Source organism: Garra rufa, chromosome 13, assembly GCF_049309525.1.
Source record: "Garra rufa chromosome 13, GarRuf1.0, whole genome shotgun sequence".
Classification (NCBI taxonomy): domain Eukaryota; kingdom Metazoa; phylum Chordata; class Actinopteri; order Cypriniformes; family Cyprinidae; genus Garra; species Garra rufa.
Window position 1 is genome coordinate 2,496,863 of NC_133373.1, and position 72,089 is coordinate 2,568,951.

At 33.2% G+C, this 72,089-nt stretch overlaps 1 protein-coding gene across 1 annotated transcript; it reads right to left on the bottom strand.

Annotated features, from left to right (window-relative positions):
* Window positions 1–395: 395 nt before the first annotated feature.
* Window positions 396–37,231, bottom strand: moxd1 (monooxygenase, DBH-like 1). The gene is made up of 12 exons (XM_073816723.1): window positions 36,805–37,231; window positions 34,166–34,312; window positions 32,362–32,529; window positions 31,834–31,917; window positions 23,740–23,919; window positions 23,559–23,661; window positions 22,512–22,678; window positions 20,287–20,478; window positions 11,636–11,695; window positions 9,248–9,390; window positions 2,200–2,368; window positions 396–1,384 (listed from the first exon to the last, which is right to left on the bottom strand). Exons 1-12 carry the CDS (start codon window positions 37,072–37,074, stop codon window positions 1,223–1,225), a joined length of 1,845 nt encoding a protein of 614 aa, XP_073672824.1. The 5' UTR covers window positions 37,075–37,231; the 3' UTR covers window positions 396–1,222.
* Between the last annotated feature and the right edge of the window lie 34,858 nt (window positions 37,232–72,089).

Here is a 72,089-nt window from a genome sequence, read left to right on the forward strand (position 1 = left end):
AACGCAGGGCACTATATGGAGATCATTCCTGAAATGTTTTCCTCAAGAAACATAATTTCTTATCGACTGAAGAAAGAAAGACATAAACATCTTGACAAGGATGACAAGGAAGGTGAGTAAATTATCTGTAAATATTTGTTCTGGAAGTAAACTTCTCTTTTATCTGGCATTGGCATTAATAAATAGAATATTGATTACATTATTAATGTAAAAAAATATATGTATTTTTTCTTTTTCTGTAAATGTTTATTAACCAAAAAAAAAAAACGGAGGACTTTGAATTCTCATTTCAGAACAGCACTGCACACCATTAATATATATATATATATGTATTATAAAATGCCACGAATATGTCTTTTCATTAAAAACGTCTGCTACAAATACAAATCTCAAAATATTTATAAGAAATAAACATTTATTGCTTTAGACATAGACAGCATATAAAATGGAATGCTTTTGAATATAATTCCAGCAATCCTTTATGAAACACACATTTAGCTTATAATGAGAGGAACACAGTTCGCAGAGCTCTAGACTGAATGCATTTGCATGTGTTAGAGAGTCATTGTTAAAGGCAGCTTTCACTTTTTAACTTTTAATAAAACTTCCAGTGCGACTGAAACATTTATGTATTGAAAAATGTACACCACTTCTGTGGAAGTCTGTGTGACAGTGCTCACAAAGAAGTTTCAGCTGTTTTTGTCCTTACAATGAAAGCCAATGGGGCCCAACACAACCCCACTGCCTTTAATTGAATGTACAAAAATAAGCACCAATACAATTTGTCAAAATATCTTCATTTGTGTTTCACATGAGAGTGAGTAAATGATGAAAAATGTTACATTTTGGGTGGACTATCCTTTTAACCCACAAGACATCAGTTGTGGTTTGCTGGAGTGTGACAGCCTCTTGTGGCGAGATTATTAAGATTTACAACTACTGTGAGGCATTTCTTACAGTATAGAGGCTGTCAAGACCACAGTATCCTCTAACCAAGGATATTCTATGTGAAGCTTGCCTATATTCTTCATGAAAACAGCAGGTTGTGGTCAGTGATAGTGATAAACTTGATTTATAAGTAAGAGTGAGTCACACAGTGCAATTACTCTATAGTTTCAGCATGATGTAAATCTTCAACATCACTGTTTCTGGGAAACACTAGGCCCGATGGGAACCTGCTGTATGTATGTTTATGAGTAGGTGGCTGAGATGACAGCAGACATTAGAGGTGTGTGCAGGTCTGTAGTATGAGCGAGAGACATGCAGTGAGGAGCAGAGCGAGGGAGCGTTCACATTGAATCTCTGACACATTCCTACAGGCCACGACAGCAGCAGACGTCTGCTCTGACTTCAGCTCCGGAGGAGAGATGATCATCCCTTGAATCTAACAGAGACAGAAAGAAGTACTTGAATCAACCTTATGATGTTGATATGCTGCATTACAGTTTAAAAGTTTGGGGTCAGTAAGAATCTCTCATGCTCACCAAGGATGCATTTATTTGATCAAAAATACAGTTAAATCTCTAATGTTGTGATTTTTTTTACAACTTTAATTAAGTGTTTTCTATTTTAATATATTTTACAATTTTCTTTATTCCTGTGATGGCAAAGGAGCCATTATTTCAGTCTTGAGCGTCACATGATACTTCATAAATCAGTCTAATATGCTGAGTTGTAGCTCAAGAAACATTTCTGTGTATTACCATATGAAACATTAATTAATTTAACAATATTAGATGTAACATACAACCCTAATGTACAAAACTGATAAGAAAAAAACTAAGAAGAAAATTATTTCAACAAAAAAAAAAAAACCATCACATTTGAAATGTTATTCACTGTAAATTTGATGTTCTTTTTCACTTCTGAAAATGGTATACTACCGTAACATTACATGCAATGTCCAATACAGTCCAATACCGTTAACCATTACTGTAGCATTTTAACAGTCTTTTACCATTAAACTCACTGTCATTTTTACTTTTTATAATCCGAAGAACCTTCTTTCACCTCAAAGAACATTTTGTGAAACAGAAAGTTTCTTCAGATGGAACCATTCAGACAAAAAAGCTTCTTCTATGGCATCGTGAAGCACCTTTATTTTTAAGAGTGTAAGTGTCAGAATATGTGCAAGCGACTTTAGAATAAATGAAAATAAAAGAATACGGTACAGACCCGTGTGTAATCAAAAGCACTCACCGACCACTCTTCCTGGCCGATCTTGGAGCAGCGGACGTTCATGGGGAGTTTGCGTACAATGTCGTTGAATGCTTTCCCTCGCTTCCTCGTCCACTTGTATTTGTCCATGGCCTCCGTGAAGGAGAGGTTGCTGTATTTCTTAGGACTCTTAATCACAAAGGGCCAGGTTCTTCAAAAAGCAAAAGAGATTACATTTACTCAATGTCCCATTTAAAGTGATATTAGATCTGCTGTTATTTGTTCACTCCTTTAATCTTTCCAGTAGTTAAGTAGTTAAGTTACAAAGAGCAGGAACTGGAGCTTTCAAGCTTTCAAAAGGATGCGAAACACCTTAAAAGTATCACAAAAGGTGTTTATATGGTCCTTTTGAATTCAGAGACATTTTTGTCCATATTATTCTTTTGAATTCAAATGATAGAAATGACCTTTTTACCTAAAAGACATCCCTATCTCTTTTATTGGTTTGTTCATGAAAGAAGCAATGTCTGATCATCTGTTTAAAAATAATGATTCAGATTTTTAATGCACAACAACCTAAATGTTCATACTACTAATAATATGCTTTTGTGTACTAAAGGCTTCAGGTTTAATGCACTGACTGTAATTGCATGGAAAACAGCAAGCAGCACAAATTGTGTTTCATAGAAGAAAGTCATAGTCATTTTAAGTCAGCATTATTATTATTATTTTTTTTGTAAAGAATAGGGTACAACGGGGCTAAAGGCACCCTCTTAGGAAAAAAAGTGATTTCACTGTGCCCAAAGTGTTTTGTTGCAGAAAAATATATATGTTTGTATTGAACATTTATGGAGCAACAGATTTTGTGTGAAAAAAACATACATGTTGTTTATTTTGTTCAAAATTTGTATAAATGTATGAGGTGGCAAGAGGGGCCTTTTATTGGCTTTCATTTTAAAGGCACACAGTATGGATACAAATACTTTAGCTAAAATAATGTTGTTGTTTTATACTGTCTAAGTTGATACTTGTTCAAAGTTTGTACTATTTTCTGCTTATTTTGATATTTTTAAAAAAATATGTTAAGATTCTGTAAGCATTGAAGGAGATCCCATAGTAATTTAATAGATTTACAGTAGTAACAACAAATTATATTTTATTATATGATATGATTAATAGCATGTTTTTAAATATGATGGTTTCATTCTAAACATGGTGATTATCTTTAAGATGGACACCCAACATAATATACCATCTGATATTTACCATCTGAATCTAACAATGTCATGTCAACAAAAGGAAAAGTCAGCTTTCTATTAATTAGCAGGGCTGCTTTTATTCCCAAATACCATACTTTTACACATTCTTTCGTTATTTAAGGGGAGACACTGCAGGCAAAAACACTGTTTGTTTGATGTTTTATAGTGTTTTTTTTTTTCAGACTAATAGACAGAAAACATCCAAAAGACACTGTTAAGTGTTTCTTTTATAGCACTTTATCTATTTGTGTCAATAGATTTCAAATACAATACATACGTTTTCTCAAAATTAGTTTTTTTCTCCCACACTGAGCCATAAATCTCCATTTCAGTAGCACTTACACACACCAAACTTTACATTTCATTCCTGTCTATATATATCCTGAGGGATTTGTTCATATATAATTTGCTTGATTTTATACAACATTTTATTCCCCTCAAAATGGTAAAAAATAGATTGTTTTCTGTCTTTTCTCAGTTTGTTCATAATGAGATACCCAACATTTAAACAGGAATTTTGAAACTGACTTTGCACTTTTGCACATTTCATTAAATAATGCCTCATTTGCATATTTAAACCTAACATTTTAGAAAGCTTCTAATACAAAAAAAATGTTTGAAATTATCAATTTAATCAATCAACTTGGTAAGTAAGGTGATAACTATTAGTATTTTTTTACCCTATTCACCTGCAGTGTCTCGCCTTAAAAACGGTTGCTTTAATTCTCTTTAACAAAATTGCAAATCATTAAGAAGACCTTTGTCTCCAGATATATTCAAGAATTTGAGCAATGTTCATTTTTAACATTTTTAAAAATATCAAATATTAGGTCAAGCAAGCACAGAATCGAATGCGCTTCTGCCCACGATCGCATCAAGCATCAGCCAAATTTGCACGTGTATCTTGAAAAGCAGATGTTTTACAAAGTGCTACGCCACAGTTTTCTGCCATCCAGTGGTTTAGTGGAAAATAATATCAAAGTCGCCTTTTACCGACTTTATCTGTGAAATGAACTTGAAAATGTATAGATAATTTGGTACCATTTACCATATTCCCCATTACATATTTAATGGTTTGAGTGTCATTAATTTACTCACTGATCAAAGATACTCCTGAGGGAACCATAAACCGTATCTTCTCAATGAGCTTTATATGTGTGTATATGAGTGTGTGTGGTGATTGAAAGACAGAGGGCGCTTGGGGCAGAGCTTTGAAACTAAATCCGTTTGAAGTTGCCAGGTCTATCCTCTTATAATCCCCCTTATTCCAGCATCTGAGCACAATACTGCTCTGAGCTTCAGGGGGTCGAATAAACACACTCCACCAGCAGGGCCCTTCAGATGTTCCTCATTTATAGACGTACACACACACCCACGTCCATCCAAAACACACATTCGGCCGCTCACACACGAAATCACAAACAAACATGTGCCGACATAACAAACCACACATCTCTCTTTCTCTATACAAAGCAGTGAAAGGAATCTATACAAAACATCAGCGGCTCAGCAGACGCCCACAGAACCTGAAAGTCGCAGCTGTTTTGAGATATGAACTTCCCTTAAAACTCGTACAGTTTGTCTTTAGATTTATTCTGTGGCTGCGATAACATCTCAAAGAGCTAAAACTAGCCAAGAGGTACTTATCTTTGAAGATTGGAGAGCCATTATGTTTGAATGGGTTGCTACACTGCAAAAAATGCTTTCTTATTTAGATTTGTTATCTTGTTTCCAGCCAAAATATCTAAAAAGTCTTAAATCAAGAAGTAAAAATTATTTTCTTGTTTAAAAAAAAAAAAAAAAAACTAGTCAAAATGAAGTGTGTTTTTGCTTAGAATCTGCCAATGGGGTAAGAAAAAAAAATCTTATTTCAAAGAGAAAACAAGATTATTTTTCTTACCCCATTGCTTGTTTTAAGCAAAAACACACTTAATTTTGACTTGTTTTTACTAAAAACAAGACAATAATTATTACTCATCTAGAAAATCCTTCTTGATTTAAGAATTTTTAGATATTTTGGCTGGAAACAAGACAAAAAAATCTAAGTAAGAAAAGCATTTTTTTTGCAGTGCAAAGAGCTAAAAATTAGCCAAGAGGTACTTATCTTTCTAGATTGGAGAGCCATTATGTTCGAATGTGTTGCTACACTGCAAAAAATGGTAAAAACAGCCAAAATATCTAAAAAGTCTTAAATCTAGAAGGATTTTCTAGACAAGTAAAAATTATTTTCTTGTTTAAAAAAAAACAAGTCAAAATTAAGTGCGTTTTTGCTTAGAGCAAACAAAATGATATGATATGATATGATATGATATAACTTTTATTGTCAGACGAATCTGAAATTTTTCTTGCGTAACAGTATGTTGACACTCTTTACAAACAGACAAAAAAATAATCCGCCAATGGTTTAAAAAAAAAAAAATCTTATTTCAAACAGAAAACAAGATTATTTTTCATACCCCATTGGCAGATTATTTAGCTTGTTTCAAGCAAAAACGCACTTCATTTTCACTTGTTTTTACTAAAAACAAGACAATAATTATTACTCGTCTAGAAAATCCTTCTTGATTTAAGAATTTTCAGATATTTTGGCTAGAAACAAGACAAAAAATCTAAGTAAGAAAAGCATTTTTTGCAGTGCAAAGAGCTAAAACTAGCCAAGAGGTACTTACAGTATCTTTCTAGATTGGAGGGCCGTTATGTTCGAATGTGTTGCTACACTGCAAAAAATGCTAGAAACAGCCAAAATATCTAAAAAGTCTTAAATCTAGAAGGATTTTCTAGACAAGTAAAAAAATTTTTTTTTGTTTTTAGAAAAAACAAGTCAAAACTAAATGAGTTTTTGCTTCGAGCAAGCAAAATAATCTGCCAATGGGGTAAGCAAAAAAAAAAAAAAAATCTTATTTCAAACAGAAAACATGATTATATTTCTTACCCCATTGGCAGAATATTTTGCTTGTTTTAAGCAAGAACGCACTCCATTTTAACTCGTTTTTACTAAAAACAAGACAATAATTATTACTTGTCTAGAAAATCCTGAAAATTTTCAGATATTTTGGCTAGAAACAAGACAAAAAAATCTAAGTAAGAAAAGCATTTTTTGCAGTGCAAAGAGCTAAAAATTAGCCAAGAGGTACTTACAGTATTTTTTTTTAGATTGGAGGGCCATTATGTTCGAATGTGTTGCTACACTGTAAAAAATGCTAAAAACAGCCAAAATATCTAAAAAGTCTTAAATCTAGAAGGATTTTCTAGACAAGTAAAAAAAATTTTTTTTTTTGTTTTTAGAAAAAACAAGTCAAAACTAAATGAGTTTTTGCTTAGAGCAAGCAAAATAATCTGCCAATGGTGTAAGCAAAAAAAATCTTATTTCAAACAGACAACAAGATTACTTTTCTTACCCCATTGGCAGAATATTTTGCTTGTTTCAAGATAAACTGAAAACACACTTAATTTTGACTTGTTTTTTTTCTGAAAACAAGACTGTTTTTACTCGTCTAGAAAATCCTTCTTGATTTAAGAATTTTTAGATATTTTGGTTGGAAACAAGACAAAAATCTAAGTAAGAAAAGCATTTTTCCAGTGTAACATAATGGGTTATGCAACAGTGGTGTTATAATGCCTACAGATGTCATGTTTCCAATGAAGGATGGAGTTTAAAACTAAAATTCTAGAAATGTTAAAAGAAAGAAGTCTTTATGAATTATTTATTTATTTATGTGTAACTGAGGGATGAACAAGATTTGATACCATCTGTCTGGCGGCCTTGTGGCTTGTGGTTTCAGAGTGTCTTTCTTTTTTTAGCTCTCTTAGAATGAGACAAACACATTTTACAATGACCGTTCCAGATGTTGAAAAGGGTCGGACAAACAATTTGTACTTTCTGATGGAAGCAAGATGGCACATCATTTTGTCAAGCTCTTGTGCTGACATGACAAGCAGAACATTTGGAGAAGTGAAAACATTTATCCTCATTTGATCATGTAATCATCCGGTGAGCCATCAATCAATCGCTGTTAAACTATTATGGGTCTATGATAGTGAACTAACCCTTAGAAAATTAACCTTGGTTTTATTAGAGTAAAAGTGATTATCGATTACTATGTGTGTAACCACAGTTTTACTACAAATACAATGGTTAGTGTAGCAAAACCATGATGATTTGGGGTTTTATTTGTAGTAAAACCAGGGATAATTTTTGTAAGGGAAGCTGTCATTCACAGTATTGTCTCAAGTTGCTTTCATTTAAATTATTTTTTTTTTTTGTGCTTGAACTTTCTTTCCATTATTTTACTTCTCCCATTGTTTCCATTTTCTTTTGTTTTGGAACCTACTATATGTCCCACAGTTCTCTTTATTTATACTGTATATATGTAGCTTTCTGCATATTACTGTATCTCCTTTTGACAGTTCAAATTTCATTTTAAAGGAGCTGGAAGTTAGGAGCTGGAACCCCTTTTCTGCCACTGAATAAAAAATAAATAGAGGTAATTGCGACTTTTTATCTCACAATTCTTACTTTTTTCTCGCAAGTGCAAGATTACATGTCACAATTTACATTTTTTTTCTCAGAATTGCATAACATAAAAACTTTAAAAAGTTATAAAGTCAGAATTGCGAGATATAAACTCAGAATAGTAAGTTATAAAGTCACAATTGCGAGATATAAAGTCAGAATTGTGGGATATGAACTCACAGTTGCGAGATATAGAGTTTATACAGGATATAAACTCATAATTTTGAGAAATAAAGAAGGAATTGCAGGACATAATCTCACAATTGCGAGAAATAAAGTCAGAATTGCAAGATATAAAGTCAAAATTATTGTTATAAAGTCAGACTCACAATTGCAAAAAATAATGTTGCAATTCTGACTTTTTTTCTCACAATTGCAAATTTGTATCTTGTTATAAAGTCCAGTTTTGAGGAGAAAAAAAAATTGGTATGTTCACAGAATTGCGAGTTTATATCTCACAATTCTTCGGACTAAATAACTTGCAAATGCTAGTTTATATCATACAATTCTGATATATATTTTACAATTCTGAAAAAAAAAGTCAGAATTGCAAGTTTGTATCACGCAATTCTGAGAAAAAATGTTCAATTGTGAGATAAAAAGTTGCAATAAACTTTTTTTTTTTAGAAAGTGATGTAAGCCATTCTGGAACTTAAACCAGACTAAAGCCTAACCTAAGACAGGTTAAAAAAGACAGTCAGTTATGCTGCTTGATATTATTCATTATGATGTATTTGTGCTCATTTAAACTAAAATGGTGGATAGTTGTTTTTGAAAGTAACATGCCACGAATACACATAAAATGGAAGAAAGGGGTGGAGTGAGCAGTAGCTCATTATCATTTAACATGCGCCAAAATGGGTTGCTGTGAACCGTGGTGTTTTTAACAAGGTAAAAAAGAGGAATTTTAACCAATGTATTTTGCAGACATTCAGTGAAGACCCTAAAGAATCATACCAACTTATGAAAAAACAGGCATCGGATGTCCCTTTTAACCCTCTTACACAAGTGCTCGTAAATATGGCAGTCTATTGTTGTTGTTATGCAGTCTAATCTGTTTCTTTTCTTTTTTTTTTTTTTGAGTTAGAAACAATGGCCAAGGGAAATTTCCACCTTGCGAAACAACTAATTAGTGCAAAAAAATCAAAGCACATGTGAGAACTGAGCATGCATACTGACAGGCAGAAAATGCCTCAAAGTCCTTTAATTTACTAAACCAAAAAAAAAAAAAAATCTATTTTTTTCATCATTATGAGGATAATATGTGTATTTGCCACTAACAAAGAAACCCTTCACTGAAGTGCTTTCTCAGACTTACGTAACAGGCTCCTGGATCTCTTTGACCCCAATGAATTTAAGCTGGCCGGTGATTTCTGGTAAACTTTCACACCTGGCTAGGTTAACCCTGGGGTAGTACAGCAGATATGACAAACACATCTCATCCCGTGTACTAAGACCTCCCTGTAGGAAAAAAAAAAAAAAAAAATTTTGCATTACTTGGTTCAAGACCTTTGGAATACTACACGGACATAATGCATCTGAAGCAGTGTTATAGTCAGAGGCCTGTGACAGATTATGCCCAGTACTGAGCACAGCTGAACTGACATGCACAGAGCAGCAAATATATCTCTCTAATATGAATCCAAAACACCAGTGATTTGGCCCTGATGTTTATGGATTGTGGACTGTCTACAGAGAAAAAGCAGCTCAGCCTATCAGGAGTGCAGCTCACTGGCTGCATGTGTTCAGGAAAACGTCAGCAGCTGGATTCATCTCCACAGACCTGCAGCTGTTTGCAGACACATTGTTTAGCCAAGAGCATGCAGTCTTTCACAGACCGGCTTGGAAAAAAAGAGATTCAAAGACATGTTTCTAATAGAGCTGTTCAGTTTATAGTCATAAAACCTGGAAAAGAATTTCCATTGTCGTGCAGTGTGCTTCTTCTGAATATAAAATTATTTTAGTTTTTTTGTAAGAGCTTTTATAAAGTTGCTAGCTAGTTGAAACAGTAAGTGTGTCAAACATTTACACCCAAATTACACCCAAAAATGACATTTCTGTTATTAATTACTCACCCTCATGTCGTTCCAAATCTATAAGACTTATAGGACAAATTAAGAACATTTTGATGAAATCTGAGAGCTTTCTGACCCTGCATAGACAGCAATGCAACTGACATGTTCAAGGCCCAGAAAGGTAGTAAGGACAACATTAAAATAAGCATGGTACTCTTGTGAAAGAGCGGCGAAGACTGACATGAAAGAGAAGAAATTGTTGAATAAAGTGGTTACTTTGTTTTTATGTGCATGAAAAGTACTCTCGTAGTTTTGTAAAATTACGGTTGACCCACTGATGTCACATGGACTATTTTAATGATGTTCTTACTTACTTTCTAGGCTGTAAACATGTTAGTTGCATTGCCGTCTATGCAGGGTCTGAGAGCTCTCGAATTTCATCAGAAATCTCTTAATTTGTGTTCCAAAGGTGAACAAAGGTTTTACAGGTTTAGAACTAGGGTTGCCAGGTTTTCACAAGAAAACCTGTGTAATTGCTACTCAAAATTATCCCAAAACTAGCCCAATTATGTTTGGTAAAATTCTGGTAGAATTTGCATTCCAGGGGATACATATTTGGGTTTTTTGGGGTCGCTTCAATTGTGTTAAATTATCCCAATTCTGTGGAAAAACCACTGGCTTGGCAACACTGTGCAGAAAGACATGAAGGTAATTAATGAAAGAATTTTCATTTTTAAGTGAACAATCCCTTTAAGGTAGTTGTAAAAATGTTGTTAGCAACTTACATTGTACAGGTATTGCAGGTTAACCATCCACATTTTAGCTAATGCGTCATTTAAAGGGATAGTCTACACAAAAATGAAAATTCTGTCTTGAATTGTTGTACCAAAGCTGTATGCCCTCCTTCTGTGATGTTAGGATATTTGACCCTGGCCCACAAAACCAGTCATAAGGTTCAGTTTTTTTTTTTAAATATTAAGATTTATACATAATGTGAAATCTGAATAAATAAGTTTTCCATTGAAGTATGGTTTGTTAGTATAGGAAGATATTTGGCTGAGATACAACTATTTGAAAATCTGGAATCTGAGGGTGCAAAAAACAAACAAAAAATGTATTAAGTTGCAAATTAAGTTCTTAGAAATGCACATTACTAATCAAAAATTAAGTTTAGATATATTTACGGTAGGAAATTTGGAAAAAATCTTCATGGAAGATGATCTTTACTTAATATCCCTATGATTTTTGGCATAAAAAAGGAAAATCTATAATTTTGACCAATGCAATGTATTTTTGGCTATTGCTACAAATAAACCCATGCTACTTAAGACATATGTTTAATAGAATAAAGGTTTGAAATGACATAAAGGGTGAGCAAATCAAGTCTGAAATTTTATTTTTTGCGTGAGCAAATTTGGTGAACAAAATGAGAAATGCTATTTTAAAACCACTTTATAAATTCTGAGAGGAAGCCATGTTAAATTAGACCCCTAAAAGGGCCTACAAATTAGACATCATGACTGCTTAGCTCTATTATGTTTGACTAAGCTTGCTGTTAACCTGGATTTCCGTCATGAACATATCTCTATAATTGGTGTAATTCACAAGAAAACCTAGGCAAACAATATGACACAAATCTATATAATTGTTCTTAGTGAAAGCAAAGACGGCTTTCCAAGCCTTAATCTTACCCAGGTCATGTTCATTCTGCCTTTAGTGTTGTATCTACATTCAGTGATTAGAGAATCCCCCTGGTGACCAAAAAAAAAAAAAAAAAAACATTTTGGTAAACGTACAGATATTAAAAGTGAATTACAAAAACATTTGGTTGGGTGCCAGCCAAAAATAATAGACCATTTGAGTATAAACTGTTAAAATGTCGCTGATTGTTATCACACAACAGAACAGGATAACAAGTCACAACTCACACATGAGTCACCTCTCGCCTGTGGGCTCTTTAAAACAGACATCAGTCCTGCAGATGCACAGTGTGTGCTCTTTACATGTTGAATTTATTACACCACTCTTAGGTAATACAAAGTGCTTGGATATGGCTGAGACACTGGAGCAGATAATGATAATTGCTCTATTCTTTACTGCTAAAACACTACCAATCCCTCAGCTATAAACTCAGAGCCCTGAAAACAGCCTAAAGTCTTTAGTCAGAGCAAACGGCATGTTTAATTGGACCCAAACGAGACTGTGAAGGATAAAAGCACAGTCTGTTCACTATAATGTTGCATTCGTGCCTAAGCGTAATAATATAATTTTTTGGGGGAGTTGCCTGGAAATGTGTGGGAATTTATTTTATTGTTTAACCACAACTGACAACTGACACCCAGGTACATACCACTACAAAACTAATTCAGCAAGCATGCCTTAAATTTATCAAACATGACAGTAAAGATATTTATAATGATATAAAAGATTTTTCAAATAAAATAAACTGAATAAAAAAGTCAAAATTGTGAGTTAAAAAGTTGCAATTGCGAGCAAATCGTCAGAATTGTGTGTTAAAAAGTTGCAATTGCAAGTTATAAAGTCAGCATTGCATGATATAAACTCGCAACTGTGAGAAAAAAGTCAAAATTGTGAGTTAAAAAGTTGCAATTAAGAGTTAAAAAGTCAGCATTGCATGATATAAACTCGCAACTGTGAGAAAAAAGTCAAAATTGTGAGTTAAAAAGTTGCAATTAAGAGTTAAAAAGTCAGTATTGCATGATATAAACTCGCAACTGTGAGAAAAAAAGTCAAAATTGTGAGTTAAAAAGTTGCAATTAAGAGTTAAAAAGTCAGCATTGCATGATATAAACTCGCAACTGTGAGAAAAAAAGTCAAAATTGTGAGTTAAAAAGTTGCAATTAAGAGTTAAAAAGTCAGTATTGCATGATATAAACTCGCAACTGTGAGAAAAAAAGTCAAAATTGTGAGTTAAAAAGTTGCAATTAAGAGTTAAAAAGTCAGCATTGCATGATATAAACTCGCAACTGTGAGAAAAAAGTCAAAATTGTGAGTTAAAAAGTTGCAATTAAGAGTTAAAAAGTCAGTATTGCATGATATAAACTCGCAACTGTGAGAAAAAAGTCAAAATTGTGAGTTAAAATGTTGCAATTAAGAGTTAAAAAGTCAGTATTGCATGATATAAACTCGCAACTGTGAGAAAAAAAGTCAAAATTGTGAGTTAAAAAGTTGCAATTAAGAGTTAAAAAGTCAGTATTGCATGATATAAACTCGCAACTGTGAGAAAAAAGTCAAAATTGTGAGTTAAAAAGTTGCAATTAAGAGTTAAAAAGTCAGTATTGCATGATATAAACTCGCAACTGTGAGAAAAAAAGTCAAAATTGTGAGTTAAAAAGTTGCAATTAAGAGTTAAAAAGTCAGCATTGCATGATATAAACTCGCAACTGTGAGAAAAAAGTCAAAATTGTGAGTTAAAAAGTTGCAATTAAGAGTTAAAAAGTCAGTATTGCATGATATAAACTCGCAACTGTGAGAAAAAAGTCAAAATTGTGAGTTAAAAAGTTGCAATTAAGAGTTAAAAAGTCAGTATTGCATGATATAAACTCGCAATTGTGAGAAAAAAGTCAAAATTGTGAGTTAAAAAGTTGCAATTAAGAGTTAAAAAGTCAGCATTGCATGATATAAACTCGCAACTGTGAGAAAAAAGTCAAAATTGTGAGTTAAAAAGTTGCAATTAAGAGTTAAAAAGTCAGCATTGCATGATATAAACTCGCAACTGTGAGAAAAAAGTCAAAATTGTGAGTTAAAAAGTTGCAATTAAGAGTTAAAAAGTCAGCATTGCATGATATAAACTCGCAACTGTGAGAAAAAAGTCAAAATTGTGAGTTAAAAAGTTGCAATTAAGAGTTAAAAAGTCAGCATTGCATGATATAAACTCGCAATTGTGAGAAAAAAAGTCAAAATTGTGAGTTAAAAAGTTGCAATAAAGAGTTAAAAAATTCAGCATTGCATGATATAAACTCGCAATTGTGAGAAAAAAGTCAAAATTGTGAGTTAAAAAGTTGCAATTAAGAGTTAAAAAGTCAGTATTGCATGATATAAACTCGCAACTGTGAGAAAAAAGTCAAAATTGTGAGTTAAAAAGTTGCAATTAAGAGTTAAAAAGTCAGTATTGCATGATATAAACTCGCAACTGTGAGAAAAAAAGTCAAAATTGTGAGTTAAAAAGTTGCAATTAAGAGTTAAAAAGCCAGCATTGCATGATATAAACTCGCAACTGTGAGAAAAAAGTCAAAATTGTGAGTTAAAAAGTTGCAATTAAGAGTTAAAAAGTCAGTATTGCATGATATAAACTCGCAACTGTGAGAAAAAAGTCTAAATTGTGAGTTAAAAAGTTGCAATAAAGAGTTAAAAAATTCAGCATTGCATGATATAAACTCGCAATTGTGAGAAAAAAGTCAAAATTGTGAGTTAAAAAGTTGCAATTAAGAGTTAAAAAGTCAGTATTGCATGATATAAACTCGCAACTGTGAGAAAAAAGTCAAAATTGTGAGTTAAAAAGTTGCAATTAAGAGTTAAAAAGTCAGTATTGCATGATATAAAGAGAGAAAAAAGCAACTGTGCAATTAAGAGTTAAAAAGTCAGTATTGCATGATATAAACTCGCAACTGTGAGAAAAAAGTCAAAATTGTGAGTTAAAAAGTTGCAATTAAGAGTTAAAAAGTCAGTATTGCATGATATAAACTCGCAATTGTGAGAAAAAAGTCAAAATTGTGAGTTAAAAAGTTGCAATTAAGAGTTAAAAAGTCAGCATTGCATGATATAAACTCGCAACTGTGAGAAAAAAGTCAAAATTGTGAGTTAAAAAGTTGCAATTAAGAGTTAAAAAGTCAGCATTGCATGATATAAACTCGCAACTGTGAGAAAAAAGTCAAAATTGTGAGTTAAAAAGTTGCAATTAAGAGTTAAAAAGTCAGCATTGCATGATATAAACTCGCAACTGTGAGAAAAAAGTCAAAATTGTGAGTTAAAAAGTTGCAATTAAGAGTTAAAAAGTCAGCATTGCATGATATAAACTCGCAATTGTGAGAAAAAAAGTCAAAATTGTGAGTTAAAAAGTTGCAATAAAGAGTTAAAAAATTCAGCATTGCATGATATAAACTCGCAATTGTGAGAAAAAAGTCAAAATTGTGAGTTAAAAAGTTGCAATTAAGAGTTAAAAAGTCAGTATTGCATGATATAAACTCGCAACTGTGAGAAAAAAGTCAAAATTGTGAGTTAAAAAGTTGCAATTAAGAGTTAAAAAGTCAGTATTGCATGATATAAACTCGCAACTGTGAGAAAAAAAGTCAAAATTGTGAGTTAAAAAGTTGCAATTAAGAGTTAAAAAGCCAGCATTGCATGATATAAACTCGCAACTGTGAGAAAAAAGTCAAAATTGTGAGTTAAAAAGTTGCAATTAAGAGTTAAAAAGTCAGTATTGCATGATATAAACTCGCAACTGTGAGAAAAAAGTCAAAATTGTGAGTTAAAAAGTTGCAATTAAGAGTTAAAAAGTCAGTATTGCATGATATAAACTCGCAACTGTGAGAAAAAAAGTCAAAATTGTGAGTTAAAAAGTTGCAATTAAGAGTTAAAAAGTCAGCATTGCATGATATAAACTCGCAACTGTGAGAAAAAAGTCAAAATTGTGAGTTAAAAAGTTGCAATTAAGAGTTAAAAAGTCAGTATTGCATGATATAAACTCGCAACTGTGAGAAAAAAGTCAAAATTGTGAGTTAAAAAGTTGCAATTAAGAGTTAAAAAGTCAGCATTGCATGATATAAACTCGCAACTGTGAGAAAAAAAGTCAAAATTGTGAGTTAAAAAGTTGCAATTAAGAGTTAAAAAGTCAGCATTGCATGATATAAACTCGCAACTGTGAGAAAAAAAGTCAAAATTGTGAGTTAAAAAGTTGCAATTAAGAGTTAAAAAGTCAGTATTGCATGATATAAACTCGCAACTGTGAGAAAAAAAGTCAAAATTGTGAGTTAAAAAGTTGCAATTAAGAGTTAAAAAGTCAGCATTGCATGATATAAACTCGCAACTGTGAGAAAAAAGTCAAAATTGTGAGTTAAAAAGTTGCAATTAAGAGTTAAAAAGTCAGTATTGCATGATATAAACTCGCAACTGTGAGAAAAAAGTCAAAATTGTGAGTTAAAATGTTGCAATTAAGAGTTAAAAAGTCAGTATTGCATGATATAAACTCGCAACTGTGAGAAAAAAAGTCAAAATTGTGAGTTAAAAAGTTGCAATTAAGAGTTAAAAAGTCAGTATTGCATGATATAAACTCGCAACTGTGAGAAAAAAGTCAAAATTGTGAGTTAAAAAGTTGCAATTAAGAGTTAAAAAGTCAGTATTGCATGATATAAACTCGCAACTGTGAGAAAAAAAGTCAAAATTGTGAGTTAAAAAGTTGCAATTAAGAGTTAAAAAGTCAGCATTGCATGATATAAACTCGCAACTGTGAGAAAAAAGTCAAAATTGTGAGTTAAAAAGTTGCAATTAAGAGTTAAAAAGTCAGTATTGCATGATATAAACTCGCAACTGTGAGAAAAAAGTCAAAATTGTGAGTTAAAAAGTTGCAATTAAGAGTTAAAAAGTCAGTATTGCATGATATAAACTCGCAATTGTGAGAAAAAAGTCAAAATTGTGAGTTAAAAAGTTGCAATTAAGAGTTAAAAAGTCAGCATTGCATGATATAAACTCGCAACTGTGAGAAAAAAGTCAAAATTGTGAGTTAAAAAGTTGCAATTAAGAGTTAAAAAGTCAGCATTGCATGATATAAACTCGCAACTGTGAGAAAAAAGTCAAAATTGTGAGTTAAAAAGTTGCAATTAAGAGTTAAAAAGTCAGCATTGCATGATATAAACTCGCAACTGTGAGAAAAAAGTCAAAATTGTGAGTTAAAAAGTTGCAATTAAGAGTTAAAAAGTCAGCATTGCATGATATAAACTCGCAATTGTGAGAAAAAAAGTCAAAATTGTGAGTTAAAAAGTTGCAATAAAGAGTTAAAAAATTCAGCATTGCATGATATAAACTCGCAATTGTGAGAAAAAAGTCAAAATTGTGAGTTAAAAAGTTGCAATTAAGAGTTAAAAAGTCAGTATTGCATGATATAAACTCGCAACTGTGAGAAAAAAGTCAAAATTGTGAGTTAAAAAGTTGCAATTAAGAGTTAAAAAGTCAGTATTGCATGATATAAACTCGCAACTGTGAGAAAAAAAGTCAAAATTGTGAGTTAAAAAGTTGCAATTAAGAGTTAAAAAGCCAGCATTGCATGATATAAACTCGCAACTGTGAGAAAAAAGTCAAAATTGTGAGTTAAAAAGTTGCAATTAAGAGTTAAAAAGTCAGTATTGCATGATATAAACTCGCAACTGTGAGAAAAAAGTCTAAATTGTGAGTTAAAAAGTTGCAATAAAGAGTTAAAAAATTCAGCATTGCATGATATAAACTCGCAATTGTGAGAAAAAAGTCAAAATTGTGAGTTAAAAAGTTGCAATTAAGAGTTAAAAAGTCAGTATTGCATGATATAAACTCGCAACTGTGAGAAAAAAGTCAAAATTGTGAGTTAAAAAGTTGCAATTAAGAGTTAAAAAGTCAGTATTGCATGATATAAAGAGAGAAAAAAGCAACTGTGCAATTAAGAGTTAAAAAGTCAGTATTGCATGATATAAACTCGCAACTGTGAGAAAAAAGTCAAAATTGTGAGTTAAAAAGTTGCAATTAAGAGTTAAAAAGTCAGTATTGCATGATATAAACTCGCAATTGTGAGAAAAAAGTCAAAATTGTGAGTTAAAAAGTTGCAATTAAGAGTTAAAAAGTCAGCATTGCATGATATAAACTCGCAACTGTGAGAAAAAAGTCAAAATTGTGAGTTAAAAAGTTGCAATTAAGAGTTAAAAAGTCAGCATTGCATGATATAAACTCGCAACTGTGAGAAAAAAGTCAAAATTGTGAGTTAAAAAGTTGCAATTAAGAGTTAAAAAGTCAGCATTGCATGATATAAACTCGCAACTGTGAGAAAAAAGTCAAAATTGTGAGTTAAAAAGTTGCAATTAAGAGTTAAAAAGTCAGCATTGCATGATATAAACTCGCAATTGTGAGAAAAAAAGTCAAAATTGTGAGTTAAAAAGTTGCAATAAAGAGTTAAAAAATTCAGCATTGCATGATATAAACTCGCAATTGTGAGAAAAAAGTCAAAATTGTGAGTTAAAAAGTTGCAATTAAGAGTTAAAAAGTCAGTATTGCATGATATAAACTCGCAACTGTGAGAAAAAAGTCAAAATTGTGAGTTAAAAAGTTGCAATTAAGAGTTAAAAAGTCAGTATTGCATGATATAAACTCGCAACTGTGAGAAAAAAAGTCAAAATTGTGAGTTAAAAAGTTGCAATTAAGAGTTAAAAAGCCAGCATTGCATGATATAAACTCGCAACTGTGAGAAAAAAGTCAAAATTGTGAGTTAAAAAGTTGCAATTAAGAGTTAAAAAGTCAGTATTGCATGATATAAACTCGCAACTGTGAGAAAAAAGTCAAAATTGTGAGTTAAAAAGTTGCAATTAAGAGTTAAAAAGTCAGTATTGCATGATATAAACTCGCAACTGTGAGAAAAAAGTCAAAATTGTGAGTTAAAAAGTTGCAATTAAGAGTTAAAAAGTCAGTATTGCATGATATAAACTCGCAACTGTGAGAAAAAAGTCAAAATTGTGAGTTAAAAAGTTGCAATTAAGAGTTAAAAAGTCAGTATTGCATGATATAAACTCGCAATTGTGAGAAAAAAAGTCAAAATTGTGAGTTAAAAAGTTGCAATTAAGAGTTAAAAAGTCAGCATTGCATGATATAAACTCGCAACTGTGAGAAAAAAGTCAAAATTGTGAGTTAAAAAGTTGCAATTAAGAGTTAAAAAGTCAGTATTGCATGATATAAACTCGCAACTGTGAGAAAAAAAGTCAAAATTGTGAGTTAAAAAGTTGCAATTAAGAGTTAAAAAGTCAGCATTGCATGATATAAACTCGCAACTGTGAGAAAAAAAGTCAAAATTGTAAGATAAAAAGTTGCAATTGATAGTTATAAAGTCAGTTTTGTGTGATAAAAACTTGCAATTGCGAGCAAATCGTCAGAATTGTGAGTTAAAAAGTTGCAATTAAGAGTTAAAAAGTCAGTATTGCATGATATAAACTCGCAACTGTGAGAAAAAAGTCAAAATTGTGAGTTAAAAAGTTGCAATTAAGAGTTAAAAAGTCAGTATTGCATGATATAAACTCGCAACTGTGAGAAAAAAGTCAAAATTGTGAGTTAAAAAGTTGCAATTAAGAGTTAAAAAGTCAGTATTGCATGATATAAACTCGCAACTGTGAGAAAAAAGTCAAAATTGTGAGTTAAAAAGTTGCAATTAAGAGTTAAAAAGTCAGTATTGCATGATATAAACTCGCAACTGTGAGAAAAAAGTCAAAATTGTGAGTTAAAAAGTTGCAATTAAGAGTTAAAAAGTCAGTATTGCATGATATAAACTCGCAATTGTGAGAAAAAAGTCAAAATTGTGAGTTAAAAAGTTGCAATTAAGAGTTAAAAAGTCAGCATTGCATGATATAAACTCGCAACTGTGAGAAAAAAGTCAAAATTGTGAGTTAAAAAGTTGCAATTAAGAGTTAAAAAGTCAGTATTGCATGATATAAACTCGCAACTGTGAGAAAAAAAGTCAAAATTGTGAGTTAAAAAGTTGCAATTAAGAGTTAAAAAGTCAGCATTGCATGATATAAACTCGCAACTGTGAGAAAAAAAGTCAAAATTGTAAGATAAAAAGTTGCAATTGATAGTTATAAAGTCAGTTTTGTGTGATAAAAACTTGCAATTGCGAGCAAATCGTCAGAATTGTGAGTTAAAAAGTTGCAATTAATTGTTATAAAGGCAGTATTGCATGATATAAACTCGCAACTGTGAGAAAAAAGTCAAAATTGCATGTTATAGATAAAAGCACAGTCTGTTCACTATACTGTTGCCTTTGTGCCTAAACTTAAAAATTTACATTTTCTGGAGTTGCCTGGAAATGTGTGGGAATTAATTTTATTGTTGAACCACAACCAATAACTGACACTCATGCAGGTACACACCACTACAACATACTGAACACAATGTACTTCTGTCCCTCAGACAGCCACACCTTTTGGCCCTTTCCTTCATTTTTCTAGTTTTCCAGGCCTGGGATTCATCATTTTGAATTTTTTTCCATAATTACTAAAGTAAACTGTGAGGTTCACTGTATTTGATGATTAATGCAACATCAATTTCACTCTCAGATGGAGCAATGAAGATTATGAAACTGACATGGACTCCGGCTTACAGGCAGGATGATTCTCTCGTGGCTGAGCGGCTGGAACTCCTGGAAGTTGAAATCAAACTGATCGTCAGAGGCTAGTGGCTGGAGCTCGACTTGTTGGCGGAAATGTCTGGCTTTGATAGCCCGTCCTGCCAGGTGAGCATGGAGCAGAACTGCAAACACATGAATTCCACTGGGCATCTCGCTGTCTAATGACTTACAGGAAAAGAGACACATGTTATACTCCTTTTTTTTGCTCTGGGTCATGAGAAACCTGCACTAGCATTCAGTTGAGAAGGCCTCAGACAGTTTTATCTTTTTTAAGAAAATTTAATTTAAATTAATTAAAGTTTTTTTTGAAGAAATTATTACTTTCATTCAGCAAGTACATTGCAAAAAATGCTTTTATAGCTTAGATTTGTTGTCTTGTTTCCAGCCAAAATATCTAAAAATTCTTAAATCAAGATGGATTTTCTAGATGAGTAAAAATTATTGTCTTGTTTTCTGTTTGAAATAAGATTTTTTTTCTTACCCCATTGGCAGATTATTTAGCTTGTTTCAAGCAAAAATGCACTTAATTTTGACTTTTTTTTCTGAAAACAAGACAATAATTTTTACTCATCTAGAAAATCCATCTTGATTTAAGAATTTTTAGATATTTTGTCTGGAAACAAGACAACAAATCTAAGTAAGAAAAGCATTTTTTGCAGTGTATGCACTAAACATATCAAACATGACAGTAAAGATATATATAATGATACAAAAGATTTCCATTTCAAATAAAAATCCTAAAAATAATGTATCATGGTTTCCTCTGTAACATTAAAAAGCACAACTGTTTTCAGCATGGAGAATATTAAGGAAAGTATGAAAGGCTGTTTTCGCAACTTAATAAAAAAATAAAAAAGATAATTCTGACTTTTTTTCTCAGAGTTGCGTCATATAAACTTGCAATTCCTGATTTTTTTTTTCCAGAATTTCAGAATCAATAAAAACTTGCTACTCTGACCTTTTTTCTCTGAATTATAAAGTTATAAAGTGCGAGAAAAAAAATCTGAATTGCAAGTTATAAATCAGAATTGCGACTTTTATCTTGCAATTCAAAGAAATAAAGTCGCAATTGTTTGATATAAACTCGCAATTCTGTGAACATAGTCTTTTTTTCTCAGAACTGGACTTTATAACTCGCAATTGTGAGTTTTATCTCATATTTATATCTCACAATTGTGAGATGTAAATTACGAGATATAAAGTCAAAACTGCAGGATATAATCTCACAATTGCAAGAGGTACAGTCAGAATTGCGAGATATAAACGTGCAATTCTGACTTTTTTCTCGGAATTGAAATAAAAGTCACAATAACCTTTTTTATTTTTAATTCAGTGACGGAAACATGCTTCCATAGAAATGTCATTTAAGCATCAAATCAGCATATTAGAATGATTTCTGAAAGACCATGTGAAACTGAAAACTGGAGTAAAGTCTGATGCGATTTCAGCTTTGCCATCAAAGGAATAAATGATATTTATAAAATATTGTTCATGTCTTTCTTAGGTCAAAAGGAAATTAAGGTCTTTGAGGAAAACCTCAGGTTTCACAGATTTTTCCAGGATTTTTCTCCTATATAGTAGACTTTAATGGTGCCCAATGGGTTGAAGTACCAACCCAGTGTTTACCCAAAGTGAACGTGCAAAGAAAATCAAATGACTTTTACAAAAAAGGCAAAACAACGATTTTGGATGATTTAGAAGCTGGAGGAGAAAATGAGATAGTGTTTTTCACTTTACCCTACCTTTTTGAAGAAAAGTACACAGACAAACCTTTCCAACGTAATTCGCAGAGACAAGTGACAAGCAATTGTGGTTAAAAAATATGTACACTTTATATTTTTAGAAAATGACAGATGGTTTCATTAGATAAGACCTTATTCCTCGCCTGGGATCGTAGAGCCATTTGAAGCTGCATTAAAACTGCAATTTAGACCTTAAACCCGTTAGCCACCATTGAAGTCCACTATATGGAGAAAAATCCTGGAATGTTTTCCTCAAAAATCTTAATTTCTTTTCAGCTGAAGAAGAAACACATGAACATCTTGGATGACATAGTAAATGATCGTATCCTTTAATGCATCCTGAGTATAGAGTTCTTTCTAATGTTTCAGTGGTAGTGTCGATCTCAAATATGATCTTATAAAGATAACATAATGTTAATAAATAATAAAGATAATGTTGTTTTTTGGCGGTCCCACCTCTTGGAGGCACTCCTGTGTGCAGTGTCCTTCTGTAATATAATCCTGGATGCCTGGAGGCAGCATGTGGTAGAGACTGACCCACACTCCTGTCTCGATGACCCCAGCATCATAGCGCCTCAGGCTGGGGCTATAGTACAAACGCAGGCCTGAACTGTCCACTATCCCTGTGGTGAGACCAAAACACTGAGCAGCTCTGAACTTCACGACTCAAGCTCATTATTCATTAGCTGAAAATCACTGACTATACTGATAATTTTAGGTTTTTAACTGTTAAAGTGTATCATACACAGTGTTGGGGGTAACACATTACAAGTAATGCAAGTTACGTAATAATATTACTTTTTCCAAGTAACTAGTAAAGTAACGCATTACTTTTTAATTGACAAGTTACTTTTTCAAATAAGTAATTCCAGTTACTTTTTTTCCCCATTTATTGATTAAAAGCTCTCCTGTCCCCATGTTGAGAGAAATTGTGAGTAAGATGTTACTTTAGTTCTAGAATAAATGTGAACATGCATTAATTCATCTCACTCACTAAAAAAACAGATACAGTATTCTTCAAAATGAATAAAACATTGAAATTCAACGCAAACCTGCAATAATTAAATATGTTAAATAATACAAATATCCTATATGCATTTAATCCCATTTTATGAACCGATGTCTTTGCTGCTGACCTTCGATGATCCAGTGCATCCATATTAATAAGCAAAAATTACTCAAGATAATCTAACATTTGTTTTCCTTTTTTTATTGCTGAAGAGTTGACATTTTTTCTTCTGCGGTCTACTGTACAGACGTCAATTTACTTTTCTCTAAGCCTGAGGCTTTTGGTGTGAAAAGGCTTTTAGATTTGCCAAAAATATAACTTTTTATATTAAAAACAAACAAGCAAGCCCTGCCCAGATTTAAAAAGTAACGCAAAAGTAACTAAGTAACCTAATTAGTTACTTTTTTAGGCAGTAACTGAATATTGTAATGCATTACTTTTATAAGTAACTTTCCCCAACACTGATCATATATAACCAATATAACATATGGTACCTTTTTGTAAAGATGGGTTATCAAAGTGAATCTCCATTTGTACATAGACTGGGTCTATTGAGGTTCCTATAGACATTCCAACATGAGGAGGGTAGGTGAAGCCCTAAAGGGGATAAAAATAATTTATATTCAATATCTGAAACTTTTAATTATTAGAATGAATATGAGCTTGAAATAGCACCTCTCCCCCAATAGCCCAGGCAAACAGGACGGTTTCACAGGTGAAGAAGGAGTCTGGCATATTTGGATGGTAGCATTCATGTCCTCTGTTGATCTCACTCTTGTTCAGATTGCTGTCGCACTGGTAGAGCAGAATGTGATGAACCAGATTCTCATGACCCTTCTGAATCCTTGGCTCTATCTGGAAACAGAAACAGACAGAGAGGGATATGAATAGCAGAAATGTGTGCTCTTAGAATTGAATAGAGTATGCCTTTTGCATTACAAATCTAATCAATTTGAACTGAACTAGGATGCAGAATCATTTGAATCTCAATTTAAGGAATTGAAATGGTATTCATTTCCAACTGGTAAAATAGGTAATTAGTAAAACTGCTAAAATCTCACTTAGCAGTACAGCAGTACATTTATAGAGTTGATTACATAGACTGAGTCAAAAACAATTATTATAGACGGACCATTTAAAAGTTTGGAGTTAATAAGATTTTTAAATGTTTTTGAAAGAAGTCTCTCATGCCTATTGAAGTCTGTTTCTGCCTGAATAAAAAAAATTTTTAAAGTAATTGCGAGTTTTTATCTTACAATTCTGACTTTTGTCTCGTAATTGTGAGTTTACACTCTTAAAAATAAAGGTTCTTTATTGGCATCAATGGTTCTATTAAGAACCTTGAACATTTATAGAACCTTTCAAATGCAGAAAAGGTTTTTGTAGTCAAAATCTTTAGATTTTTAAAATGTACTTTAAAATGGTTCTTTTAGGAACTGTTCACTGAAAGGTTCTTTGGGGAACCAAAAATAGTTCTTCTATGGCATCACTGTTATAAAGTTATAAAGCCAGAATAGCAGGATGTAAACTCGCAGTTGCAAGAAATAAAGTCAGAATTGCGAGTTTTTATCTTTTTTCTTGCAAATGCAATTTTGTATCTTTCAATTCTGACATTATTTCTAGAAATTATGAGATTACATATGGCAATACTGACTTTAAGTTCTCACAACTTAAATTTGTGAGTTATGGAGTCAAATTGATAGAGTCCAACTGATGTTATCAGAAATTAGAGTTTATGTCTCCCATTTCTATATTTCCCAATTCTGACTTTATAACGTACAATTGCCAGTTTATATAGCGCAATTCTGACTTAATTTCTCTGAACTGTGAGTTTGCAATCCTGACTTTATAACTTTATAAGTTAATATCTTACAATTCAGAGGAAAAAAGTCATAATTGCGAGATGTAAACTGACAATTTCGAGAAAAAAGTCAGAATTGTGAGATTAAAAGTCGCAATTACCTTTTTATTTTTTTATTTAGTGCCAGAAATGGGCTTCTATACTCATGCTCACCCATGCTGCACTTATTTGATCAAAAATACAGTAGAAAGCACTTTTTGACTATATTTCTTGAATTTATGAGATTATATCTGGCAATTCTGACTTTAAGTTCTCACAACTTAAAATTGTGAGTTATGAGTCCAATTGATAAAGTCCAACTGATGTTATCAGAAATTCGAGTTTATATCTCCCAATTATAACTTTATAACTTACAACTGCCAATTTATATAGTTTACATCTCGCAATTCTGACTTAATAAGGTAATATCTTACAATTCTGAGGAAAAAAAGTCCGAATTGTGAAATGTAAACACACAATTTCAAGAAAAAGTCAGAATTGTGAGATAAAAAGTCACAATTACCTTTTAATTTTTTTATTTTAATTAAGTGACAGAAACAGGCGTCCATACTCATGCTCACTCATGCTGATTAAAAATACAGTATACTGTTCTGAATTAGAACTTTTTGTAGTCTGTTTTAGTTCCTGTAATGGTAAAACTGAATTTAGTTCAGATTTTATTTTGCAAATGTCTTTGCTGTCACTTTGCTTTGATATATCGTAGTAATTTCTTACAATAAACCTTACTAACTATAAACGTTTGAACAGTAGTGCATATAATATAGTGAAAGTACTGCTTTAGTGTAGTTTAACTGCAATTAAATGCATCTGAGAAGTTTTATTTAATCCAAAACAAGAGCACTTCCACAACACTCTTCTGAGCTTTGATAAAGGGATCAGCCATACAGAGTTGATAAAAGTAGGTTATCTTTTTAAACCACTCTATTTTGATCCTCTACAAGAACACTCTCTCTCTCTCTCTCTCTCACTCTGTGTGTGTGTGGATTGTTGAGCTAAAACCAGCTTGGATATCTCTGGAATAGGAAGTGGGGGATTTCAGAATTATTTTTCTCCTCACAGTGGGCTTCTGCTGGCGGAACTGGAATTCTAAATAAAAGCATTTCCAACAGAGTGAACTGTGTCCCTCTCTTCCAGGGGTCTCTGCCTGAAGCAGTGGGACCCGGGGCCAAACAGTGGCTGAATAAATATTCAAACATTCCTTTATTTCCCTTCTACCTCCTCTTTTTTACCCACTGGGAGCCGTTTTGTTTTGAAGCCCGAAAATCTAATGAACAAATCTAATGTTTATTGTGTTGTTGCATTCTGTTGTTTTTAACCAATAACAGCATGTCTGATCCATGCATCTAAATCCATCACAGATCTATATTATGCTACTGTTAAACATCAAACAGTATGATTTCATGCACAAGACTGTATCAGTGTAACTTAAAAGGATGCATCTTTTGTTTAGATAACAACATTTTGTGTTTTGTCACTAAGACAGAATCATTCAAAAATGCACACTGGGATATTCTAGTAAATTGCTCATCACAGAGCCCAGAAAATGAGCTGGATGACAAATATTAATGATAATTACCACAAGCACAAGCCTAATTTAAATATGTGTGTGCGTATTTTCAAAGGCGTATTTATGCGTTTATTCTTAGCAAATCATCTGCAGTATACCCTAAGGAAAAAAGTACACCGAAAAACTATTTTCTTAGAAGTTTTAAAAACAAAACCGAAGTTCACTTTAACTATACTTGCAGTCCAAACTAAAAACATAGATGTAAACTAGTTACTCAAACTTTACTACTGTTATACCTAAAGTATACGTTTATATACTAAAAGGTGGGCCAATTTAGTCCCAAGGAGTATTGAAATAGTACACTTAAAAGTATAGTACTAGTACACTGATATTTGTATACTCACTACAGAAAGTATACTTACAAATGTACTTGAACTTTACTTAAGTATACTTAAACTTGAAGTATACTTCTTTTTGGTAAGGGACATTTTGAACCAAAAGCTAAAAAAAGACTATTCATGATAATCAAAACGTAGATGGAGTTGATCAACACCGCAAAGTTTGACAGTCATTATTATCTCTTCATGGGTCGACATTTTATTTCATAACGTTACAGTTTTCCATATCTATGGTTTTGATACAGTTTTATGTCTGACGATTGTGTTAGATCACATGTGGAAGCATCTGTTGTTTCGGTTTCTTCTTCACTTGTGTTTTGGAAATTCTGTACAGAAGATGTGCAATAGCGCCTCTAGCGTATAACAATGAAAACACAGATTCTCAGAGCACAAGTATAGCTCAAATATACTTAGACTTTTTAAGTATAAGTCAAGTATACTTAAATGTCATTTTAAGTATATTTCTGAGAAGTACATAAAAAATAGGAAGTTTAAAGGACGTATACTAATACTAATAACACTTTATTTGAGATCTTAGTATCACCATACTGTATAAAGTACACCCAAACAGCCTCTTCTGGCATCACATAGCATGATTTTTTTGACTGAATAAGGACAGTGACAATATAGCCTGAATATAGACAGTGAGAGCACAGTGTCTGGAAAATCCGCTCCTGTTTGACAGTTCAACATCTGCTGCATGAAACTGAGTGGGAACAGAGCAGGAAACATCCAGACACTGCTGTGGTTATGGGGCAGCTGCTGGCATCTGACTAACACAGCCTGGAGCTTTCTGAAAACCAGGCTACTGTATGTAGAGAGGACAGGAAAAGAGGGCGAAGAGGGGTCACAATAATTATTCACTTGCTGATTTGTGTTCAGATGATGTCAATGAAGGTTAAACAGAGGCTAAATGTAATATCTAACTCAAACGTGGTCTATTTAGGCCAGGATTAGAGTCTATGCATCTTAGAATCTGTAAGTGTACACTTGTATATTTCATCATCTTGTGACTACGCACAAGTGTATTCACTGTAGAGTCGTTGTATCCGGTGCATTACATACTGAACACTGCAGCCAACTAAATGGGTTACATTCATAGTGAGCTGCTCACTTCTGCATGTGCAGCACTTATGTTTTGGCTAAAAATGTGGAGCTGTATCCATAGTGATGAATTCATAGAGATGAATGCATGCCTGTCTCTCCGCAGCTGAATTTTACATGGACACAAACTGGTGACTACAACAATTAAATTAAATTAAAGGTTAGCACATTTGAAAAAATTAGCCTGAAAGGATGATGCTTAATTGTAGTATTTTATCATATGATTAAAGTACCTCTTCTGCCTCTAATTAAGAAAACTTGAAAAGCTTAGTTACGGGAAGACTCTTTCATCTGGGTCAGAGAGTATAATTTCAGTAGCATGTCTGATCTACAAATAGCAGCTGCAAAAGACAATAATAAGCAGGTGAGACAAAAAAGCTCAGGGAAAGAGACAGACAGAGATGGAAACCGATGCAGGTGACAAGATACTGTAGCAAAATAAACAACGTAAAAACAACCAATAGGAGGTAAAACAAAACATGTTTTGAAATAAAATCACGTATGAAGATTATAATTTAAACATATTTTCGAGAGAGAAAAAAAACAGGATCCCACTAAGCAACTACAGTAACAAAAAATTGTGACGCTATGGTATAAACTCTTAAAAATAAAGGTTCTTTGTTGGCATCAATGGTTCTATGAAGAATCTTGAACATCCATGCAACCTTTCAAATGCAGAAAAGGTTCTTTATAGTCGAAAAATGTTCTTTGGATTTTTAAAATGTTCTTCAAATGGTTCTTTTAGGAACTGTTCACTGGAAGGTTCTTTGAGGAGCCAAAAATGGTTCTTCAATGGCATCACTGCAAAAATAGTCTCTTGGAGCCATTGTTTTTAAGAGTGTAGAGTGTTTTTAAGATGCAGCATCAGTCGGCCATATTGGTGGCACAGAATGTAAACAATGCCACGGAACTGAATGAAACTCACAAAGTTAATGCTAAAAATGGTCAATTATTGTCATGTTTTGGGCTGTACTATTTGTTTAGACCAGGAAAAAAAACATTAGACAGTACTATAGACTGCCAAAGGTTATAACAATCAAAGGCGAGGAGTGCAAAAGACTCTCTGAGGATCAAAAGGCGTTTGTGGCTGGCCAAACTGAACCAGGATTTTTTTTTTTAGAATCTTAACTGAGCAAACCGTGACGTAAGTGCAAACCCTTAATAGCATGAAAGTAAAACAATTTTAATAATAGTTTTTTTTTTATCTGCTATCAAACATTGAAAGAATAATCAAGTGCTTACCAAAATGGCTTTCAGCTTTCACACTGACACTGATAAAATCTCTAAAGATTGCAGTTAGATCTTCTGTGTCTTACATTATATAATGTTTTTACTTTATTCTAGTGAATAAGTTTACCCTAAAAGGTCAACTGTTACTCATGTCTGAGAGTATAATTTTAGTAGCATGTCTGATCTACAAATAGCAGCTGCAAAAGACAATAATAAGCAGGTGAGACAAAAAAAGAAGCTGAGGGAGAGAGACAGACAGAGATGGAAACCGATGCAGGTTACAATATACTGTAGCAAAATAAACAATGCAAAAACAAGCAATATGAGGTAAGACATACCATGTTTATGATTTAAACATATTTTCAAAAAAAAAAAAAGGATCGCACTAGGTAACTAAAAATTGCGTTTTTACAACACATCATCAGTCGGCCATATTGGTGGCACAGAACGTAAACAATGCCACTGAACTGAATGAAACTCACAAATTTAGCTGATTATTGCTGCTGAAAATGGTCAATTATTGTCATGTTTTGGGCTGTACTAATTGGTCAGACCAGGAAACTACATTTGTAGTACTATAGACTGCCAAAAGTTATAACAAATCAAGGAGAAGAGTGCAAAAAACTGTCTGAGGATCAAAAGGCGTTTGTGGTTGGCCAAACTGAACCAGGATTATCATAATCTTGACAAGTGTGTTTGTTCTTATCATTTCCGGTCAAGTAGGTGAAATATTAGGCTAATATCTTAATGAATACTTCTTATACATATCTTTACCACCTATTAACTTTAGTTTATCAAGATATTGCGTCCTTTCCTTACTAAGTCTTTCTCTATATGATTTAGCAGCTTCCACACATTTTTTCCATGGTTTAGACAGCATAAATTAACAGTATCTCCAAGTATCTTCAATATGGCCGTGTGTCTGTGTAACTGACCAAACTGTGACGTTAGTGCAAACCCTTTATAGCATGAAAGTACAACAATTTTCATAATAGTTTTTTGATCTGCTATAAAACACTAAAAGAATAATCAACCGAGAATGGCTTTCAGCATTCACACTGACACTGATAAAATCTCTAAAGACTGCAGAGTTCGATCCTCTCTGTCTTAAATTAAATAACGTTTTTACTTCATTCTAGTGAATCAGTGTAGTGTTGGAAAAGTATGATTCATTCTAGTGAATTATGAACGGTCCTGTCTCTTATGATGCACTGTAAAATTTGATTATTTCTTATGAATTAGTTTTGTTGCAGTGGTCCTCTTTTTACATGTGACCCTGGAGCACAAAACCAGTCTTAAGGCTCAATTTTTTGAAACTGAGATTTATACATAATCTAAAAGCTTTCTAATATTAAAAAATAAGCTTTTATTGATGTATGGTTTGTTTGGCCAAGATACAACTATTTGAAAATCTGGAATCTGAAAATCGCCTTTAAAGTTGTTAAAATTAAGTTGTTACAAATGCATATTAACTAATCAAAAATGAGATATATTTATGGTAGAAATTTCACAAAATATTTTCATGGAACATGATCTTTACCTAATATCCCAATGATTTTTGGCATAAAAGAAAAACCTATAGTTTTGATGCATGCAATGTATTGTTGGCTATTGCTACAAATATGTGACCCTGGACCACAAAACCAGTCATAAGGTTAAATTTTACAAAACTGAGATGTATACATCACATGAAAGCTCAATATATAAGCTTTCTATTGATATATGGTTTGTTATGATAGGACAATATTTGTCTGAGATACATCTATTTGAAAATCAGGAATCTGAGGGTGCAAAAAAATCTAAATACTGAGAAAATCACCTTTAAAGTTCTCCAAATTAAGTTCTTAACAATGCAAATTACTAATCAAAAATTCCATTTTGATATATTTACAGTAGGAATTTTACAAAAAATCTTCATGGAACATGATCTTTACTGAATTTCCTAATGATTTTTGGCATAAAAGAAAAATCAATAATTTTGACCCATACAATGTATTTTTGGCTATTGCTACAAATAAACCCCAGCGACTTAAGACTGGTTTTGTGGTCCAAGGTCACATATAATCATGCTACTTAAGACAATAAAAATAATCAAATAAAAAATAATCTTGACTGTAGCGTAACTATGATTATCTTGTAGATTGGCAAGCCACAGTCAGTAGCTGCTCCAATAGTGAAAAAAAATTACTTAAAATTACTTAAAATTACAATTTTCTTAAGGTTAGTGGTTGCAAACTATTTAAGCTACATTTAAAAAAAAATTGACAGTTAGTCAACTTAATTAGTTTATTTAAATGTAGCTAAAATAAATTGATTGCAACCACTTACCTTAAACACAGTAAATTCAGTTTTTTTTTTAGTGAACATTGTGGGAAATCTAGTAATATCTTCTTGGCATTTACATTTTGATCAGTTAATTACAGTACTGGAATCTGTTTAAAACGGCACAAGCTTAATGAAAGCCTATAAATATAAGTACAGCAGAAGTGAACTGAGATAGTAGAAGGTATTCACAACAGGGAGGATTTAATTGGCAATTTCCCAAGAATGCATCTCTGGAATAATAGTTTCTGGTTTGAAACATGTCTTGAATGAATGTAAATGTTTTAAAACATTATGATTTGATTAAGACGGGCATGCTTTAAAATTTAAACAGTTTTATTACTCACTCTGATTATATGATGTTTCGTCTTCAGCTCTGGAAATTTAAAGATCTGACACCAGTATGTCGTATCCTTATGAGGCACGGAAACCTAAAATATTTAAATACGTATATGTTAAATTATGGATACAAAACGGTTAACTGTAGCAGTCAGACAGCAATGAGCAGAAGTATTCCATTGTGGACTGGAGAGCATGGACATTTTATTTGTCCCATTTACTGTTTTTTTTTTTTTTTCCCCTATTCAATGCTGAGTATTTGTTATGCGGTTGTAAATATGTACACTCTTATAAAATCTGGTGTTTGGCAGAGTCCCACAAGCATAAAAGGGGCCTTGTTTTCATTCAAAATACCCAATCAGGAAGCAAAAGAGTCTGTATTTAAAAAGGATTCATATGTAACCACAAGGACCTTGATTCCCAAGCATGCAAAAATAGACGAAACAGTAGGTATGACACTGCCTGAGGCTAAGCCGTTCTCTGTCACTCCTAGCTCATCAAACGCTCCGGCAGTCTGCTGAATGCACTTTCCTCACCTTCTCGTTTTGAAGGTCAAAGAAAGCTGCTCCTGCTGGGATGCTGGAGCTGGTTCCAGGGTTGAGTAATCGCAGACTCTTTCTGCCTCTGTTCATTCCATGGTAGACTGGTCCTGAAACTCCCACGTCCTCCACGTGGAACGCCCAGATCACTCTCACTGTACTGCCCTAGGCAGCGACAAATTATGGGTAATTGTACGCTTAAGTTCAACAGATTTCTTATAGAAGTAATAATTTGACAACATTTTAGGAAGGTGAGTTTATTTAGCTTCTTAAAGGAGAAGTTCACTTCCAGAACAAGAATTTACAGATAATGTAACGCATTACAAGTAAGTAATGCCAGTTACTTTTTCCCCCATTTATTGATTAAAAAAGCTCTCCTGTCCCCATGTTGAGAGAAATTGTGAGAAAATGAACATGCATTAATTCATCTCACTCACTAAAAACATAGATCCAGTATTCTTCAAAATGAATAAAAACTGTGAAATTCAACGCAAACCTGCAATAATTAAATATGTTAAATAATACAAATATCCTTTATGTATTTTAATCCCATTTTATTAGCTAGATGTCTTTGCTGTCGACCTTTGAAGATCCAATTCATCCATAATGACTCAAGATAATCTAACATTTGTTTTCCTTTTTTTATTGCTGAAGAGCTGACATTTTTTATACAGACGTGAATTTACTTTTCTCTAAGCCTGAGGCTTTTAATGTGAAAAGGCTTTTACATTTACAAAAATAGAACTTTTTATATTAAAAACAAACAAGCAAGCCCTGCCCAGATTTAAAAGTAACGCAAAAGTAACGTATGCGTTACTTTCTATAAAAAGTAACCAAGTAACGTAATTAGTTACTTTTCTAGGGAGTAACTCAATATTGTAATGCATTACTTTTACTTTCCACAACACTGGTCACCCCCTCATCCAAGATGTTCATGTCTTTCTTTCTTCGGTCGTAAAGAAATGTAGTTTTTTTAAGGATAACATTTCAGGATTTTTCTCCATATAGTGGACTTCTATGGTGCCCCGAGTGTGAACTTCTAAAATGCAGCTTCAAACAATCCCATTTATTTATTTATTTATTTTTTTTTACAATTTGAATTTATATACTTTTTAACCTTGAAACGCTCGTCTTGTCATGTTCTGTCTGAACTCTACATTTAGGGTATGTCGAAAAACTCCTATCTCATTTTTTCCCTCAACTTCAAATGTTTTATCTTTTTTGCATGTTCACTTTGCAAGAACTGGGTCAGTACTTCTTCAGCGATGTACAATGATTTTAAATTGATTTTTGAAGTTGAGGGAGAAAATAAGATGGGATAAGAATAAGTCATGACCGAAAATAAGCCTTGAGCCTTGAGTTTAGGCAGAGCAAGACAAGATGAGCGTTTAAGGTTAAAAAGTATAGAAATTATCATTTCAAAAAATAACAATAACTGATCATTTTGTTAGATAAGACCCTTCTTCCTTGGCTGGGATCATTTACAACCGCATTTGGGATCGCTTCAAGCCGCATTTAAACTGCATTTTGGAAGTTCAAACTCGAGGCACCACAGAAGTGGTTTTTTAAAAGGAAATGTTTTCCACAAAAAAACATTATTTCTCTACGATAGTAGACATAAGACATGAACATCTTGGATGACAAGGGGTTGAGTACATCATCTGTCAATTTTTGGTCTGGATGTGAATTCTCCTTTAATAAAACACTGTATTATTCCAAGGCAATTACAACAGAGAGTCCAAAAAAGTAGAATTTGGAGAATTATGGAGCCACATGTAATAATGCATGACGTCAAACCTACCGTAATGACTTTGTCATTGTCATCACAGGTCTGGAGGTTTCTGCTGAAAGCCAGAACAGTGTGTGTGTCATTCTCTCTGCCATACAGGAGCTGATAGCTCTGCAGCGGATCTTTATGGACCTTTCTGTTTGAGTCTGTATAGTAGTCCTGAGCAGAGTGAGGAGGAACAAAGTTAGTCCATCTCAGGTTTGAATCTTTTGAGTCTGAAACTATTTTTATGAAGTATTGGACTGTGAGAGTAAATGTGCATGTGGTCACATCTGATAACCTTGGATCAAAATGTTTGCAAACGTCCTATTTTGTCCAATACGTTCTTGTGCATGTGCATGGATATGTTTTGGAACAAAAGACATCATGACTTGTGCTTACAAACCTAAAACAGAAATGCACTGATATAAACGAGCCTTCGTTACATAATGCTGATGAATAGTCCATTGTTGAAAACTAATCATGAACTTCTATTGTATACACCATACAGTTTACAGCTGGGTATATATAGTATGCAAAGCATATGGAGAGCAGGTGTGGATGTGCTTGCATTTGAAACAGTAGTGATTATGTGAGCACTGTCTGAATAAAATCCAGGTCACAACAGGGCAGCTGATTGTAGTCAGGTCAGTGGGTCAGCGGATGATCTCATTGCAGCAGATTTTAGGACACAAAAAGCTATAACTGCAGATGACAGTAGTCTTTAATGTGGCTTGCAATTTTAAAAACCTAAATATAGTTTTATAATAAACCTTTGAACTTAGCATGCGGTTCCCATTTACTGTAAAAAAATGATGGAAGTCAAGTAAAAAGTAAGCTAAGGAAAGTAAACAGGGAAAAACGAGAAGAATAACAGCGTAAAACAGTTTGCACTACAAACCAATGTGCTCATAATTAAGATACATTAAAGAAATATGGTAAAACACACCAATTTGCAATATCAAAAAGCAAAATGTTCTGTTTTGTAGTCTACAGCTAAAAATAGCTGGACGCAGATGAGACCGAAAACCAGTCCCATAAAATTCACAAATGGCCGCACCCGATCAATATAGTTTTTGCGACCACTGCCAATACAGATGTTCCGATAATATATGCAGAATATGCATTTTGTTTTGCTTTACTGAGACAAATAACTAAAACAATACCACAACAATAAAAATTATCTATTAAGTTCAGTGTTGGAGGTAATACATTACAAGTAACGCAAGTTACGTAATAATATTACTTTTTCCAAGTAACTAGTAAAGTAACGCATTACTTTTTAATTGACAAGAAAATATCGGAGTTACTTTTTCCCCTCATTTATTGATTAAAAGCTCTCCTGTCCCCATGTTGAGAGAAATTGTGAGTAAGATGTTACTTTAGTTCTAGAATAAATGTGAACATGCATTAATTCATCTCACTCACTAAAAAACAGATCCAGTGTTCTTCAAAATGAATAAAAACAGTGAAATTCAACGCAAACCTGCAATAATCAAATATGTTAAATAACACAAATATCCTTTATGTATTTATCCCTTTTTATTGACTGATGTCTTTGCTGCTGACCTTCGATGATCCAGTGCATCCATATTAATAAGCAAAAATTACTCAAGATAATCTAACATTTGTTTTCCTTTTTTTTTTATTGCTGAAGAGTTGACATTGTTTCTTCTGCGGTCTACTGTACAGACGTCAATTTACTTTTCTCTAAAGAGGCTTTTGGTGTAAAAAGGCTTTCACATTTGACAAAAATAGAACTTTTTATATTAAAAACAAACAAGCAAGCCCTGCCCAGATTTAAAAAGTAACACAAAAGTAACGTAACGCATTACTTTCCATAACATGTAACTAAGTAACATAACTAGTTACTTTTTTATGGAGTAACTCAATATTGTAATGCATTACTTTTAAAAGTAACTTTCCCCAACACTGATTAAATCTAATATATGTTACTTTGGCTGTGAAGTGTGAACTGTGTTATTTTCTGATATAAATGCACAGTGAGATTTTAGGATAGTAAACAAAGTTATGTTTTACATTGTTATTCATTTATTAATGCACTTTTAAATATTATCCATAACAAAAATGATTCATAACTGATCCATCCCAAACATTTTTATTAGAAAATCTAGAAAAATAAAAAACTAAATAAATCATAAGGGGCATCTTGTTGGAATTGAGATTTATACATCATCTATAAGCTGAATAAATAAGCTTTCTATTGATGTGCGGTTGTTAGGATAGGACAATATTTGGATGAGATACACCCCTGGAATCTGAAGGTGGAAAAAAATAAAAATACTGAGAAAATCGCCTTTAAAGTTGTACAAATGAAGTTCTTAGCAATGCATATCACTAAAAAAAATATATTTATAAGGAAATGTACAAAATGACTTAATGGAACATGATCTTTATTTAAATCCTAATGATTTTTGGCATAAAAGAAAAACTGATTTTGACCCATACAATGCATTGTTGGCTATTTCTACAAATATAACTGTGCTACTCTAGACACAAATGACTTGAACCATTCCAGAAATAATAATCAGTCCATTACAACATTTACAGTCAGAGACTCATTTTAAGTCATTGTGAGTCAGTGCTGTTTAACTCTATAATCAGCATTGAATGTGAGCTGCATTCAAGCTCAAAGGTGCGTGCACACTTACCAGCAGATATGGACTTCCGTTGAGCACACCACCTATTACGATATCAGACGAGGACATGGCACCGGTCGGTGATAAACCGAATCCTATATATCCTGTCGTTTCCACTTCTACTTCAAAAGTGATCGTGGACTCATCAAATCCCCACTTAATGTTGTATCTGCCTTCCGCATCTAGTGCAGCTGAATGAACGAATCGTGTCCCCTGTGAGCATGCCGAGCACAAGAGTGAAGTTAAGAAAACTAGAGCGCAAAGAGGCTGATTTTCAGACATATCGAGCTTAAACGCAAATAACACCGACGGCACTCAAGGACGCTTTTTATCCATAGAGCAGTTTATGGAAATATGCAACTTCCGAGGGCAAGAGTGTTTGTTTGCTTTGGTGCTTTGGAGGCGAATGATCCTTTCAAGCGCTGGCAGCCTCCCACCGCTGAACTGTTGGAACTTGTGCGATTTCCCTTTGATGTGGAAAGACATGTCGAGCTCAGCACCGTGTCGCGACAAAAGAACGACGCTCACGTTATTATCACACAGCTGCCGTACAGTCATTATAATCAACGGCATGGAAATTACAACACACCGAGTACAAGGTGAAGAACCACTTGAATGTTTGGTGACTTACTTTGACCCAAATCCTGTTTCGCTGAGCTGTTTTACTTTGCTCTGTTATACGTATCATAATCTTTAATTATAACAATTAATAACCTAATTAATTTCTTCATATGTAAGGGAAAAGGGGGCCTTAAGCTCATTTATATAGTACGCAAAAAGAAAACTAGACATGCTAGAATGCATTTCTAGAAAACAAGACAAAAATACCAACAATTCTTGAGTCAGGATGCATTTACTTGACAAGTAAAATTATATATACTTGAGAGATTATGTCTTGTTTTCTGTTTTTTTCCCCCAAAATTTTGTTAGTTTTTGGTTAGATATTAAGATATATGTCTTGTTATCTATTATGATATATGTCTTGATATTATGTCTTGTTTTCTGAAAAAAAAAAAAAAAAAAAACTAAAACAGTTTTGTTAGTTTTTGGTTAAAACAAGTAAAAATATCTGCCAATGTGGTAACAAAAATAAGATTTAATTTTATTTTATTTTATTTCCAGTAAATGCATCCTGATTCAATCATTTTTAGATATTTATGCTAGAAAACAAAAATATCTAAGAATTCTTGAGTCAGGATGCATTTACTTGACAAGTAAAATTATATATACTTGAGATATTATGTCTTGTTTTCTGATTTTTTCCCCCCAAATTTTGTTAGTTTTTGGTTAAAACAAGCAGAAATATCTGCCAATGTGGTAACAAAAATAAGATTTTATTTTATTTTATTTTATTTTATTTCCAGTAAATGCATCCTGATTCAACCATTTTTAGATATTTATGCTAGAAAACAAAAATATTTAAGAATTCTTGAATCAGGATGCATTTACTTGACAAGTAAAATACCTTAAGATATTATGTCTTGTTTTCTGAAGAAAAAAAAAAACAATTTTGTTAGTTTTTGGTTAAAACAAGCAAATATATCTGCCAATGTGGTAAGAAAAATTAGATTTAAGATAATTTTATTTTATTTATTTTATTTCTAGTAAATGCACCCTGAATCATTTATAGATATTTATACTAGAAAACAAGACAAAAATACAAAAAATTCTTGAATCAGTATGCATTTTCTGGACAAGTAAAATGACTTAAGGTATTTTGTCTTGTTTTCTGAAAAAAATATTTTTTCTAATCTTAAATCTCAAATAGCCTTTGATTTATCCCCATTGGCAGATATTTTTGCTTGTTTTAAGCAAAAACTAACATATTTTTCCCAGAAAACAAGACAAAATGTCTTAAGTAATTTTACTTGTCTAGTAAATGCATCCTGATTCAATCAATCAATTAATCCTGCTTCGCTGAGCAGTTTTATTTTGCTCTGTTATACGTATCATAATCTTTAAATATAACAATTAATAACCTAATTAATTTCTTCATAAGTAAGTGAAAACGTAGCCTTAAGCTCATCTATATAGTATGCAAAAAGAACTACACTGCAAAAATATTTATATTAGAAAACAAAAATATCTAAGAATTCTTGAATCAGGATGCATTTACTTGACAAGTAAAATGACTTGAGATATTATGTCTTGTTTTCTGAAAAAATAAATAAATCACAATTTTGATAGTTTTTGTTTAAAACAAAAAGCAAAAGTATCAGCCAATAGGGTAAGAAAAATTAGATTTTATTTTATTTTAATTTATTTAATTTCCAGTAAATGCATCCTGATTCAATCATTTTTGGATATTTATACTAGAAACAAGACAAAAACACTAAAAATTCTTGAATCAGGATGCATTTACTTGACAAGTAAAATAACTTAAGATTTGTCTTGTTTTCTGTATAAATATTTTTGCAGTGTAGTTCTTTTTGCATACTATATAGATGAGCTTAAGGCTACTTTTTCACTTACTTATGAGGAAACTAATTAGGTTATTAATTGTTATAATTAAAGATTATGATACATATAACAGAGCAAAATTAACAGCTCAGCGAAGCAGGATTTGGTCAAAGTAAGGCACCAAACATACAAGTGGTTCTTCACCTTATAGTTGAAATGCGATAGGTCACACAGGTTTAAATATTAATTACTTGTGCATCCTGATTTAATAAAAGACAAAAATACTAAGAAAAAAAAACATTTTTTGCAGTGTACTTAAAATGAGTAGGACGTCAGTACATGTAAAGCGTGTATTTATAGAATGAAAACAATACCTGGAGGACCTCTGCGGCAGTGTTTCCCAAAAAGGGGGCCGGGGCCCACCTAGGGGCCTCAGCAAATTTCCAAGGGGGACACAACATGCATTAAATAAGCTTTTTTAATTTAATTTTAATTCCCATTTGTTATTCTTTGAAGAAGGATACCTGCTGTTATTTACATATGAGAAAGAATCATTTTAAAAGTGCAATGGATATGTTAAGTTCTGATCATTTTATTAGACTGAAAAATATTTGTAAATGAAAAGCCCTCAGCCAGCAAATCAAAAACAACTAAAAAAGTAATGGGACCTTCAAATATTATTGTGGACAGTGGGATGCCTTGGAGACAAAAAGGTCGGGAACCACTGTGGAATTCTGAAGTGTGCTTTACTTATCAACATATGTGGAAACAGTGACTCATTTGAATTAATCTAGTTTAATTACTGCGTGTGTTCGGTGTGAGAAAAAGGTGCAGAAGTAAATCAAGTTAAGCAAGTTTGAGGTGTGAGCTGGTTTTTATGTATGAGAGAGACAGAAATGTGAGAGATGTTCTTGTTTAAGAAGATCATCTTAGTTTGGAAGGCTCCTAAAGACTTATGGATTTTTTTAATTATGATGTTAAACATAAAAATAATATTGACTCTGAAGGTTTTGGAGATCCTTGTTGATTTAGCCCCCCAGGAAAAGTATAGTACGTTTAATAATACAGTTTCAAATGGCCCTGGTTCACTCTTAAATAGAAAGATGCTTCACGATGCCATAGAAGAACCTTTAACATCTGAAGAACATTCCTGTTTCACAAAAGGTTCTTTCTGGTGAAAGAAGATTCTTTAGATTATAAAAAAGGTAAAATGCTTCTTTTGACAGAATAGTTCCAAAAATGGTTCTTCTAAGGCATCGCTGTGAAGAACCTTTTAAAGCACCTTTATTTTTAAGAGCGTTGTGTGGCAATAAACGCTCTATTCTATTCTATTCTATTCTATTCTATTCTATTCTATTCTATTCTATTCTACTCTATTCTATTCTATTCTATTCTATTCTATTCTATTCTATTCTATTGAGGTTTACATTTGTGACTGATGACTGCCATCTACTGGTGACAATGCTACTGTACGTTTTAAGAGCACACTTTAATGACCATGTCCATCACATGTTCATCCGTCCATCAAATTCTGTTCAGAGTGATGACACATTTTGTGCTGTTTTAGACAAATTATTGTTTACTTAATTTCTGGACCGAGTCTTAGAAAGCCTACAAAGTATGACTGATTTCAGTAAATAGATAGCTAGGGTGTTTTAATGGATGTAAATTGCTTTTGACATCAGCTGGTAGACAGAAAAATAGTGCGTGTCTAGCTTAATGGCTTGCTTTGGATGTTTAAAAAAAAATCTGTCTTGGAAAGAAAATCGAGGCGGTCGTAACTAATGGTTTTTCTTTAGTCACAATATCAGAAATTGTATTTTGTTTAACTATTTTTTTGAAACACCTGAGGCTCATGTGTTTGTTGTGCCCTTCTCATTAATACCATACATCCATTACAGCAGCACCATCTATTTTCATAGAATTTCTGGTGCTTTGTAGTTTTAATTAAAGACACTAGAGTGCAGTAGAGGACAGGGATTCAGTGAATAGCATGAATGACTTCAACATTTCGAAACACCAAAATGTACATATAGATATATTTTTACATCATTCTTCCTAGTGGATGTGTCCAAACTCTTAATTATCCAATTTTTCTATCTGGTGGGTGAATTCTTCCTTAAGGCAAGACATTGCAGGTGAATAAGGTAGAAAATAAATTAATTAATAGTTATCTTACTTACTCATTCAGTTGATTGATTATATTGATAATTGCAAACATTTTTTGTATTGCAAGTTTTTTTTTTTTTTTTTTTTTTTTTAGGTTTAAATATGCAAATGATCCATTATTTAATAAAATATGTGCTAATTTGCATACATTTCTATTACAACAACTGGGTCGAGTCAGTTTCAAAATTCATGTTTTTTTTTTTTTTTTTTTTTTACATATTAGTGTCAAAAGTATTTTGGGTATTTAATTTCGTCACGCCATAATTCAGAAAAAACTTCGAACAGACAGAAAACACTAATTTTTTTTTTTTACCATTTTGGGGGGAATAAAATGTTGTTTAAAATCAAGCAAATTCTATATGAACAAATCCCTCTGTAAAAACGTTCAGGATATAGACAGGAATAAAAATGCGAAGTTTGGTGTGTGTAAGTGCTACTGAAGTGGAGATTTATGACTCAGTGTAGGAGAAAAAACTCTTTAAAAATATGGATTGTAATTGAAATCTATTGAAGTAAATAGATGAAGAGCTATAAAGGAAACACTTAACGGTGTCTTTTGGATGTTTTCTTTTCACTAGTTTGAAAAAACACTTTATGAAAAACCAAAAAGCCCAAAATCTCAAACTTGACAGGTGCATGAAAAAACTGCATTTTTGCCTGCAGTGTCCCCTTAAATATTTTCTGGAGGTCTTATGTTAAGAATTTGAGATTTAGCCTAAGTATTAGACAAGTTAGAGTAAAAATAAGATTCCATAACAAAGTTTGTATTAAATATTTATTTTATGAAACTTTTTACCTTATAAAGGTGTAAGGCTTATATTTATATAATTTTATATGCATGACTTCCCAAATTCACACCAAAATCTAAATAGACCCCTAAGTAGGCTATTTTCACACGTTTATAAATTAAATAGTTTAAATGAGTTTAGGCAGTTTAGGTATTTGGTGATGATACTATCATGGTAGGTTTTGTTAACATGGTGCGTTATAATTAAGTGGTTTTAATGTGCTAACAAAGTTTTCAAGTCTTGGTGTGTAATAGTGTTAATTCCAATAAGGTAGTGTTCGGTTCTTGGAATGAAGCGTGAAATTGCTTTTCTTTTGGAAATGTAGAACACTCCTCCGCCAAGTTTCAAAGTTGTTATAAAAAAACAAAACAAAAAAACAACTTTCCTTAATTTCCTCACCGAGAAAAAGCGTTAGAAGAAACCTTTTAAAAAGTTACACTTTTCTTCAAGTGATGCAGCTTTCCTCTCTGGAGGCCTCCGACAATGTTCTGAGAGCTTCTTAGAGTGACTCATATTCCCATATATTAGGCCTATGGACATTACTGTATTTGCACAGCTATTTTATAGACACTGTAAGTACTTCACGTCAAATGGGTGCTTTCAGTCGCATATAATATGCAGTATAATTGACTTCAGAAGCTTGTGCGGAGTTGAACTGCTGATAATGGCTTCTGACTACTCAGCTGAACTTTCACTATATATCACATTGAAGATGTTTAGCCTTCAGCAGAAGCAGCTGCTCATACTGAGATTAGCAAGCTGTCATATGAACGCATGTTGACCCATCCCTGTAAAGCGAGCATATGGAACTGAAGAACTGTATATACGTACTGCCACTCGAAAGTTTGAAAGATTTTTAATGCTTTTTAAAGGAGACTTTTCTGCTCATCAAGGCTGCATTTATTTGATTAAAAATACAGAAAAAAATGTAATATTGTGAAATGTTAATGCAATTTAAAATAGTGGTTTTCTGTTTTAATATACTTTAAAATATAATTTATTCCTGTGATGCAAATCTGAATTTTCAGCATCATTACTGCAGTATTCAGTGTCACATGATCCTATAGAAATCATTCTAATATACTGATTTATTATCTTTATTTTTTTGGAACCTGTGATATTTTTTTCAGGATTTTTTGATAAATAAAACATTAAAGAGAGCAGCATTTATTTTAAATAGAAAACTTTTGTAACTATAAAGACCTTGTTCAAAGTTTGCACTGCAAATATACTTTTCTTACTTAGATTTTTTGTCTCGTTTCCAGCCAAAATATCTAAAAAAGGATTTTCTACACTGTAAAAAGTTTTCACCAGATTCAACTTAAAAACTTAAGTTAAGCAGCTGCCTGAAAATTTTTAAGTTAAATCAACTTAAAACTACTAGTCATTTTAACTCATTAAATGAAAATGAGTTGATTTAACTTGTTAGTTGAAATGACTTAAGTTAACTCAAAATTTTAAGGCAACTGCTAAACTTAAGTTTAAAGTAAAAATTATTTTCTCGTTTTCAAAAGAAAAAAGCCAAAATTAAGTGAGTTTTTGCTTAGAACGAGCAAAATAATCTGCCAATTGGGTAAGAAAAAAAATCTTATTTCAAACAGAAAACAAGATTGTTTTTCTTACCCCACTGGCAGATTATTTTGCTTGTTTCCAGTAAAAACTCACTTAATTTTGACTTGTTTTTTTCTGAAAACAAAAAAATAATTTCTGCTTGTCTAAAAATCCTTCTTTATTTAAGAGTTTTTAGATATTTTGGCTGGAAACAAGATAAAATCTAAGTAAAAAAATTTTTTTTTGCAGTATGGGAAAAGTAATTTTCTTCCTTTCTCTCTTTGAAAGAAATTAATACTTTTATTTAGCAAGAATGTGTTAAATTGATACAAAGTGTAAAGATTTATATTCTTAGAACAGATTTCTATTTTGAATAAATGCTGTTCTTTTAAACTTTTTATTCATCAAAGAATCCTGAAAAAGCATTCCAAAAGGATCACAGGTTCCAAAAAATATTAAGCAGCACTGTTTCGAACATTGATAATAAAGCAAATCATTATATTAGAATGATTTCTGAAGGATCATGTGACAGAAGTAATCTAGTGAGTTTCCATCACAGAAATAAATAAAGTATTTTAAAATAAAAAAACTGTTATTTTGAATAGCAATAATATTTCATAATACTTTTTCCTGTGTTTTTGATTAAATAAATGGAGCTTTGATGAGCATAAGAGACTTTTTTTAAAACATGAAAAATCGTACTGATCCCAAACTTTTGAGCGGATATATTTGTATTGATTACTAATAGAAGAAGTGCATATTGTATCTCTACATGCATTAAATAAGTTGTACGCCATGTGACTTTTCAAGTATCTGAGTTTAAATGAGGACTTTATAAGTTGCTATACCTGCATCGGCGTAGTTCCACAGAGAGAGAGCCTCAAGCAGTAGCACTCCTCAACACTCAACACCTGCGTTTTCACTGATGCACATCACACACATACAGCACCTCATGTAGCGCTGACTCACAGACAGACCCACTGTGGAGGGCTCATAAGGTCTCTGAGGGCAGCCGAGCCTCTCTAAACATGCCTCCTGTCCCTGTGAGTTTCCATCCTGATGAATCTTTCTCTCTGTTTTTGACTCGGTGTCTCACATTCGCTGCTCTCTTAGTCTCTCCTCTTGCTCTGTTTCAGTCTCTCTGATGCTTTGCAGTCTGTCTGCATTACTGTCGTCCTCCTAGTGTTTCTCCCTGTCTCTCTCTCTCTTTCTCACCCCCTCTGATTAACCCTAGGCCCCCGCTGAGCTGACTGCCAGACGGAGCCATTTAATTTTCACTCGGATCCTTTTCATTTCTCTCCTCCAGGCGTATCCCTCCATCACCTCAGAGTGGATAAAATACGAGCAGCTTTCAGGGGACACTCTCTCTGCGAGAAGAGACTGGGCCGCACAGCTTTCCAACGTGAAATGTGAGTTATGTATGAACTTTTTAATTTTTGTCGTCTTTTATAGCGCGTCACCATAAGCTACCGTTGTTTTAATGTTCAGTCAACTTTGTTTGCCATCTGTTCCTCTACGTATAATTGGAAATACCTGTGCATGCATTTCAGACTCTCTTAGCCCACGAGACTCCACTAAAAGTGTGTGATGTGAACAAAAGAAAAGGGATAAAAGAAATAAACTTGTTTCAGTTATTCTATGGCAACATTTGGTAATAAAATGACTGAAAAAGCGTTCATTTTCCATCTGTGGGTTGTTTCATTTTGATTCAAACATCTAAAGAATGACTCTCCGGCGGGTTAGATTGGGCTGCTCAGTGAGTGTGTATAAATGTTTACTATAGTACATCTTATGCTGTGAGGTTTTATCACTGTGTCCACCTAGCAAGATCAGCCAGGTCTAAAATAAAGTGGTTTGCATTTCACGCAGCATTAATCTGCCATAAGTGCTGCACTTCTTTACACATAGCCAGTACTGTTAGTGTTATTTTGGTGAATAAAAACACAGTATCATTTAATTTTATTGTGCATTTGAAAATTAAATGTTTATGTGCATCAGGTACCAAAACAGTTTTGGCCATTGGACTGAAAGCACAAGCAAATCCCTGCATGTCCTTCACAAAGCACACACACACACACTGAGGAGGTCACAGTCAGCTATACTGTGCATCACTCCAGTTGTGGGGTTAAGTGCCTTGTTCAAGCACAACACTGGCAGACAGACCACAACCTGCTTCTGCCTGTTGGTTCACTCCCATCACGCTTTGCCAGCTCTGGAAACCAGCAATTTTATGTTGATTTTCCCACATAGAGATCCCCGAACCACCTAAGGCATTGACATCTTGCCACAATATCTATCAAAAAAGGATCTTTAAAATCTTACATTGATTAACAATGATTACTATAATAATAGCAATTAAAATATAGTTTTCAAAAAAGTTCTAAATTGAAACACTTCAGAAAATGTTTTTCTCACATTTTTTTTGTCTTGTTTCCAGCCAAAATATCTGACAATTCTTAAATCAATAAGGATTTCATAGACGAGTAAAAGTTATTGTCTTTTTTTACTTATATTTTTTTGTCTTGCTTCCAGCCAAAATATCTAAAAAAAATGTAAAAAGAAGGATTTTCTAGACAAGTAAAAGGTATTGTCTTTCTTAGAGTTTCTGTCTCGTTTCCAGCCAAAATATCTAAAAATTCTTAAATCAAGAAGGATTTCATAGACAAGTAAAAGTTATTGTCTTGTTTTCAAAAAAAAAAAAAAAAAGTCCAAATTAAGTGAGTTTTTGCTTGATTATCTACCAATGCGAATGGGGTAAGAAAAATAAAATCTTGTTTTCTGTTTGAAATGTTATTTCTTTGCTTACCCCATTGACAGATTATTTTGCTTGTTCTAAGCAAAACTCACTTAATTATGACATGTTTTTTCTGAAAACAAGACAATATGTATTTTTCATCTAGAAAATTCCTCTTGATTTAAGAATTTTTGGATATTTTGGCTAGAAACAAGACAAAAAATCTAAGTAAGAAAAGCATTTTTTCAGTGTTTCAATTTAGAACTTTTCTGAAAACATATTTTTGAAACAATCATGATAAAAAATATTATAATAATTAAATAAAAAATAATCAAACATTAATTATTTCTTAATATATTTAAATCAATATACGTAATAATGCATGCTTTTTCTTGGAGGGAGGGGATCTTTCATTTATATATTAAGCCAATATTTTTGTATTATATATTTATTTGTTTATTTACAGAATATTGTTTACGGATAGATAACTTTTAGATATCAAATTATGCTAAAATGGTCATTTGTTGCACATTAAATTTAAGCACAAAATAAAAAAATTAAAAACAAATACAATAAAAAAGCTTTTGTAATGCCTTGATCTCAGTGAAAATGCATGATTTTAAATGGTATTTAAAAACAAAAATACACTAGTATCTAATAAGTAAGCACTAGTAACTTTACAAAAGACACTAGTAGCTAATGAATAAGTATTAGTACTTAATAAAAAAGATATTAGTATCTAAAAAATAAGTACTAGTAACATGAAAATAGATGTCAAATGTCAAAATGGCTTGCCATATCCTGCGGTCTTTGCTGTGCTTATAAATCAATGACTGGGAGCTGAAAAGTTAATGCAGACAGAAAACAACATTTTACAACACAGTACAACCACAACACCAATTTAAATATTAATTGCAATAATATTTGGATACTAGAATGTATTAATTTATGTATATGAATTAATAGTATAGTATAACTCTTTATAGTGCACCTTTGAAGTTTTAACATATAGGATGTTTTTTTTAATCAATGGTTGTGCTATAAGGTTAACTTCTGTGTTCTTTAATAGTATGCTGATGTTTTATGTGTATCCTGTTCATGTAGGTTTACTAGAAACATCTAATCTGTGCAATAAACATTGCATCTCTGTCTCCCTCTGCAGGCACAGAGTAACAATACAAGCAGCACAATAGCAGGTGAGAGACAACAGCTGGAGAGGGAAGGAACATTAACACCCGTACGCTAAACTGTTAATAGGTGTTCCCAGCTTTCTCCATTTAGAGATAATTATGTAATTGGTGTTAACACAGAGCCAACATCAGCACAATTTTTCCCCATTCCCTTCTCTCTGACATCTCCGTTCTGTCGACTTTATCTTGTGTTAGGCCTACTCTGTCATTTATAGCTCGTGATTAAGGCCCGTTTACACTATCAGTTAAATGCAACACAATTCCCATTTTGCTCATATGTGACACAGGTCGGATCTGTTCTATGACAGTGTAAACGGGGGGAAAAAAACGCATGCATTCGGATATTTTGAGATCGGTTTCAGAACTCATTCATATGTGGAAATAAATCGGATATAAATCACATATGTGCCAATGCGACTGTTGTGTAAACAAGCAGATTGGAATTTCTGAGGCATTGTTTCTGTATGTCATTAAAACTGCTAAAATTTGGTACTTCTCCATGGTTTAATGACGTCTTATGCTACCCTTGCTGGCAAAATGAGTGTAAATGCACACAGGATATTTTGAGCTACAGGCAAAATGGTGAAAAAGTGAAAAATGTTGGTTGAGGTTTTTACAAAAATGAGTTTATTAAGCCCCTGTCTAGCGATCCCAAATGCTCCAAATAATGATTAGACATCTAAAAGTTTCTTTATTTGTACATTTACTAAGAGGATTACCTTTTCTCTGCTCGCAAACCCAATAAATATACATATACACAGAATTACAGTATTTCAGTATTCACACAAACATAATCTATTCTATCTTAAGTGAACGATTGGGGAACTGTTGGGGAAAAACATCTGATGTGTAACATTATATTTGATTCATGCATTACACTGCAAAAAATCCTTTTCTGACTTGGATTTTTTGTCTTGTTTCCAGCCAAAAATATCAAAATTCTTAAATCAAGAAGGATTTTCTAGACGAGTAAAAATTATCTTGTTTTCAGAAAAAAAAAAAAGTCAAAATTAAGTGTGTTTCGCTTGAAAAGAGCAAAATAATCTGCCAATGGGGTAAGAAAAATAATCTTGTTTTCTGTTTGAAATAAGATTTTTTTTTCTTACCCCATTGGCAGATTATTTTGCTTGTTCTAAGCAAAAAATCATTTAATTTTTGGCTTGTTTTTTCTGAAAAAAGGTTTTTACTAATCTAAAAAATCCATCTTGATTGAAGAATTTTCAGATATTTTGGCTGGAAACAAGAAAAATCTAAGTAAGAAAAGCAGTGCAGTAGTCTGTCTCATTAATGTTAATCTAACCATTAAAGAAAAGAGGGAATCACCCACTGCACTTCTTTAAACTGATTTTGTAGTTTTAATAATCAATTTATTTGTAATAAACACATTTGAGTATTTGTTTTTTGCACATGCTTTTGTTTAAATGTAAAATTATAAAAGGTATTGCATTATTTCTTTCTTTCTAGGCTATTTGTTGTACTTTTTTTGTATCTGTTCTTATTTATAATAGCAAAGATAAAATAGAAAAATAGCTGTATTGTGATTATTAAGAACTGGAACCGGAGGAAAACTTTAATCTTTTTCATAATCAGCTTTGCTGACTCTCGACTTCAGACGGGTGTAGAGTAGTATCATAGAAATCATGTATCATATATTTTAAAGGGGTCATCGGATGCAAAACTAACTTTTACATGTTGTTTGAACATTAATGTGTGTTGGCAGTTTGTGTACACAACCACCCAACAATGATAAAAATCAACCCAGTGGTATTGTTTTAATCTTTAAAAGTAATATCCCCTTTTTAAAATCAGGTCAGTCTCAGCTTCTTGTGGGTGTGATGACACACAGACAGAGGCCACTCCCACGATAGTTGATTGACATGAGCGCCTCACCTTAGACCCGCCCTCACCGAGCTGAAACAGTCCGACTCCAATCGCCATTGTGTGACTCAGGTGCAGAGGAAGACAAGAATATCTCAGATTGAGCGATTGAGGTGTTCTGTTGTTGGATGTAATAATGAACATAGCAGTCGTCATTTACTCCCGACATCTGAGCCACTGAAGATGCAGAGGATAATGTTACTTTAGTTTTTAAAAGGAAAGCGCAGATTCCGATATGCGTCTATGTTCGTGCAAATCATTCGTGATGCAGCTTCACCCACAGCAGAAGTGAGTATAAGGGTTTTTAATGCATCTTTGCAAATGGCCTTTCTTAATAATGTGCTTGTTGGCAAGTTTCGCTGCCAACAAGCACTTGTTGCCGCAGTTTTCACTAAATGTGGCTAAAGCAAACAATGTTTCATCATCCCACAGCAGAGAGGGGCGGGGCGAGCAAAGTTCATTTGTGTTTAAAGGGACCATGCAATAAAATGAGTTTATATTTTGCAAAGCTGATTTTGACAAGGTAAAAGGGTGATTTTTTTATACTATATTGAGAATTTTTAACCAAAGTATATTATAGACTTTTCATTAAGACCCAAAAGAATCATATGAACTTGTGGAAAATGGGCATCTGATGACGCTTTTTAAAAATTGGTTAACTCTGACTCATTTGATCAGCACTATTCATATATCATTCTCAGGAGGAGGCATGTGTGAAGGAGGTAACAACAACAATGCATGCGCAATAGTCAAGGAAGTTTGCTGCCGTAACATGGCCGAAGCAGGCGCAGTAATATCACGCAGCACATGCAGCAAAACGTGACCAACTGCATGCACAGGGATCGTTCCTCGTTGGAATTTACCTAGATGGGAACTATTTCAGGCGCTGCGTGATATTACTGCGCCTGCTGCGTCCATATTACGGCAGCAAACTTCCTTAACTGTTGCACCGAAATGGGAGTGTATTTCCTAATCTTAGCGGCCTAGAAAATCGCAGATTTACAATTTCCGCTGGTATTAGTACACAACATAACTAAGAGTCTTAGCTATGTTAAAGCTATGCTAAAAGTGATATCGCCAGAAAAGGAGAATGGCTGAATGGATTTCAAAAAGGTAAAACTCAACTTATTAACTCGTTGGGAGTTGGAGAATGAGCCTATTTGCGAAAAAAGTGGAGTGTTCCTTTAAGCCAAGAAAATCAGAGCAACAAATCAGAATTGGGCATCAAGACCTGCAGTGTAAAAGAGGCCTAAGAATGAATTGTACAGCATACTGCATACACGTATATGATAGAGTACAGACATGTGCATAAATCTAATCTGAGCTGTTGAATGGTCACTGTGACCCAGTAGGACCACCATGCTGCCTTAATCGAAAAATAAACTCTGGGTGAGAATTATCCTTCAGGTGCTAATTACAGTCCTTCAGCTGCCCGCTGTCTCCTCTGAGGAGCTGTGAGCTTGAGCTGAGCGAAAGAATAAATGCTTTCATAGTCTGCAGGTTCCTACCGGAGACTACAGAGGCAGCACAATTGCACAATTGGTGCAGCTTTCACATTATTTGGCTAGTAAGGTTAGGCAGCAAAGTGGCCATTGAGTGTGACTGATTTACATTCTGTGAAGTTGTTTGAAATGTTCATTATTCTGCTGAACCCATTGTTCTAGACGGAGAAAATAAACGGCACTTTATTACCTTAAATATTTAAGGGAACGCTACGGCGGCATTAAAGTGAGAAACCTTTGTCTCGAGGCAATTCATCTGCGTTAGCTTTTTCTAATCCTGAAGGCTGATATGAAATATTAATCGCTGCCTTTGAATATATGTCCTAACATTTAGAGACGCCTGCGTGTGAAATGTTTTGCTGCGGATCAATTGTTTGAATGCCTCAAAAGCATTAAGTCCGATTATGAATAAATAAGAAGCAGAACTGATAAGGCGTCATTGCGCTAAAGGAGGGCCAAGAGTTCATGTGTCTAATTCTAGACTTCAAAGACCGCTGTGCCTTTTTCATGTGTAGACAGTCTTTCAAGAAATTAGGTCGAGTTTTCTCAGTGATTTCGAAATTAAGAGGGTGCCTCTTTGAAATATAATCACAGAGGAGAGCATGTAGAAACACATAACTTTCATTGGTTTTTGCAATTGCATTTGCATATTAGGCCTACGGAGTTAACTAATTGGGGCTAGACTAATAGCATCTCTAAAAACACAGAAATGCACTCTGTAATAATAATTAATCATGTATGCCTCATGTTTCATTTTATATTGATAAATTATGTATTGAGTTAAGAAATCAATATATTATTACATTATCATATTTATTCATGACAATTAAGCATCAGAATTCTTTAGGTAGAAACATACTTTATTTGGTTTTGCTTTTCATTTGCATGTTAGACCTACCCTCGTTTTCACAGACAAGGCATAAGCCTAGTCCTAGACTAAAATGTACACTGTAAACAAAATCTGTAGAAATTACAGTATTACTGGCAGCTGGTTGCCAGTAAATTACTGTAGATTTAAATTTATGCTATTTACTGGCAACAGTTTGTTCAAAGTTAATTGAACATTAAACATTAACAAGTCTTTATCTTTACAGAATAAAACTAAAATAACAGCCTCATGCAAAGCATTCTGGGAACCAAAATCTGAAGGAAAAAAACAGAAAAAGGTTGATGAAGGTTTCTGGTTCCCAGAATGCTTTGCAGTAGGTTGTTATTTTATAGTTTTATTCTGTAAAGACAAAGACTTGTTAATGTTTAATGTTCATTTAACTTTGAACAAACTGTTGCCAGTAAATAACATAAATTAAAAATCTACAGTAAGTTACTGGCAACCAGCTGCAGAACTACAGCAAATTTTTTACAGTGTAGGTCTGAGCTGAAAGGAACTTGCACTGACTGATCTTAAAACATATTAGTGTCTTTGTTTTGTCTCAAGATGCACACTAGAAATGTTTTTTTTTCTAAAGCATGTTTATAGAAATGTCTTAAATTAACTATGGCCTAATCCTGGTTTAGGCTAAACCCTGTCTATGAAACCAGGCTTTAAAGAATTAACTAATCTGGGCTATAGTGTATCTAAACCAGAAAGTAAAAAAAAAACAAAAAACAGAAATGTGCATAATAATAATAGGCCTTCTGTTTAATCATATTTAAAAATATTCAAATAATAAATTAATATATTAAAACATTATAGTTTTCATGACAATTAAGCAATTAAGCATCAGATTTTTTGGGTACCTTTTGGGTAGAAACATTTAACAATGAACACACATTCATTGGTTGTTAATAATAATAGTAATAATAATAATAATAGTAATGCCTCCTGATTCCTTTTGGATGAATAACTTAAAAACATTATATATTAAATATTAAATAATTATATTTAAATAAATATATTTAACAGTGTATTATGTATTTATTTATTTATTTAATGCAAAAAAATTCAGTGGACATACTTTAATTTTTTTCTTTAATTTCCACATTAAGCCAATAATAATAATAATAATAATAATAATAATAATAATAATAATAATAAATGTCTTCTGTTGAATTTATTTTAATAAACCATTTAATTAATAAATTAACATATTAAAATATTATATAGAAACAAATTTAATAATGAACAAACTTTACTTGGTTTTGCTCTATAATTTACATATTAGACAATCATGATGATGTATAATAATAATAATAATAATAATAATAATAATAATAATAATAATAATAATGCCTCCTGATTCATTTTGGATGAATAAGTTAATAACATAATACATGAAAATATTAAATAATTATATTTAAATAAATATATTTAACAGTGCATTATTTATTTACTTAGTTTGCATCCTGATTACTTTTGGATTAATAAATGATTACCTAATATATTTAATAATGCATGATTTTCATGATTTCTTTGGTGCAAGGGTTCTTTCATTTCCATATTAAAGGGGGGTCCAATGCTGTTTCATGCATGTTAAAGGATTAGTTCACTTTCATAACTACAATGCACAGATATGTACTCATCCCCTTGTCATCCAAGATGTTCATGTCTTTCTTTCCTCAGTTGTAAAGAAATTATGTTTTTTTGAGGAAAACATTTCAGGATTTCTCTCTTTACAATGGATATGGATGGTGCCCCGAAGTTTGAACTTCCGAAATACAGTTTAAATGCAGCTTCAAAAGGCTCTAAACGAGGAAGAAGGGACTTATCTAGCAAAACGATTGGTTATTTTCTAAACCAATTGACAATTTATATACTTTTTAACCTCAAATGCTCGTCTTGTCTCATCTCTGCGCAGTAAAAGTGTAGTCAATATAATCCGGGTCAATGCAGTTAGGGGATGTCTAAAAACTCCCGCCTTGTTTATGTCTTTAATGTCAAAATCGTCCTAAAATGTGGTTTTTACCTTTTTTTTGTAAAGGGCGTTTGAGTTTCTATGTATGTTCACTTTGTAAACACTATGACAGTACTTTTGCAGCGATCTAAGGCGATTTTGAAGTTAGGGAAGAAAATGTGATGGGAGTTTTTAGACATACCCTAACTGTATTTACCCGAATCACACAGACTTTGCATGCGCTGTGCAGAGATGAGACAAGCACGAGCATTTGAGGTTAAAAAGTATATAAATTGTCAATTGGTTTCGAAAATAACAGATCATTTTACTAGATAAGACTAGATAAGACATTTAAACTGCATTTCGGAAGTTCAGACTTCGGGGCGCCATCAATATCCATTAAAAAGAGAGAAATCCTGAAATGTTTTCCTCAAAAAAACAAAAACAAAAAAACAAAAAACAAAACATAATTTCTTTACGAAAGGAAAGAATGACATGAACATCTTGGATGACAAGGGGGTGAGTACATTATCTGTGCATTGTTGTTATGAAAGTGAACTAATCCTTTAAGATATTTACACTGTTTAAGTTGGATTCCCATGCTAAACATGGCCAAAGTTTAAAAAAACCGATTTGGACATATAGCAGAGTATTTCTGTGCCAAATACACACTTCCAGGATTCTTACAAATTTCGAAAAGTTTTTTTCGATCATGGCTTTTCACTACATTCTGAAGGGTGGAGCTCCTTGTATGGGCATTTCTCCCGGAAAAGCGCGTCCGCGCACACATCGACCAGAGCGAGCGCAAGAGCGCGCCCATCAACGCGAAAGCGGTTCTTTCGGCTGCACTTCTGCACGGGACTCATTCGGGAAGAATGTCTCTAAAGAAGTGCGGTTTTGGTTGTAAGGCAAAAATAACGTTGCTCAGCTTCCCGAAGAACCCAGCGTTACGTGAACAGTAGATGCAGAGTTTTGGAAGTGTGTTTGTTGACGAACGTTTTATAAACAAGGCCCAGTCCGACGCTGGATTTAAACATCGTTAGATACTGAAAGATGGAGCGGTCCCAGCTATAAAAGATCCCGTGTATGATTCAGAACTAAAGCCGGTAAGTGAAACGGCATCAAATGTTTGTGTTTTGTTTAGTGATGTCCGGTTCGCGAACGAATCGTTCTATTTAACCGGATCTTCTTAGTGAACCGGTTGAACCAGTTCACCAAATCGAACTGAATCGTTTGAAACGGTTCGCGTCTCTAGTAAGCACTAATCCACAAATTACTTAAAGGTTTTTACTTTTTAACGTGCCCGACACTCCCTCTGATTCAAAATAAATCAATTTCCCGAGTTATTTAGTTACTCAAACAGTGTTTGTACGGCTGTGAAAAGAGAGCTGATGATGCGCATGAGCAGAGCAGCTGCCAGAGCGGTTGTCGTTCTCGAGTCATGAATCGGTTGCAGCGGTTGTCGGATCACCAGTACACTGAACGAGAATCGCTTTCTTTCGGATCACCAGTACACTGAACGAGAACCGGTTTCTTTCGGACGCGTCCGATTTGCGAATCGATGAGCTGATACTGTGCGCATGCGTGTCATTTTTCAAGCGGATGAAATGAAGCACGTCAGTCAAGTTGGTCTATTTTGTTAAACGTTTTGTTAAAAGTTTACTTAAGGATTCTGTTAGGTTGTTGGCTAAAAGGGTTTTTATGATCTTGATCAGGGAAGTGCCGTGGTACCATAATAAATTAGATGTTTGATTAAAAGAAAACATGTGATTTATGAATTAGCTGCACTGTAATAAAAGATAATGATGACATACAAAAATTGTGTTTGTATTAAATGAACAATGTTTTAATGAAACTATACACAACTATAATTTGAACCATGTTCAAACAAAAATTATTATAAAAAAATTTAATTTAACTTTTAAACGGTGGTATAATGATACAAATTACGTAATCAAACTACTGCACAAGCAAACCAAGCGGCACGTTTCAGTCACTCTGTGTGAGTTCTCCAATCACATTCTCGACTCAAGAATCGGTTGCAGCGGTTGTCGGATCACTAGTACACTGAACGAGAATCGATTTCTTTCGGATCATCAGTACACTGAACGAGAACCGGTTTCTTTCGGACGCGTCCGATTCGAGAATCGATGAGCTGATACTGTGCGCATGCGTGACTTGTGCAGCTGCCAAACAAACAAGCTCCTGCTATGACTGACTCCATCTGAACCGAACTAGTTCTTTTTTTACCACTGTCTCTGTGCTAATGCTATGAGTTAACTGAGGACTTGAATGAGGGGATCTGGTGAAACTTATGTTTATAACAAATAAGTATTTATGGATTGTGCATGTTCAGTAAGCTGATCGTGTTTCTGATTATAATTAATTTATCTTATAATTTATTAAATCAAGACTTGTAAAACTTATGATCTTATATGATCTTATATGAACTTATTAAACTTATATGATCACTGCATGTAACTGTATATGGGTGCGGGACGATAGTAATTACGTTAATGACGTCATTACGTCATAGCGTAAAAGAACTGGTGAACCGGTTTTTTGAACCGGTTCTTTGAAACGAACTGTCCGAAAGAACCGGTTCGCGGAAAAGAACCGAACTTCCCATCACTAGTTTTGTTGGCAATCTGCAAGCACTCGCTCGTCAATCTTTAGCTCCGCCCATAGCGCACCTCCGGGAGCTCGGCTGTTTTCGGAGAGAATCGTAAAGCTGTACCTTTTTTTTTGTAAATATGATAAAACTAAAGACTTTTTGGAGATATATATGAAGGATGCAGTACTACTCTATAGGTACTCAAGATTAACATGAGATTGGCTGAAACTGTGAGTGTTAAATCTGTTAAATGCATATATCCAATTATGACACTTTGAATTTTTTATTATAATATTTATTTGTTTATGTACAGAATATTGTTTACGGATAAATAACTTCTACATATCAAATGGTGCCGAGGTTCATTTGTTGCACATTGAGTTTCCATTCAGCTTATACTACTGTCCTCCCACATCTAGCCAGAAGTCAAGCTTTCTGCCTTTTATTAGTCATCCGCTGCAAAGAGCTCATTGTGAGTGATGCTGATGGCAGGCAGTGAGTTGTAGAAATGCACTGGTGTTCTGGAGGTGTGTGTGTGCGTGTGGGAGAGAGATAAGTTATGCAGGAGAAGTGGTTGTTTAGCACGGTGAAGCGCTCCACAGAGATCTATAGCAGCATGATGAGGAGATGAAATTAAGGTCAGCAACACCACAACTTTTCCTGTCACAAGAAAGATGCAGTGAATGGGTGGGGAGAAAATGACTTAAACTGTCCCTGGTTGTCTGCGTGGGAATCTGATTTCTGGAGTCATTCATTTTGTTCTCCAACCATTAACACAGCTCAGTTATGAAAGGATGAAGCTGCTGCATTAAGTAAGGATACCTGCAATTTTCTCAAGGACTTTATTGAATTGAATTGTTTTTTACCTTTCAAGCTGCTGTCATTTATTATGTATAAAATCGTGAATAATATTTTGTTTAATAACTGTCTCCACTTGACCATGAATGTCTGTTGGCATGTCTGGTCCAGTATTTCTTTTTTTGTCTTATGTACATTCACAGACTCATCAGAAAGTCCTATTGAAATCCAGATGAGATCTTTATAAAATGAAAAATCATTTGAAGCGTTGTATGTGAGAAGCCGTGTAATAAAAGCGACTTCTGTTTTTATCAATGATCTTCAAGTGGCATCCACAACAACTTGTATAAAAAGGACTTGGATACATTAAGTCGTTAACTACAAAAGAAAGGTCATGTATTTCTGCAAACTAATTAGAGTGCATTAACATATATATATATATATATATAAAACTGTAAACACTATTTTATATAGTTAATTATTTAATAAACTCAAAGATCTTGTAGTAACTTTACATTCTAATTTTGTTCTACACAAGCATGCATGCAATTTAATTGAAATATTGATACCAAGACAATTTGATTGCATAAATATCATATTAACTTAAATCTCAAATCTTTTTTTTTTTTTTTTTTTTTTTTTTTCCCTAAATTCCATTTTTTCAGTTTTAATTGTTCTGGATTCTGATAATTTTTTAGACTCTGTTTTAGTAGTTAACATCTCTAAATAAAGTTGAACAAAATTTTTAAGCCCTGTGAAATATGCTAATTTTTTTGTCAAATTCATTTTTATTTATTTATTTATTGTTTTTTTTAACCAAATTCTGTTTTACACTAATTTTCTGGTTTTCTGGATTTTAATTTAATAATCATTTTAATAATTGAAAGCAGCTGGATTCAGTTTTTTTCCCATTTAAATTTTTTCTAGACAGTTTTAATAGTAAAAACAATTATATATAATTATATATATATATATATATATATATATATATATATATATATATATATATATATATATATATATATAATTATATATATATAAATACAAAAGCATGTCTAATTAATCAAAATCATGACATTTTTACAATTTAACAGCATTTTTTAAAAAGTTTAACAAAAATTTTTATTTTTAAAACCCTATGAAATTTTTGTTTTCCTCACATTTATTTATTTATTTATTTATTTTACCAAATTTTGTTTTACAATAATTTTCTGGATTCCTGGATTTTTATTACATTTTCATAATCAAAATCACCTCTAATTAATTGGTTTTAATTTAATTATTATTTTATTTATTTAATTTTTTTTGAGAATCTGTTAATATTCCTTAAATAATGTTTTAATAATAATTGTATTAGTAGAAGTAGTACTTTCATCACATTAAGTAATATATTTCTGTCATAGTTTCTTCAAGTTAAACCAGACTTATTTTAAACGGTTGCTATGAAAAACTGTAAGTTTCTGTTTGTATATAATATGATGCGTTTCTCGCATAACTGCGCATCTGCGCCATTCATTCACACAAAGACACAGAACTTGCAGGATTCATTTTTAAATAAAATTTTTGTGGCCTAATATTCACAGACACTAAGCCATATTGCACTTTGTTCTGACCTACTTTTGACGTATCGATCCAAAGTTTGGCAAATTCTGTGACATTCTGCGTTATATGGTAAAATCCTTTTTTATGACTGGATTTCGCAATTCAGTCCACATTCATAGTGCCCTACTAATGTAACTAGCAAATGACGAGCACTACCATTTATATAACCTTTATTCACTCACTAACAATTTAAATGTGTCTTATAGTGTCATTTTTACCTTATCTAACTCTGCTCAAGACACTTTTCATTTTAAAGTCAGTAAACAAATACTCCCTGAAAATAACATGTGGTCAAGAGCCAGTTGTGATTCTGAGAAAGTGACTGAACAGAAAAGATAAAAAATTCACATTCATAAAGAATATATAATCTACCGGACAGAGCTGAAATCACTGGCCTGTTCTAAATTCCTCACATCACACCACAATGCAATGAAAAATACAATGCAATGTCAAAAGCTGCAGAAGCTGCACTTTGATGAAAATCAACATCAATTTGTCACGCTAGCTGCGATAAGAAAGTGTAAACACTAACTTAGAGGCTGTACAAAAGTGACTGCCTCAAAAACTCTTCTATTATATGATATGAAGCACTTTTAGGGAAACTTCACTTTTTGGAAACATGCAAGCATGTGCATTTATTTCAAAGCAGAGATTTGTTGTATCAGTTTTCACTTGGACAAAAAATACACAGTGTGTCTCTTGGCAATTAGATAATTGTAATTGTAGGTAAATTGTAGGCAGTTGTAGGTCAACTTAGATTACATGGTCTCTGATCATTACACAGAATATGGATATTATTATGAATCAGTTTCAATGTTGGAAACAATATATGGCTTCAGACTAGTTCGAGGTGCTGTGAGATAAAAATATAATGTCTGAGGTAGTTTTTTCAACACATCAAGTTGAAGTCAACACAAAACAGTCAGTATACTGTAAACACTAACTAGAGGCTGTACAAAATGACTACCTCAGAAACTCTTCGTATATATGATATAAAGCACTTTTAATCACTTTTTGGAAACATTTTAGCAAGCATGTGCATTTATTTCCAAGCAGAGAAGCCGATACATATTTCTTGGCTGCATTAGTTGTATCTGTTTTCACTTGGACAAAAATACTATGTTCTTTGGATTTAAAGTTTGTGTCTCTTGGCCATTAGACAATTGTAATTGTCAGCAATTTGTAGGCAATTGTAAGTAAACTTAGAGCACATGGTTTCTCCTCATTACACAGAATATGGATATACACTACCACTCAAAAGTTTGGGATTAGTAAGACTTGTAATGTTTTTAAAAGAAGTAAATCAAGGACGCATTTATTTGATCAAAAATACAAAGAAAAATTTTTAATGTTGCAAAATGTTATTACAATACAAAATAATGATTTTTATTTTAATATACTTTAAAATATAATTTATTCCTGTGACGCAAACCTGAATTTTCATCAGCTGTTACTCCAGTCTTAAGTGTCACATGATCCTTCAGAAATAATTCTAATATGCTGATTTATTATTAGAATTATCAATGTTGGAAATAGTTGCACTGGCAAATAGTTTTTTGGAACCTTTGAAATTTTTTCTGAATTCTTTGAAGATTTAACAAGTTAAAAAGAACAGCATTTGTTCAAAATCTAAATATTTTCTAACAATGTAAATCTATGCTATCACTTTTTATTAATTGAACACATCATTGGTGAATAAAAGTATTAATTTCTTTCAAAAAAGGAAAGAATACATTTACAGACCCCAAACTTTTATACAGTTTTAAACATTTCTGTTTTAAATAAACACTGTTCTTTTTAACCTTTTATTGATCAAAGAATTCTAAAAAAAAATTACAGGTTTAAAAAAGTGTTTTTAACACTGATAATAAATCAGCATATTAGAATGGAAATTTAGCTTTAATTACAGATATAAACTAAATTTTATTATATATTAATACACTAAAAAAATTATTCATTGAATTTACTAATTTTTTTAAGGTAAGTAGTTGCAATCAATTTATTTTAGCTGCATTTAAATAGAACTAATTTGTTTTTCAGTGTATAGAAAAACATTGTTTTACATCATAATAACATTGCATTTTTTTCTGTATTTTTGATCAAATGAACACAGCCTTGATGAGCATAAGAAACAAACAAACAAAAAAAAAAAAACATAACAAATCTTTACTGATCCCAAACAGGTTCCAAAAAAAATAAGCAATACAACTGTTTTCAACACGGATAATAATTCATCATATTAGAATGAAAATGCAGCTTTAATTGCAGATATAAATTAAATTTTTATATATATATATATATACACTGAAAAAATCTTAATTGAATTTCCTATTTTTTTGAGGTAAGTGGTTTTAGTTGCATTTAAATAAATAAAAATGTTGAAAGTTAGAAAACTAAATTTATTTAAATGTAGCTAAAACAAATAGATTGCAACCACTTACCTAAAATAATTTAATAAATTCAGTGTTTTTTTAGTGTATAGAAAAACATTGTTTTACATCATAATAATATTGCATTTTTCTCTGTATTTTTGATCAAATGAACACAGCCTTGATGAGCATAAGAAACTCTTTTAAAAAGCATTAAAAATCTTACTGATCCCAGACTTTAAACAGTAGTGTATATTGTTATAACGATATTGTTATTTCTATAGAAAACTTTTCTATTTTAAATAAGCACTGTTCTTTTTAACCTTTTATTGATCAAATAACAATAAAAAAAAAATATCAAGCAGTACAATTGTTTCTGGCACTGAAAATAAATCAGCATATTAGAATGAAAATTCAGCTTTAATTACAGATGTAAATTAAATTTGAGTATATAATAATATAGAAAAACATTGTTTGACATCATAATAATATTGAATTTTTTTCTGTATTTTTCATCAAATGAACACAGCCTTGATGAACATAAGAAACTTAAAAAAAAACATTCAAAATCTTACTAACCCCAAATTTTTAAGCAGCAGTGTAATTATGAATCAAGTGCGCTGTTTCCCTATATATGTTGGAAAAAATATTTGACTTCAGACTAGTTTGAGGTGCTGTGAGATAAAAATATCACGTCTCTGAGGTAGTTTTTTCGAAATCCTTTTGAGAATCAACATATCAAGTTGAAGTGAACACAAAACAGTCAGTATAGCATCCACTATCTCGGCTGTAGTGCAGTAGCTGGAGAGAACTATGTTATCCTTCAGCAGGTTTTCTATAGGGACCAGCTATAGTCAGTTTATGACAGGGCTCTCAGGTTCAGCAAAACCGACATGTCTGGCAAGAGTACATTTTCCCCTTTCTTTTATTTAAGCTTATTTCATCTCTTTCCTCCTCTTCTTTCCCCCTGAAACTGTCAACCCGGTGTGGTCCAAAAGTGTTCTGAGAAGCCACTCAGGGTTTGATTGCCCTCAGCAGGGACAGCGTGCCGTAGCTTATCTGTCCGTTAACTGACAGCGAGAGAAGCCCACAGTAACAGATATCAGCTCCGTTACACCAAAGGAGCCCCAGGGGACTCCGGCCGGTCAGTGCCACACATAGACCAGCCTCTCTGACACTATCCTGCTGAGACCATGGCACTGGTTACATATGACAACAGATGGAATTATAAACAGTGAATCTGACCTAGGGCTTCATGATTATGACACAAATCATAATTGCAGATTATTCCCTTGAAATTTTAATTGCCATTATTAATTATGATTATTGCAATTTTCATTGATTGATGTTTTAAATAGCTTTATATCGTTTCAAGCAACTGCATGCCATAATTATATATATGTATGCGAAAGTTTGGGAATCCCTTGTAGAATCTGTGAAAATGTGAATAATTTTAACAAAATAAGAGAGATCATACAAAATGCATGTTATTTTTTATTTAGTACTGTCCTGAGTCAGATATTTTACATCAAAGATGTTACCATATAGTCCACAATACAAAATATTAGCTGAAATTATTAAAATAACCCTTTGCAAAAGTTTGAGAAATCTTAGTTTTTCTACCGTGTGTCGTTACCTGGATGATCTACAATTGTTTTTTTGTTTTGTAACAAAAATTTTCAAGTATCTTCTGTTGCTAACGAAAGGCAGTACTAAATGGAAAAAAATGATATTTCAGCGAAAGAAGAAAAATTCTCTTTTTGTTTAAAAGTTTACACCCCCCCCCCCCCCCGTATCTTAGCAACAGAAGATACTTGCATGTTTCCCGGAAGACAAATTAAGTACAATTTACCTTGATCTTCAAATTCAAAAAGTTTTCACCCCCCGTATCTTAATGCATTGTGTTTCCTTCTGGAGCATCAGTGAGTGTTTGAACCTTTTTTAATAGTTGTGTTTGAGTCCCTCAGTTGTCCTGAGTGTGAAAATATGGATCTCAGAATCATACAGTCACTGATGGAAAGGGTTCAAATATGCAAAAGATGCTGGAAAATGAAGAATCTGCAGGACCTGAAGGATTTTTTCTGAAGAACAGTGCTCAGTTTAACTGTTCAGAACAAACAAGAGACTCGTGAACAACCATTACAAAACAAAAAAACAATCATAGATCATCCAGGTAATATATATATATATATATATATATATAACAAGCTAAAATCACTCTTTCTGAAATACTTTTATTGCTTTTTCTCATTCTTTTGATACACTGGTTTGGTTTCTTTAAATAAGAAAGTAAAAATATGCAATATGCATAGGGATATGCCGGTATCAATTTTCATGTTGCGATTAATTGATTCTGCTTTTATCACGGTATACAGTGTTATCATGATTTTGAATTTTTTTTTTTTTTTGCAAAAAAGTGATTTCATAATACAGTATAACAGGTTTAATAACTATTTTCTTATAACAAAAATAACTGAACATTTAAATACACAAAAAATGTATAAAGTTAAAAATTTACACAGATTAAAGTGCAAAAGAATTAAAAACCAATAGGTATCACTTTACAGTAGGGCTGCACGATTATGACAAAATAATTATTGATTATTCCCTTGAAATTGTATTAATTACGATGATCACAATTTACATTCATTGATTTTTTAAACAGCTTTATACTATTGTTTGAAACAACTGCATGCCATAATTTTATATAAAAACAAGCTAAAAACACTTTTCCTGAAACACTTGTATTGCTTTTCTCATTGCCACAAATGTTAACGATACATTGGTTTGGTGTCTTTAAATAAAAAAGTAAAAATATGCAATATGCATAGGGATATTCCGGTATCAATTTTCATGTTGCGATTAATTGATAATGCTTTTATCACTGTAGACAGTATTATCATGATATTGAAATTTATTTGCAAAAAAAAAAAAAAAAAAAAAGGTTTCATAATACAGGTTTAATAGCTATTTTCTCATTACAAAAATAACTGAACATTTAAATACAATAAAGCAATACACAAATCATGAAGTTAAAAAATGTACACTGATTAAAGTGCAAAAGAATTATAAAGACCAATAGGTATCACTTTACAGTAAGATCTCTTAGTTAATGCATTAATATTCACAATGAGCAATAGCTACATTTACTACAAAGGTATTAATCTTTGTTTAAAAAAAAAACCTCTTAGTTCATGTTAGCTCATTAAATAACACATTTGCAACTTTTGATTTTAAGAAATTTTGGTCCCACTTTACATTAGGTGGCCTTAACTACTATGTACTTACATTTAAATTAATAATTGTATTTATTGTATTTATATATTTTTAAAAACCTTTATGCAATTACATGTGTAATTCATTTCTGTAATTACCACTGTTGACCCATCTCTTACATCCTAACCCACCCTTAAACCTACCCATACCACCAAACCTGTCCCTAACCTTAGCCATATCCCACTTTAATAGAAGCAAAAGTGTTTTGCAATGCGATATGACAGTTTATGTTAACTAGTGAATTATCTAATGTTAACTAATGAAGCCCTAAATGTAAAGTTGACCAAAACACTTTTAAACAATATCTAGGGCATGTTATAGTCCAGATTAAAATAAAAAAAAGTTGAAAGCTGTTTTGTTTACTGCATTATGTTTAACGCCATCTGCTGTCAGAGAATGAAAGTGCGCTTTCATCCAGAGCGTCTCTCACCATGTGCTTCTCATCCATGCTTGTTTACATCAAAGTGCACACGCATCTTTGACGCAGCATGCAATGATGTTGTACACTGTGACCAGTTGATGGGAAAAGTTATCCTAAAATGCATTCATAATTCTGAGTAATTTGTTATAAATAATTATTGTCAGTATTTAGATGTTCCCACGATAACAATATCGATTGGCCTCTCACAACGTGACATGCTCTAAATACACCTCTTAAAGGGATAGTTCACCCAAAAATGAAAATTTGATGTGTATCTGCTTACCCCCAGGGCATCCAAGATGTAGGTGATTTCAGCAGAACACAAACGAAGATTTTTAACGAAAACCGGTGCAGTCTGCCTGCCAAATAATGGACGTGGATTGGCACTAAACCTTTAAAAGTAAAAAAAAACATGCACAGACAAATCCAAATTACACCATGCTGCTCGTGACGATACATTGATGTCCTAAGACACAAAACGAACGATTTTTGCGAGAAACTGAACAGTATTTATATCATTTTTTACCTTTGATACACAGCCACGTCCATCTGTCCTGAGCACGAGTTTAGCATCCGGCTCGTGACATGTGAACGCGCTCTGGCGTAGTATACGGAAACGCGGGAAGCGATTTGGGATTTTGGGTGAACTATCCCTTTAAGCATTCAGAATAATGGTTAAAATTTTTTTTTTTTTTTTTGTAATCGCAGCTTTGAGCGATTACGTAATTGTGGCATCCGTGATCATGATCGCAACTGGAAATGCGATTAATTGTGCAGCCCTAATCTGACCAGTGATCTGCCTAATTCGATCAGAAATTACATCATAGTTATGAGTTTACTTCTACAGTATAAGAAGGAAAGCACATCAAAATGTAATTTTGCAAGTTTAAAAGCACATCTGTCAAACTTCTGTGACAGGAACACAGAGGCAAAAAAGAGTAAAACATAATATGCTTCGGCTGTAATTTTTCTCCCTGTGACTTTTCTTCCTCCACAATGTGTCAAAAGTTTTTTTTTTCTTTTTTTCCTTAAGGCAATTTATCAAGAACAAGAGTTTCTTTCGTGTTTTGGTGGCATCAAAGCATTGGTGAGGGTTGATTCATAGTGATGTCCCAGCATGCAACTGTCAGTCTGAGGGGTTCTCTGCTGAGAGATCTCCTTGACCGGCCATCTGAATCCACAGGAACATGTGCTGCCCGCTCTAGCCAACTTGACAGATAGCTGGGGTTACCATGGTAGAACTCCTAATGTCTGGATACGAGGTATAGCCATGAAAAGAATTTAAATATTTATTTATTTGACTTATTTTACTGCATATAGTATATTGCCACACACCAGATGAAATGATTTATGTGAACAGATGTCGTGGGGTCTGTGAATTTGATTTTGTAGGTCAGTATTTTTCCACCTTTTTTCATTGTTCATGAATCCCACAGCCATTCATAAACCAACAATGTGCTGCTTTACATTTATTATTAAATATCATTTTGCATTAATACTAGGCTATTATTTTTTTATATTTAAGTGGGATGTTTTATAAAATATCTCAATATGATTTATGAATGATAACATAGGTTGTAGATAAAATACAGTTGTGCTCAAAAGTTTACATACCCCTTGGAGAATACGCATATATGTAAATAATTTTTAAAGGGATCATGGAAACTTCGTTATTTTTTTACTTGCACTGCAAAAAATGCTGAACTTACTTAGATTTTTTTTTGCCTTGTTTCCAGCCAAAATATCTACAAATTCTTAAATCAAGAAGGATTATTATATATATATATATGATTCCAGAAACAAGTCAAAATTAAGTGAGTTTTTGCTTAGAACAAGCAAAATAATCTGCCAAAGGGGTAAGAAAAAAAAAATCTAAGTTCAAACAGAAAACAAGATTATTTTTCTTACCCCATTGGCAGATTATTTTGCTTGTTTGCTTCACCAACAGAAATAGTTGGGGAAAAAAAATCAAAAAATCAAGTGTTACACATAACAAAGAAAGACATTTTTTTTTTGTTCTTAAATTTGTGGTTTTAAATTGGTTCAAATTTTTAAATTAAAAAAAAAATTTTTTTTTACATTTTTTTTTTATTTTTTAAATTTCAAATTGGTTAAATAAATGATTTACTGCCACTGCAACAAATTTTTCTTACTTAGAATTTTTGTCTTGTTTCCAGCCAAAAATCAGGATTTTCTAGACAAAGAAAAATATTTTCTTGTTTTCAGAAAAAAACAAGTCAAAATTTAATGAGTTTTTGCTTAGAACAAGCAAAATAATCTGCCAATGGAGCAAGCAAAAAAATCTTATTTCAAACCAAAAAAAAAACAAAAACAAGATTATTTGGCTTACCCCAATTTCAAACAAAAACACATAATTTTGACTTGATTTTTCTAAAAAAAAAAATTGTGTAGAAAATCCTTCTTGATTTAATTTTTTTTTATATATATATTTTGGCTGGAATCAAGACAAATTAAAAAATTATGAAAGTACTAATTCAAAAGAAGTATCTACTCATGTGATTTTTAGATGTCAAATCAGTTGATTAGTTCAAATGACTCACTCTCTAGTTTTGTTGGTGCATGATTTGGTGTTTTTAATTAAGAGAAGAAATAATTGAAAGGTTCATACTCTTTCTGAAGACACCGACAATGTTTTTGTTAATGCATAACTTCAAAATTTCTATAGCAAATTGCAAAACTGCTGTACGAGTCAATGTCATAATCATTTGTCCCCTCATTTAGCTGAATTAGACATGATTTAAAAAAAAAAAAAAAGTGAATGAGAGAGTGATAGGTAGTAATGGAACCAGAGAGAGACCGAGACAGTAAAAAAGAAATGACCAAGGCTGACATGTGTGAGTCATTTCCATTCTGTTTCCGCTCAGGCCTCTGAGATGAAAATTAACTCCAACACCGAATTAATAAGACTCCAGTTAAGTCTGAGTGGCAGTCTGTTCTCTAGTAGCATGCAGCATTTAGGATCTATTTTATGCCCATGGCTGGACACCTTTATCAGCCATTACTCAGCCCAAATGTGCACCTCAGTTGGGCAGGGGGCTTGATGCGGCATGTTTTAGTTGCCTCCTGTGGGAAAATGTGAAATACAGTGAACGAGATAAAGAGACTGCGCTTTAGCCTGTGAGGATTTCATGAATTCTTAAGTAACGGACGATTTAACTGTTTTGTACAACAAAACCTTTTTGGAAAATGTACCGCTATGTAAAACGTAACTACTGTATGCATACAATTCACCACAGTGTTCAGCTGAAATAAACACTACACACTTAAAAATAAAGGTGCTTCACGATGCCATAGAAGAACACTTTTTGTCTAATTGGTTCTATAAAGAACCTTTAACAAATGAGGAACCTTCCTGTTTCACAAACGGTTCTTTGTGGCGAATTCAGATTATCAAAAGGCAAGAAAGAGATGGTTCTTTGAAGGACCTTTGACTGAATGGTTGTTTGTGGAACCAAAAATGGTTCTTCTATGGCATTGCTTATTTTTTAAAAGTGTAGTGGCAGATAAACATCAACAGCATTATTCCTTTTTGCACAATGTCTGTTTACAGTGGCAGATTATCGATTAATATTTTGGCATGGTTCCTTGCACAAACTAGCTCCGTATCTATCGTAAACTTGCTTGATAGCTCACCTGGTACATACAGCCTTCTATCTATCTATCTATCTATCTATCTATCTATCTATCTATCTATCTATCTATCTATCTATCTATCTATCTATCTATCTATCTATCTATCTATCTATCTATCTATCTATCTATCTATCATCAGGGCTGAACGATATGGACAAAATTTCATATCTCGATTTTCATGCCAGATATCTCGATATCGATACGATATGACTACGGGTTCGGTGAAAACCAAGCATTTCTCAGAAAAAAAAAAACATTAAAATACAAAAAAATTTGGAAAGTGTAGTTTTATTTTTAAGAACTCACTGCCAGTCATCAACATTAAATTACCAAAAAAATAACCCGCATTTGGACGTCGACTCGTACGGCATAACGCTACTGAACGCGTCAGCAATCAAACTTTGCTTTGGCTTATTTTGGGATGACTGAGAAGTCCCCAGTGTTTCTCTCATTGTCGTGCACTCTTCATGCAGCACCCGATGGTGTTGTTTCAGGTGGTGAAACATGTTTGTTGTGCTACCTTGCTTACGCCTGTTTCACACATACTCCGTATACAGTGTGTATGCAGTCCGTGTGCGTTACGTATGCGGTGCAGAAGCAGCACGGACTGGTTTTGCTTTCACACAGGACGCGTTTGCAGTCCGTTCCTGATCCGCGGCTGTTTACCACAAACACATTTATCCGTTATTTTGATTTCAAATACAAACGTGCTTTTTCAGCATTGGGATCCTCTTTTATTGCAGTACAGTAATACAATCGTTCATAGACATATTCACGTTTAAACTCAATAAGTTAAACGTATTATTCAATGCACTTGACTTCTAGATTTATATATTAAGTTGCTAAAGCAAGTTGCAACACATTTAGACAGCATAGGTATAGCTTCCTTTTCTTATTAAAATTGGGCTATCACAAATAGGCCTATTTTAAATTAAAACTTATCACAGACAGAAACAGTCGGCTTTCGTGCCTTTCGCATTAAATCGTTATTAAAAACAATCTCTTAAAGAACTTTTCTACCTGGACAAATGCATTATGTTGCCTTGTTTATTTAAAAGTGCACTTTTCCTAGTTTTAAACCTAGCAAAAAAGCCACGTGTTGACTGTAAAACACAGTAGACTTCATTTATATGCATTTATGGTATAATCACCACATTTCCGTGTCAATCCATGTTCATTTTTACAGCTAACAATGCGCTGTCACTTTAATCCACTGCTGCAAACGCACCGCTTCTGGGACGTACTGCCGGACAGCAAACGCGTGCAGTGTGAACGCTCTAATCCGTTAACATGGGTGCGGAAAAAAATACGCAACGCATATGCACTGCAGACGGAGTATGTGTGAAACAGTCGCAATTTTTGTTAAGCACGACCTGCACAACACGTCATATTTATGATTTATGTTTTGGCACCAAGTCAGATTCTGCACTACCACCGGCCGCATTATCTCCCGCACTCATTTTCTTTCTTTTTAATTTCTCCGCTGTCTCTGTAGTGTGTGCGCGCTGTCTTTAGCGGTGCATTCAAGGGCACTCGTAAAACTGATGTTCGTTGTGTGACTGCCAGAGTTGTATGCAGGGCGGGGCGAGCGCGGAGAGGGGAAATCTATGTCGTCTATATCGTTGCTTTTTTCGATAGTAATATCTTGAAAGTTCATATCTAGATATAGATACGATAACGATATATCGTTCAGCCCTACTATCTATCTATCTATCTATCTATCTATCTATCTATCTATCTATCTATCTATCTATCTATCTATCTATCTATCTATCTGTCTATCTGTCTGTCTATCTGTCTGTCTGTCGGTCGTTCTGTCTGTCTGTCGGTCTGTCTGTCTGTCGGTCGTTCTGTCTCTCTGTCTGTCTGTCTGTCTGTCGGTCTGTCTGTCTGTCTGTCTGTCTGTCTGTCTGTCTGTCTGTCTGTCTGTCTGTCTGTCGTTCTATCTGTCTGTCTGTCTGTCTGTCGTTCTGTCTGTCTGTCTGTCGTTCTGTCTGTCTGTCGGTCTGTCTGTCTGTCTGTCTGTCTGTCTGTCTGTCTGTCTGTCTGTCTGTCGGTCGTTCTGTCTGTCGGTCTGTCGGTCGTTCTGTCGGTCTGTCTGTCTGTCTGTCGGTCGTTCTGTCTCTCTGTCTGTCTGTCTGTCTGTCTGTCGGTCTGTCTGTCTGTCTGTCTGTCTGTCTGTCTGTCTGTCTGTCTGTCTGTCTGTCTGTCTGTCGGTCGTTCTGTCTGTCGGTCTGTCTGTCTGTCTGTCGGTCTGTCGGTCTGTCGGTCTGTCGGTCGTTCTGTCTGTCTGTCTGTCGGTCATTCTGTCTGTCTGTCTGTCTGTCTGTCTGTCTGTCTGTCGGTCATTCTGTCTGTCTGTCTGTCTGTCTGTCGGTCGGTCTGTCGGTCTGTCGGTCTGTCGGTCTGTCTGTCGGTCTGTCGGTCTGACGGTCGTTCTGTCTGTCTGTCGGTCTGTCTGTCTGTCGGTCTGTCTGTCTGTCTGTCGGTCTGTCGGTCTATCTGTCTGTCGGTCGTTCTGTCTGTCTGTCGTTCTATCTGTCTGTCTGTCGTTCTATCTGTCTGTCTGTCTGTCGTTCTGTCTGTCTGTCTGTCGTTCTGTCTGTCTGTCGGTCTGTCTGTCTGTCTGTCTGTCTGCCTGTTGTTCTATCTGTCTGTCTGTCTGTCGTTCTATCTGTCTGTCGTTCTATCTGTCTGTCGTTCTATCTGTCTGTCGTTCTGTCTGTCGTTCTGTCTGTCGTTCTATCTGTCTGTTGTTCTATCTGTCTGTCGTTCTATCTGTCTGTCTGTCGTTCTGTCTGTCTGTCGTTCTGTCTGTCGTTCTGTCGTTCTGTCTGTCGTTCTGTCGTTCTGTCTGTCGTTCTATCTGTCTGTCGTTCTATCTGTCTGTCGTTCTATCTGTCTGTCTGTCGTTCTATCTGTCTGTCTGTCGGTCTGTCTGTCTGTCTGTCGGTCGTTCTGTCTCTCTGTCTGTCTGTCTGTCTGTCTGTCTGTCTGTCGGTCTGTCTGTCTATCTGTCTGTCGGTCGTTCTGTCTGTCTGTCGTTCTATCTGTCTGTCTGTCGTTCTATCTGTCTGTCTGTCGTTCTGTCTGTCTGTCTGTCTGTCTGTCGTTCTGTCTGTCTGTCTGTCTGTCTGTCGGTCGTTCTGTCTGTCGGTCGTTCTGTCTGTCGTTCTATCTGTCTGTCTGTCTGTCGTTCTGTCTGTCTGTCTGTCTGTCTGTCGTTCTATCTGTCTGTCTGTCTGTCGTTCTATCTGTCTGTCTGTCTGTCGTTCTGTCTGTCTGTCTGTCTGTCTGTCTGTCTGTCGGTCTATCTGTCTGTCGGTCGTTCTGTCTGTCTGTCGTTCTATCTGTCTGTCTGTCTGTCTGTCGTTCTGTCTGTCTGTCGGTCGTTCTGTCTGTCTGTCGTTCTGTCTGTCTGTCTGTCTGTCTGTCGGTCTGTCTGTCTGTCTGTCTGTCTGTCTGTCGTTCTATCTGTCTGTCTGTCTGTCGTTCTATCTGTCTGTCTGTCTGTCGTTCT

What these genes read in the sequence shown, in the direction of transcription:
- moxd1 (XM_073816723.1), bottom strand. Translation starts at nt 37,074, where the DNA reads ATGTCTGAAAATCAGCCTCTTTGCGCTCTAGTTTTCTTAACTTCACTC. An exon ending in ACGAGAGAATCATCCTGCCT is followed by an intron (nt 11,696 to 20,286) that starts GTAAGCCGGAGT and finishes TTTGGTCACCAG; the next exon opens with GGGGATTCTCTAATCACTGA. An exon ending in GAGATCCAGGAGCCTGTTAC is followed by an intron (nt 2,369 to 9,247) that starts GTAAGTCTGAGA and finishes TGCTTTTTGAAG; the next exon opens with AACCTGGCCCTTTGTGATTA.